The sequence below is a fragment of the Gallinula chloropus genome (assembly GCF_964237585.1).
Source record: "Gallinula chloropus genome assembly, chromosome: 15".
NCBI lineage: Eukaryota > Metazoa > Chordata > Aves > Gruiformes > Rallidae > Gallinula > Gallinula chloropus.
In genome coordinates this window covers 4,050,477-4,120,644 of record NC_140100.1, presented here as the reverse complement: position 1 = coordinate 4,120,644, position 70,168 = coordinate 4,050,477, and the positions used below count along the sequence as shown (strand labels likewise).

The following is a 70,168-nucleotide window of genomic DNA, read 5'->3' as shown; positions in this document are numbered from 1 at the left end:
GCAAGGCATCTGTAGCACTTTGCTGACCTTTCTTGAAAGCCAACAAACCACAACAGGTAACATGAGCCAAAACCTAAACAAGGCTTTAAGCACTCCTGTGCATACTAGCAAACCCAGAGGGAAGGTGAGTGACACAGTCTCATTCTCCTGTGCTGCAGGTTCTGCATGTGATTCAGGACATGAAACAAGTCTGGACTGGCTGGAAAGGAACTTGGGGGCATTTGCAGCCAACGCTCGTTATGAAGATTTCACCAGATTAATGGCAGATTTCAGTGGGGTTAGTTTGCTTTCTGACTCAGACCTGAGAGCTTTGCTTTCCCTCAGTCACAGCATCCTGCTGTGCTACAGCTCCTTGCATGCACAAAGCTGAGCACTCCCAGATGACCTGATTCAGTAAACAGACGTTGCTCCAGACATAGCAGAGCTCTTCTTCCCAACATGGGGAATCCAGGCAACTATGGCTTAGGTCCCCACCTGTTAGCAATATGTGTAGATCCAGGCCTGAGGTTGGTGTCTCTGCCTGTGGCAGGGGGGTTGGAGCTCTATGATCCTTGGAGTCCCTTCCAACCCATGCCATTCTATGATTCCATGATTTTACCTCTCTCTGATGACAGTCCATCCATGACTTTTACAGTTCAATGTAAGGGACAATCTCACTGCCACCCAGCTTGCCCATGTGTTTTTTGACCCTGGAGTCCTGGATGATACCAGCATGGTTGAAACCCTCCTTGTCTCCCTGGAGAAGAGGCCAGCGCTGGACATCTCTGCCTTTGTTACCGAGTTTGTGGCCACTGCTGCTCAGGTGAGATACCAGCCCTTGTTCTGGAATTGCAAGGAAACACAACCTGGTCATGGGGGTATCATTTTAGTACACAGTGAGAGCAGCAGCTGCAGAAACTCCTGGGCTTCAGCTCACAGGGAACTAGAGAATATCTTACCAGAGCTGGTTCCCTTGTCAAACACTATTACATCCAGACACACACACTTGCTACAGTGAGAGCTGGGAAGCAGTTTCTGCTCATACCTGACTTGTGTTCTTTCTTGCTTTGTTTTACAGCAAGGCTTACCCTCTCTGACAAACCTGCGAGTCCGGGATGCCATGTTCAGTGCAATCTTTGGCAAGCTGCAAGGCCAGCTCACCACTTTTAATGTCTCCCAGTATAAGGACTGGTTCCAGAACAAGCTCAGCTTGTGGCTGGGCAGCATAAATGCCTCTGCCCTTGCAGCTATCCCAAGGAATATACCTTGTAGAATATACCAAGTTATGTGAGTACCCCACTGCCTGCATTCACTCCAACTCCCATCACCAAAAGCAAGGCTTCACTGCTGTCCTGAACCCCCTGCTTTCCCTTCTCTCACAGAATGAGTGGCTTAGAAGGCAGCTTTCAACAGATGTCCCCTGCTAGCCACCAGGACGTTTACAGCTTTGCAAGGAGCTACCTGTCTGCTAAGGCTGCTCAAGGAGGTATGCTGAAGGTGTACCACACTCTCTCCTTCCTGTCATTTCCCTGCATCCCTGTCAGAAGCAATATGGTACAAAATTACAGGATGCTGGCCATATTATACCTGTGAAAATCACCTTGAATTGGGAAGATTTCAACTGCTTTTTGCCCTATAGCTTATCACAGGGAACAAAAGTGTCTGCAGAAGCAGCTGTGATCCTCCTTAAGGTCAGGACAAGCGCTAGTGTTAACCACTGTCCCTCACTGCAGTAGCAGCTCACAAGCTGAGAGCTGGACCACCACTGGCATTTCTCTGGCTGCTGTTACTATAATATCTGAGAATCTCCCAAATCTAGCATTCCCATCCATATGCCATTGCCATAAGGCATGGGAATGCTATTTCCTTACCTTTAGACCTGTTGGTACATACACACTGGGCATTAGTCACTTCAATACTGACAAAATCACTGAGAGATTTCTGCACCTAGACATTCTGGACAACTCCTGTATCCCACAGGAGAACCAGTGGACTAACCCACAGGTTCTATCACCCTTGAATTATGCTTTGTTTAAAAGGTGGCCCGTGCACTGAAAACACCCGGGGAAGCTTGGGATGGCTACAAACCAACCTGGGCTCCTTCAGCTCCTTGGCTACATACAGGGACCTGACTGACATGAATGGAGATTTCAGTGCAGTAAGTAACTCTACAAGACAGCACCCAGTGCAAGCCCCAAATCCTGCCAGCCTCACACAGCTCGTGAATACTTGTTGCCTTAAGGCAAGACCAGTAGTTCTACCATTTGATTTCACAGGTTGACGCTGTGGCAGGACTCAGCCCAGAGCAACTAGCAGCTTACACACTGGCTAGTGATGTCCTGCGTGACATGGACAAAGCAGGCAAGGTCTTCAGCTCCCTGAACTCTCACAGCATTGGGAATTTCATGGATGCATTCAATGCAGCTGCACAGCAGGTAGCAACTCCATTTCCTGTTCAAGAGGGTGGAATAAAACAGTTTACACATGAAGCATGTACTGATGTGGGAGCTGAGGTTCTAGGTGTAGGAAAAGGCCACAACTTAGCCTGGCCCTGTAAAGGGTTACAGATTCCTGCAACATCATCACTCTCTAACCCCACTTGAACTTCAGTGCTGTCACAAAGGCTACTTTTCTCTGGAAAAGAATAGAGGAGTCATTATGCAGTCATCATATCACAGTCTCTTTGATCAAATGATAAGAGCCCTGTATCCTTCACTGCCTATAGTGATGAGCATCCTCAGAGGATCCCCAGGAGCCTGTACCTATAGGCTACCAAGGCAGTTTGTGCACATACACCTGTAACTGCCCAGGAAAAGACGAGCCCTGGGCACACACTCACTGCAGCCACACATTCAAGCGAGCAAACTGCCAACACCATACACAGAGCAGCAATCTTCACATTTGCAAATTGAACTAATTAAGCCATCTTAAAGGCTGAGCGAGCTGGGACTGTTCAGCCTAGAGAAAAGAAGACTAAGGGAGGACCTTATTAAAGTTTATAAATATCTTAAATATGGGATGCAGGGGGAAATGGGCAGTCCCTTTTCAGTGTCTGTGGGGACAAGAAAAGGGGCAATGGCTGCAAGTTGGAGCACAGGAAGTTCCACACAAACATGGGGAAGAACTTTTACACAGTGAGGGTGACAGAGTCCTGGGATAGGCTGCCCAGGAAGGTGGTGAAGTCTCCTTCTCTGGAGATATTCAAGACCCGGCTGGACACTGACCTGTGCAATATGAGCTGGGGAGCTGCTTTGACAGGGGGGATCTTTCGAGGTTCCTTCCAACCCCTATGATTCTATGATCTTGAGTCTCCACTAGGGAATCCCCATAACTGCTATGTACTTCTTGGCTCTCAGCTTGACCCCTTTCCCCCAGTCCCACCTGCATCCTTTAACATCAGCTCCCATGTACACTTTTAATGATTTTTTTTCCCCTTTTGGTTGAAGCACAACCTCTCTCAGCTTCCTCATGGTGATGTGAGACGATTCATCCTAGGACAGATCTTTTGTCACTTAAGCACAGTATTTGAGCTCTTTTCTACTGAGGACTACATTGCCTGGTTTCAAGGAAGGCTTGGTCTCTTCCTGAGCAGCCTCAACACGCAGAACCTCGGCTTCTTACCCAGTGACATGACGTGCGACTCTCTTGCAGCCATGTAGGTATCAAGTCCATGATCCTTCCAGTGAAGCTCTTCTTGCTTCTCTCTGCCTGTAAATATGGGAGCCCAAGCATGGGGTGGGGAGAGCAGCTTCCACAATCACAAACACCCAGTGCCAAACACAAAATTCATGTTTGGTGAACACAGTCTTACTTGATCACTGCTGCAGCGTCACATCTCAGGCCACAAACAGAAGGCCCTAAGCAGAGACTCTGCTTCACTTCCATACATCTGAACACCCACATAAAACCAACCCAAGAGACTAGTGCCCAAGCAGGTCACACTCTAATTGAAGTGTGTGTTCCCTGGCATCAAGGGAGTAGAAACATTCCCTGAATGCATCCCTAACACCTCTCCACTCTGTGGGAGCACCCTGTGAGTTCCATCCCAGTGGCTGTGGATTACATGGTTGAGGCTGGTTCACCCTGACTATTCATATCCTGCAGAGTGAAGATCCTGAATGAACACAGAGCCCAGGGACCCTATGAGAATCCAGAGCACATCTACTCCTTCATAAAGAGAGTTCTTCACTTCCAACTGCAGAACTCAGGTAACAAGTACCCAGGCCTGCTTGTCTCCAGGTACAGAGGAACACAGGTGGAAAGATTCAGCCACCCCCTAAGAGAAAAGAGTTGATTTCTGTGACAAGCAGACCCATTCCGTCATGTTAGCAATCTGACAGTTAAAGGTCTAACCCATGTGAAGCCTTTAGGGTCCCCTAAAGTCAGCAGAAAGAAGCATCTCTACCTTTAGATAAACTGCTTCCTGTAGGATTAAATGTGCTGAATCTCCTGCTAGTTCCTAACGGAGTCCTCCCTCATTCCTTAGCTGCTGCTTGGCCCTTCAGCTCCCACTGGTCAGAGAAAGGGTGTTAACCCTCCTCTCCTGAGGCCTGAAACCTCTCAAACAGCACAGAGAGAGAAAAAAGCAAAAGCTGTATGAAGACTGAAACTAGAACATGCTGACACTGCATCAATCTGGCAACCCCAGTATGCTCAAAGGCTAAATGACCCCCCCACCCCCTGTCTGCTAGGCTCTGGATCCCACAGGGAGCTTGCAACATGAACTATGATATATATTTCACTGTGAATGGGAGCTCACAGTATTCCACACCTCAGCAATCCAGTGATGGAAGTGATGCATCTTCTGATCTTTGCTTTTCCTTTTGCAGGCTCTGCCTGCACACAGGGCACTGCAGCAGACAGAGAATGGCTGACACAGTATTTTGGTTTATTCACTGCTTTTGGATCATACTCAGATTTTGCAACACTGAAGGGCAATTTCCATGGGGTAAGGGCTAGATACAAAAATCTGGCATTTTATTCTCAGCCATGAAACAAGCTGACAGAAACAGAGTTCAAGTGTTCATTATTTGCTCATTTTCTCCTACATGGTTCCATTTTTTCCTCATTAAGTTTCTTCTTGTTAAGTTTTAATGCTGAAATAGTGTCAAAAGCACTGCCTCTAGGAGGTAACTGTCTTATCAGGAGATTATAAATTCTGTAGGAAAACAAGGTTTTCAATGACAAGCTCCAAACAGCAGTGGCTGATAAGATGCAGAAAGAGCAGATATTAAGTTACAGTCTGCAGAGAACATTCTCACAAATCACCTGTCTAGCAGCAGAGAACAGCTATAATTAAATTTAACCCCAGTAAACACTGTACACCACTTGTGGTCTGAAACCCTGTCCAGAGAGACATTAATGTTCCTTATATATGAAAGCTCAGGTCGGCTGAGAAAGATGAGCAGAGGGAGAATGCTGTGCCTTGGTCTCCAGGCCTCACTTTGTGTTCTGTCTTCTTCAGGTTGACTCCCTAGACCTTTTCTCAGCTGAGGCACTGGCCCAGCTGACTGTTCAGACCAAGGTCATCTACAGTCCCTCAGCCATCCAGTCGGTCCTGGAAGTAATTGGGAACAAGGAGGAGCCTCTGCAGTCCCTCAGTGCCTTCCTGGAAGCCTTCAACACTTTTGTCCTGAAGGTAAGTAATCTAAGTGCCTGTGGTAAGAAAGACCTGGGGAGGAAAACAGAACACAGGTGAGCTTTCAGACTTCCAACTTTGGGACTCTTGTAGCTAAATACAAAGTAAATCTGGAAGATGAGCCAGAAAGGCGTTCCTCCTGCTCCAGTATGATATTTATCTCAGTCAGCTCCTCACTCTGGCTTAACCTCTGTGCCTAGACCAGTGTAAAAAATTCCTCTTCCAGGAAGTTTGGGAAACACATCTACCATTCCAACATAAAGCCTGGATGTAAACAGCAAGGGTTTCTTTACCACTGACCTGTGGTAGCCTAATGACTTATGGAAGATTCTGGACCAGGCCCCTAAAATTATTACACATTAAAACATTTGTGTATGAGTGAACAAGAGAGACTCTGCTGCCTGCCCTGGCCCTGCAGGGCTGAGGCTGTTTGTACAAGTTAACAATAAGCCAAGCTGAGAAGCCAGAGTATGCCCCAGCCTCACTTTATACACAGTGGGACCACTCCCCTCACTGCCATAACAAAGCAGTGGCTGTGGGAGTGTAAGGGAGAGGAAATTCAAGCACCTGGCTTGCTCTGCTGTCCAACTCTGCTGACAAAAGAAAACCTGAATTGCCAAGGTCAACTCTCCAACAAGGACACAGTCAGGTCATATTTCCAACTTTTATTGTTAAACAGCAGAGGAAGGAAGGGGAGGAGGGCTGTAAAGAGGAGAAATTGTGGTTATTTTTGCAATTTTTCCTTCACCACTTCTGCTGAGCTTCAATATTCAAGGCTAACACCTCTACTCACCACCTGCTTTGATTTCCTCCTCCTTCCTCAGAGCTCTGACTTCCTAGGAAGCACTAAGGTTCGAGAAACGATGCTGATGATGTCAGCTGAGATCCTCTTCCCACAAATTACCGACATGTCCCTGGAAGACACATCCATGTGGCTGCACAGACTGCACATTCTGCTCCCCCACGTGAACGCGACAGTGCTGGAGCTGCTGCCCCTCAGCATGCCATGCCCCTACTACCAAGCTCTGTAAGTGCCTGCAGGGCTGCAGCTGCTTTAGCTTTGTGCTGCTACAAGGGCAGTCACTCCTACATCACTAGCTACTGATCAGGCAGGAGCTGCTTTTTACCTTTATGTTTATCATTGGGTATAACCAACTCAGCCAATGACTCTGCTCTAAAGGGGGGGGTCGTTTTCGTGTAGACAGATACCAAATATTCATCCCTATTTTCAAGGACACCATAAACTATATGGCCCAGAAGAAAATGAAACTCATTACCTACTGCTGTAGGCCAACTACTAGGACCTGCTACCTCCAGTTTGTCAGCATTAAGATCTCCTTACCCCACTATGCTCACCTCTGCTGCTTTACCCAGGTGGAATCACCTGATAACATGCTTTGTTCCCCAGCATTGCAGCAATTGATGGAGTCTACCCAGCACTGTCAGCAAGGAAGAAACACGATGTGTATGAGTTTCAGAAGGCTTACTTGACAGCCCAGTTCACAGACTCAGGTAAGATGCCTACACAAGTTCCCAGTAAAGCACTAGTATTTGTATGGAGCATCTTTTATATTCTGACTTACCATACATCTTCCCAATGCTGAGATTCAGTCACTTCTGTTGTTCATTACAACCCTGGGAAGCTCACAACCACCTGGTGAAAGAGGAAGGGACATCAGTTCTTTTGAAGCAACAGGAACACTGCTGTAAGAAGGCATGATACAGAATAGAATGAATAGGGTATAAGTGGGATTTCCATTTGGCATAACCATTTCCCCAGTCTGGAAGTGAATGAGAGTGCAGAAGATCAGACCCTGCACTTGCAATGGGAAGTTCAGCCATTCTTCTGTTAAGAGACATTTAATCATTCACTTGAAGGATGCCTGGATGCCTCCTTCAGTATATGCTGTGGCTTTGATTCTTTGGATCTGTTTTGGTTACAGGATCAGCATGCCAGGATGGAACAACTGGGACCAAAGACTGGCTGCAAAAGAATCTGGGAGAGATCTGTTCAGTAGCTAAACTAAGTGAACTTCAAACATTTTACCCAGACATTGCTGGAGTAAGTTTTACTAGTGTATGCACTGAACAGTAAAATTAGCACCAGCTTGCAAGCACAAAAGAGAGCCTCCTGGGCTTTGCATTTAGCCTCCTGGGCTTTGCACTTATGATAATCAGTGAGGGCACGATACAGGCAATGCCTCACACAGTGGCACATCTCTTAAAGCAGGGATCAGCTTGGGTTTCCATGGGAGAGATTACTAGAGATAACACATGTACAGCATCAGGGGTTGAATTACACATTCCAGCTGCTTGTCTTGCTCTTCACAGCCTCTCCCTGGTGAAAGATATTAATTCTTATTGCTGGTTATCAGAACCAATGCTAAGGGCCTGGGATATGTCTGAAATACAGCAGAATATGCTTCTGAGAGTGGTGAGGGGAGACTTCTTTTAAATCATCTTTAAAATCAAATTGCCTTTCCTAATTCCTCCAGACAATGACTCTCCAAATTCCACTTTGCCTTCAAAAATACCACACACATCCTAGTGTTTCTGTGTTTAGTCTAATCAGTAGCAATGGGTTGCACACCCTGTGGATAGGGGGAATTAAAGTTTCAAGCTGCCTGCATTATATTACCCAAGCTGTAACTTCAACAATGTAAATGATGCACTAAGAAAACAGCAACAGTAAGATCAACAGGAATTGAGTCTTACTAGGTTAATATTTGATTGGGATGTATGTATCCAAACGTTGTAATATTGGTTTCACAGCAAAGACAGGCATTGCATTAACAAAATCATTCAAGTACAACTTGAAAATCCAGTAATTCTGCTTTGATGTCAAAACCCAAAGATTTTTCTCTTCATTTGATGTTCTAAAAAAAACCAACCCTGCACAGCTGTAAAACATGCCTTAGACAATGTTTTAGCTTCATAAACTCTGTAAGCCAGTGTGAGTATTTATTAAAATGCTGATCTTGTTTGAAGAATGTGTGACACTACCTATCCAATCATTAATAAAAGTAACATTGAACAACCCACTTGGTATGTTTCATACTACTTGTGGCAATCTTACTGAGGGTACTTAACTAAACTGACAGAGTGGGCAGTGGCACAAACACACCAGCTGCTACTGGTTGAACTAAACTAAAAATGCCAAGACATGAACTGGTTTGCTAACTCCTTACCAAGCTATTGAAAGCACAGCCCATGACTAGATACACCAGACAGGCACACAGAGCTTTGGTAAGGGAGTTACACTGATGAGGAAAACTTCCCATTCTAACACTTAGATTAAATCTTAAGTGCCAACATCATCAAAATTCACAATTTACCTAAAGTCAAGTCAAAAGATAAACAGTGTTCTACACCAAATATCTTACCCTACCACATCCACAGCATCTGAACAACTTCCAGCAGAATCCTGAACAATGCAACTTGTCTGTTAACATTCTCCATATGCACCACAGCAGCTCAATCCAATGTCCCCATTCACTCTGCAGCTGAAGCTGTGGAAGGAGAAACACTGATGTCTTGCAAACACTCGCTCTGCTTAGCAAGTCCCATGCCCAATGCTGCCACACTAAAAATCCTTCATTTTCACCACAGAAATTGACCTCTCTCCTGTTTCTAAACATACACTCCATCAAACAAGAAACTTCTTTCAAAGCCACAGTGAGAGACTTCTGCTTTTGCAAGCCAGAGACTCTGCCACTGCTTTGATATCATTTCCTATTCTTCTAGGATCAACCTCATTCTGTTATAAATGATGCTGTCTCAGAACACCTGATGTGAAACCCATCAGGATCTGGGAAAAGTCTTGATTCATCTAACCTCTTTGGCTCTATAACTTTTCAGCAATGGCTGTTTTGCTTTCAAATGCAGTGCTGAAAGTCTTCAGGTGTGACTTTTACAGAGCAGCCAGACAAAAGCACACAAACAGCTTCATATGAGAAAGAAAACACAGCAGTGTCACTTCAATACCACTTTTACTGAACCATGCTTCAGAACAAGTCTGCCTTTTAACTCAGTAGACAGCCACACACACACATTCAGTCTGGTACTGTTCCACATCTTTACTTTGCTACAGAAGATCCTGCATTTACAGCAGCATTACACAGCTCAGTTTCCCTTTGCTTTTTAAGTCTCCAGAGAGCAGACAGTATTGTCTGGGCTAATCCAATGGGTCAGAATCCCTGGAACAAAAACCTACCCCCTAGTATGGCAGGTAAAAAGGGATATAGACTCAGCATATATTAGATTTTACAAACAATTGAGCTAAGCACTAGTTACAAATCAGCCTTACCTAGAGCCCTTTAACCTGGTAATCATTATTTGTCAGTTTTAGTCAGTCTTAAAGACTGGAGCACTCAATGTCCTATGAACAATCTCAGGCAAATCATACCTGCCAAAGAGATTAGTGTGGAAAAGGAAGTCAGTCAGAAAGTGGTCAAGGCAGAGCAGGGGAAGGTGGAAGGGGAGAGAAAATGTAAGTGATGAGGTGGACAAGAAAGGGCTATTGCAGATGGAAGCTGCACACAGCTATTGCAGGGGAAGCTGAAGATTCAAGAAAATATTTCTTGGCAGATCAAATCAACAAGTGTTAATCAGCTACAGGTTTTCAGGCAGCTTTATCAGATTCTTCATAAAGCTTAAAAGATACAGATTATACCTTAATTAACTAACTAAACACCTCACAGGCAATGAATGCCTGCTGATAGGTAACAGCCCATTTCCAGAGGTATACCTAATGTTCTCCCCTGCAAGACTCTGGACACAAAGCTGAAGGGTTTTTCACCCTCATCCTCCTAAGAGATGTGGTACCAGACTATTCCCACCTCACTGATCCACATGGAAATACAGATCTGCCCTGGCCTACTTTTTATCTTTTTCTCAAAGAGAACTGCCCAGAAGCATCCACTGTACCCCAAAAACATTCTTTCTCCCTGACTATCTGGTGGGCTTCACTTTAGAGCCACTTGCTAGTCACAGCCTTAACACAGCAGCAAACATGGCACTCTGACAACTCTTTTATGTGTTTTTCCTTCTTAGTTTAAAGTTCCTGACCTTGATACCCCAGAAGAGATGGCACAGTTGACTGTTAACTCAACACTGACCAGCCTGGAAGATACACTCTCAATCCTGGCAATACTTGAGTGTGGATCCTATAACACAGTGGAGAGATACATGAGCCAGTTTAACACGTGCGCTCGCCAGGTCAGTCCTAACAGACCCCAGGTATCCTCCAACTCCCACATGGCCGTGCTGGGGGAAGGCCTATGCCACAACTAAGTGCCCTTGCTGTACAGCTCTACATCTGATAGAGCTGAAAGGCAGAGAGAAGCTCTGGTAAATATTAGAGAGCTTTATAAGGAGAGACCTCAGCAAGCGGCAAGCAAATGGTCAAGAAAATAAGACTAAAACCCTGGATAGGGACAGGCAAGTAAGAATATTTGATTTTGTTAGGATAATGCTGCAGACGTTCCCCTAACAGCCGCTTCTGATTGAAATGTTTATCCAGAACCCCAAGCCCTGTTGATGGTTTCACTCCTCTTTACACTGCAGGTAAATCTGACCTCACTGCCCAACACGCTGGTTAGAGATGCGATACTGCAGACAGTACTGCTAAAGCTGAGACCTCGACTCCAAAACTTCTCCAGGGAAATGTGGGCAACCTGGTTCCAGCAGCAGCTGCCCCTATTGCTGCCTGGTATGAACAAAACCTATCTGGGATGGCTGGGGACCAACATCTCCTGTGAATCCTATCAGGCAATGTGAGTTCACCATGACTCTTAACAGAATCACTAGACAGGAATTGCACTAAGATCTTCCAGATCACTTACTTTGCTTGTCACTGCTGGAAAGCTGCAAGGAAGTCCCATGTATCCTAATTCCTTTCTGAAAGTGTCCTCTTTCATTTCCTAGAGTCAAAGGATTTAACAACATTTACGAGTCTCTTTCACCTTCCAACAAAATGGACATATATCACAGCTACATTAAAACCTACCTGAGCCAACAACCACATTCAACAGGTAACAGCAGCAAAATAGAAAAGTTCTAAAGCCCAAAGAGTAGGAGTGGTCATAAGGGTTTGTTTCCAGGCTACAAAATACCAGTCACCTTCCTTCCTACCTTCACCCAGTGCCTACCTTCACTCAGCTGTCCACGTGGCTGGAGCCAGCATCACTGAGCAGAAATAGAGCAGGTCCAGACCCAATTTAAGTCTCCCTGGAGCTGGTCCTGTTTGTGGGTCCTATTTGTACTGCACAGAGATACTGCCCAGAGCTAAAATCTGCTTCAATAGTGTCTCTGATTTCAACAAATAATCTAAAGCAGTTGACAGAGACATAAATGGTGTCCTATTTCTGTGCCTGTCTGTGGCATCACCACTGTAAGTACATAGGATGCCTTAGTGTGTAGCTCTGCCTTGTACTGTACGTTTTTCCCCTCTTTCCAGGGATTGCCTGTGATACCCAGGGAGGAATGAGAAACTGGATTGACACAAATCTTGGGAAATTCATACAGCAATCCTCCAGGAAAGACCTTGTTTGCTTCAATGCCAAATTTAAGGTACAGGGCTGGAAGTCTGCACAGAGTGCTCAGCAATGCCATAGATCATTCTTGGTAACAGCCTGTTGCACCAAGCTTCAGAGGAATTAAAGTTTCCTACACAAAGACCAAATAACAGCCAAAGATGTCATCAGATTTGCCTCCAACTACCCCATCACAGTCACAATACTCTCACAGGCCTTAATCCCAAAGAAATGAACATACCACATAATAAAATGGAGCCCTGCTTGCTCTGCCTTGTAGGCATCACCATCACTGTATGGAGCAGGACCAGGCTCTCACACAACCCCACCTGTGCTTTGCCTGGGACCAGCAAACACAATCCAAACACTGTAGGACTTAAAATCTATTATAAAACTACTGAATGAGCAGCTCCACATACTATTGTATGAATGTACCCAATTCTTGTACTATTATTTTTCCTGTGTAGGATCTAAGTGCTCAGAGCCTGGAAGATTTGCTGGGATCTAATTCTGGGTCTCACCTTGAAGCAGGATTTTCAACACAGCCATCAGCAGGTGAGTGAATGAGAATTTGGGAGTTGGGAACAAATTCCAAAAGGCTTATACCTACACAGGAACAGTACACAAAAAGGTTATTCCTTGTCTGCCTGACAGCAGATTCTGTCTGTTGTATATAGCAGCTTATTTGATGAAAGGATGTACCCCAGCTTGCAGTGGGATCTCTGGATGTATGCTCTGCTGTAAGTCCAGCATCACTGCACAGAATACCACATGTAGGGTCAACAGGAAAGGCACACTGGGTCACACTGAGTTTGCAGTGAAGGAGCAGCAGGACTGTTGCACACATGTTCCTCAGTGCTCCGCAAAACCTAGTTCTAAGCGACTTTGCAGATGACTTTCACTCCTTCCCTTGGGAGCCCACTCCACTAGTAAAACATTTCCAAACACGCTCGTGGGAAAACTATCAGGAGGCAGAATGCTCAATCCAGACCCTCGAACAGATCATTATCTCTGTGGACAATCCCTGTGGATTCAGAACTGATGAGGTGCCTTAATATTTATTTCAGCACCTCCTGTGACTGGAAGAGCAACAACATATAGGAAAACCCACACGCTTCAGATTTTCTACTGTATTCTCTCCCTCTGGCTACTAAACGCCGTTTAGTACAATCATATCCTACCTCTAACCAACCAGCTATTCCAGCACAGAGAAAGCTACAACTCCTCAATCCAGGCCATTCACTTCCTCCAGAGCTCATCGCATTGAAACAAGAGTCTAAACATGCAATTGCAGGGCATTAAAGTCATAGAAAACCCTGCAGTGTGGTGCATTTGTTGGTAAATTACATAGTCCACAGCTTTTGAAGGTGCAAGGTCAAAACACAACAGTGCTTTCAGGGTCAGGCCCTGTGTTTTTTCCCTTGCATCCTGCCTACAGCTACAGCTGGAAGTTACACGCAGCTCTGCTTATTAACAGCCCACCACACGCAGCGCCTTCCAGCCTGGTACCTCGAGGTACTTCTATAAGCAGTGCAAAAAGTGGTTTTTCCTTGATTAAACCTCCCACTAACATGTACCAGGCCACGTTCTGCAGGACCCCATTCCACAGGGCCTTCCCCAGAACGCCCCTGACACAGGGAAGCCTCCGAGCGGGGCCTGCGAACAAGGCGCCGACTTCACAGCCAGGCAGCGCTCCTGCCGGCACAGCGGCCCTGGCGAACCTCGGCACCGCTTCCTTCCCGGGACTAACCGCCTCTCACGCCGAGCTTCCAGCCCCTACCGCACGGGCCATGTCGCTCTCGCATGAGCGCGACCAGCTGCCCGGGGAGGACGCGCAGCTTCAGGCGCCGGCGACTCACGGGCCGCGGCCACCCCGCGGGAGAGCGGCCCCGAGAAGGGGGCAGCCCCACAAACTAGCCCCGCAAACTCAGGGCAGTCCCCGCGCTGCTTTTTAAGACCCATGGCCACGCTACTCCGCTCCCCGCAGCGGCTACACCCTCTCCCAGCCTCACACACATCCCGCCACGGCCCATAAAGCAGCGAACGCCCAGAGGGACAGCGGAACTCGCCACCCGCCATGACACCCCGCACCCCGCCTTGCGCATGCGCCTTTACCTCCTCCCAGGGAGCGACCGCAGCATGTCTCCGCCCCGCCTTCCTTTCCGGCAGTGTGGCGAGTCCCCGCCCCCCGGGGCCGCGCTCGGGGCCGGCGCGGCCGGGATGGCGTCTCCCTTCAGCGGGGTGCTGCAGCTCACCGACCTGGATGATTACATCGGGCCCTCACAGGTGGGTGCGGGCGGCGGCCGGGGTGGAGGCCGCGGCCCTATGGCGGGGCGGCCCGGCCCTGCCCCCGCCCCGGGAGCCGCCTGGGGAGGGTGAGAGGGCGGCGCTGAGGGGAAGGGGCGGCAGGGCCCTCGGCCTGGCAGCGGGCGGGACCGGCACGGAGCGGGCACAGAGGTCGAGGCCGGCCCGTGCAGGCGACCTTCGGGAGCCCTTGTGTAAGGCGGTAAAAGGAAAAACCACAGAGATCGCTCGGTGTCTGCCTCAGACACAGCGAGGGGAGCAGAGGGCGGCAGCGCGGGTCCGTGCGAGCGGCTGAGGAGAACGGCCGTGACCCAGCAGCCGGCTCATTGTGTCCCCCGACCGGGAAACCGCCCTACTCCATGTTTATCTACACACACCACCCAAAAAAACACCCCCCCATAAGCCCCAGATAGTTTCCCTGCACTGTGCTCATCCACACACTTGTTTGTGCCCGTGTGTAGGAGCAGGCGACAGGTGGGAATGAGCAGCAAGGACAGGACAAGACCGTTACTTTTGGAGCCTTCCAGCACTAACAAGGGTGTGAAATAGTAATCCTGACAAAGACAGCAGGAAATCTATCCTGAAATGAGATCGGTGAACAGGGCATAGGAAACCCTGTTACCTCTCCTTGCTGTACCTGGGCTTCCTAGTGAAGTCTTTCACATAAATCATGCAGCCTACTGGTCTGTTCCATGATCCTTGTTTGTTTTATTCAGTGAGTGTAACCAAAGAATCATCATGACTTGTTCCTGCTAGTCTCTGAACCTTGCAAAATGTAGCAAAGCTGGATTAATTCAGGCGATGGGGTGGTGGGGGGGGAACCTGCAGATGTTGGCAGAGCGACGATGGTAAAAGGCACAGAGAATCCTAGCTGGAGAAATAGGACAAGGGGTCATGAGATGCCTAAACAATAAAAAAAAATGGCACAAAATGCAAAAAACACCCTTGAGACTTCATCACAGAACAATACAGAGAACTGGAAACAGTCCATCTGAGGTCGTCAGAGTCCTTTCGCCATTAAATGAAACTTCACTGGCACCGGCCACATGTTGGCTGTGGTGACCACGCCTCCGTCCGCTGAAATTTGCCATGAAGAATGCAGGATCCTCTTGAGAGATTCTGGAGAGGAGGACTGTGCAGGCAACTTGCTGTTCCTTTCAAGGCTCCCTAAAACACAGCTGTGTCCTTCAGAAAGAACAGCAAAATTCTCCTCTGGTTTTGGTATGATGCTGGAAAAGTGTTCCTTCTGTAAAAAGGGGGTAAGCAGCTTTGGCTTTCACGTTTTCCCTCCGTGGTTGTAGACACTGTAAGTAAATCAGCATGGCTTAAGGGAGAGAGCAGCATTCACTCTAGAACTAGTGTTTGGGTTTGATCTTTCTACTCCCTGTTAAATCTACCTCTTCCACACTTCATTGCTCATTCCCTCGCTTTTGGGCTGTATTTCTCTTTCAGGAATGTATCAAACCTGTAAAAGTGGAGAAAAAGCCTGGGAAAGCAGCAGCTAAGATCAGGATTGAAGCAGATGGAAGCTATTTTCAGATCGATCAGGTATGTGTATTTTTTCCTCACTATTGTGTAAATGAACCAGAAAATGTGAGTGTATTGTTAAGTATTTGAATAGTCTACTGCTATTTAATGCCTCAGAGAGGACAAAGATGTTAGGAAAGTGCTGCTGTTGCTGTCAGCTCTCTCACATCTTTTTTTTTCTAAAGTCAAATTTTTTAATTACCTGGTTTTATAAGCAGTAATCCTGATTTTGTGTCAGTCCTTTATGCTTTGAAACACTGACGTTAGAAAGTGATGATTTTCAGTGTAAGAGCAGACAAGCCAAGTATTAGCAATCCCTGGATTCTTTGCTTTTATGTCTTTTATTGCTTCATGTCATATAGCAGAGCGCTCACAAAGAGATTCAATTAGAGCCTCTTAAATTTTGCTCTGATTTTTAAATAATATGTCAAATTATTTGAAATTTAATTATTTAAGTAGCCTGAAGGGTTCATAAGTCTCCTGCTTCCAAAATTAATGCTGAGTTTTCCAGAATGATTTTCCTATTTACCCAGAAAACGTTAGCATTTCTTACTTAACCAGGCTGGGAATTGATCTAGAAATGGTAGCTTTAGGCAGATGATGACCCTTTGACGTAAAAAGAGGGATATGGCACTTCCAAAGGAGTCTGGTTTCTTATTTTAAAATTTTAATTTAGCAGTACCTCATTTCATGGTCTGTTTCTGACTTTGTTGAGAGGTGACGTTTAAGCAGGGAGTCTCATGGGAAAAACTGACTTATTCAGGTCAAATATTATGAAAAATCGTTTCCTTCCAGTGGCAAGCCACACACTGCCTTTGATTTGCTGCCTTACAGCTTTCCCATGAGTGTCCATGGAAGTTCTGCACATGGAAAGGTTGCAGAACACTCAGTGTTGATTTAAAATGTTAGTGAGCTTGTAGTCTGGTTACACAATCTGTTTAGACGGAGTGAAATTCAGTTCCTGTGAAGAAACAGCTCCAGTACTACTCAGTAACATGAGCAGCAACTGACAGAGGTGGCAGAGCTGGCGTGGTTTCTCTGGGATAATTCTCAACATGCACAGGAGATCCGTGCTTAAAGGCTCAGAGTCTCTGTGCCCTATGGTTTTGTGGTGAGAAGAGCAGCTGCAATCTGTAGCACGTTACCCTACAAACCCAGTCTTCAGCCACCCACAAGCTGAAAAATCGAGCAAGATAGAGCCTGTTTGCTTCTGGGGTAGTGTAATTTCAGTGTTTCAGAGCAACGTTAGCCCACCCAATAGCACAAATAATTGTGGCCTAAGCAACTCTTCTGTATTTGATGCAAGTTATGTTCTTGATCTAGCTAAAATCTTCCTGAAGTTCCTTGGCATATTTGCACATGTGCCAAATAATCCCATCAAAGGCAGCAAACTTCAAAGATACTTGTCTTCCTCCTCACCTTACCAAAAGAAAAAGGAGAAAAAAAAAAAAAGATACTTTTTAATGCTAAACCAAAAGCATAAAAAGGGTGACAGGTTTGTTTCTCAGTATACTAAAGGTGTGAAAACAGCTCCCCAGTTCTTCACTGTGATTGGAACTGAGTCTAATCTTTTTCTTTATAGGATGGAGGAGCACAAAAACTGGAAAAGGCTAAAATTACTCTGAACGACTGTTTAGCTTGCAGTGGCTGCATTACATCAGCAGAGAGTGTTTTAATCACTCAACAGAGCCATGAAGAGCTCTGCAAAACGCTAACTTTGAACAAGGTAGGTGCCAGGTCAGGGCTGGGTGGGCTGCAGAGTGTCAAAGTCATAATAGATCGGTATGAGGCATCTGCAGAAGCATCCATGGGAACAGTGCACACTAAAACTATTTTCAAAGTTCTGAAGGAGGTGGGGACATTCTCTGACCACTGCTGTGTTCTCTCCCATTTTAAAAAGTAATCATGTACTTGGAAAGGACCTTGAGTAAGTTGCTGACTTCAGAGTTAAGCTGGGAGATGCTTTCTGATCTTGAAGTGCCCTGGAAGTTCTGCATGTGCCGTACTAATATTGTCTGAACAATGTTGCTTGGTTTGTTTTCTCAAAGGCTGCTGCTCCCAACGAACAGAAATTGGTGGTGGTTTCCATTTCACCCCAGTCCAGAGCTTCACTAGCTGCCAGATGTAAAATGAGTGTTCTGGAAACAGCAAAGAAGTTGACCGCGTTCTTAAAGAGCCTAGGCAAGTGTGATACTGTGTTCTGCTCATCAAGGGGGGACCAAGGGGGTGTGTGTTAAGCACAACTGTTAGGAGCACACAAGGTTGATGTGATTTAACCACCCCAGGGACTCCTAATGTTTCATAACTGGCATTAGCCAAAATGCAAACTGCCTACAACCCGAGTCACTTAATAAACTTGCAGTGATGGAAGGAAGGAGCTTTGCATTTTAAATTTGCCATCTTCCTGTCACTTTGCTCATCTTCCTGTGCTGATGTGCTAGGGAAAAAGGTTCCCTCCCAAGCACAGAGACTGATACCTGTAAATACAGTGTAAACACATTTGAACCCAGTTCAACTGGAGCTTTTTGCTGTAGCTTGCTGTGTCTTTCTTGTGGATTTTAACACAGATGCTGTACTGCCTAGGTGTGCACTATGTTTTTGATACAACTTTCTCAAGAAACTTCAGCCTCTTGGAGAGCCAACGAGAGTTTGTGAAGCGCTTTCGGAAGCAGTCTGAAGACAAAAAGGCTTTGCCAATGCTAGCTTCTGCCTGCCCAGGTGTAGTATTAAATCAGCTGTAGAAATAATAAAGCAGCACACTAATAGCTCACTGGATGAAAAATTCAGAAAGCTAGTCAGGAAAGTTTCTGTGGATACATTTACTTAGAGGATTTCTCTCTTCACAATAGGAGTTCTTAGTGTTGATAGCAGTAATGATCTGTACAGTGACCTAATGAGCTCTTTAAACTGTATCTTACCTTACATGGCTTTTTCTGCTGAATAACTGAAAATGGTTACTAAAGGGTGCTAAATCTGGGGTTAGGAGGAGGGTGAGCAGAATGCAAGGGGTGCTTGTTATTTTTTAATCTCAGTTGCTAATTCCATTCTTCTCAGGTTGGATCTGCTATGCAGAGAAAACCCATGGCAGTTTCATCATCCCTTACATCAGTACCAGCAAGTCTCCACAGCAGGTCATGGGCTCCCTGATCAAGGGCTACTTTGCAGAACAGCAGGTGAGGCTCTGAACTGTACCGTGCTTAATGGCAAACTCTTAAAATTCAACACCTTAAGCTATTTTTTTTTATTTTGCTATGTTATACATTAGAGTTTAAGGGTTGAAATTATCTCACAAAAGCCTGAAAAGGCAGCATCTTCCTCATTGGCACTTATCTAATGAGAAGTTAGCAACTGGGGCAGTAACGCTAAGGGCACGCTGCATGGACTGTCCAAAACCTCTATGTGTTATTTAGGAAGGCTTATTTTTCAGTCTCCTTTTGCTCCCATCTTGTCTCTGTGTGGTATTTTCATCTTGTTTAAAGATGGTGAATAACTTAAAACAAGCTACCCTAAGACAAAACTTCAGTCAGTGCATACGTGCAGATCATGTCTTGTCTAAAAGCTGCTTGTTCCCAACTTCATGTTCTGTTTCAGTTTGACTTAGTCCTGTTCTCAGTCTTTAACCTTTGGAATCTTTCCAAATGTGAATTTGATACTTAAAGACTAGAATTATACTAATAGCCTAGACTAGTCCAGTAAGAAACTTAAGCACTACTTCTGATCGTATGATTTATTGTCTGCTAATGAGCAGTGGTTTAACACTTGCATTAAGTAAATACTGACATCTGCATGCCTGTGACAGAAATTGGCAGCTACTGAGAATATTTGGCATGAGGTACTGAAACAATGGCCTTGAGTCAATGACTTGCTTCCTCTGCCTGTGCTTAGTTCTTGGATGATCATGAGGTTTTTGTCTGACTCCAGACCATTCCTTAGCTGCTGTTGCAGGGGCTGGGGTTTAGTAGCATGGAGGATGCATGTTCTCTGACTGCATAAGTAGGAATTCACTTCACTGACTGACTGACTTTGGATCATCTGCACTAGCAAAAGGAGGTGGGGCGAAAGCTGTAAAAAACTACACCACTGACACTTGCTACAAGCTATGAGAGAAATAATCTAATGCAAGTGTGTGTATATATATATTTTTAAATGTTCCCTAATACAGGAGATTTTTTTCCAGAAGCATGGTGGCATTTGCTTCACCACTCTCATTTGGACCTGGAAAACATCTCCCTCAAGATAGTTTGGTAGCAGGCAGTCCAGCTGCATAACTTTGTCTTTCTTCCAGCACTTAACACCCAACCAGATATACCACGTAACAGTGATGCCCTGTTATGACAAGAAGCTAGAGGCTTCAAGGCCAGACTTTTTCAACCAGGAGTACCAAACTCGTGATGTGGACTGTGTAATCACCACAGGTAAGTAGAGCCAGAAGTAGTTCAGCTAATTCCTGGAAGCCTCAGAGGAAGGTGTTTGTGGGTTTTAATAACCCTTTGTCTCTGATAGAGGATGTAGCCTATGGGTATTATTGTATAATTACACTTCAATAATGCAAATCACATCATGGTAAAAATTGTAGATGCAATCTTATGAGTTGATCTGTGGGTTTTGTTTTCCTTTATTCCAAAATAAGAACTTCTTATGTCTGTGGTTCTGTTTTAGGAGAAGTGCTCAAGCTGTTGGAACAAGAAGGAGTATCTCTATCAGATGTAGAGCCTGCTCCCTTGGATACCCTGTAAGAACAAAATCTCATTTGCATCCTCAGTCATGTTCTTTCTCATCTGGTATTTATAGAGCTCTGCTGCAGAATTTGCCTTTCCACTGTTGTTCCACACAAGGCCACATGTGTTTGCATTTGTTTCCTCGTGTCATTTGAATCAATACAATTGTGCACTAAAATACTTCATCTGCAGAATATGATGAATTTCTGCTTTTGGAGAGTCTGTAACTATTTGTCCTAGATTTTAGTAGTCCAGGATTAGCAGCTTTTGCTGTAAATCAGCAGGGTTGCCAGGATTAGCTCAGTAAGGATAATAATAATTGTGCAGAGAAACTACCTGCAGACTTTGAAAAGTGAAAGAGTCTAGACCTGTGATAAGAGTTTGCTGACACAAAGCCTGTTACTGTATTCAGTTTGTTTGACTCTCTTCCTAGTTATCACAGCTATTGAGAGGATTCCAGAATTAAAGCGTAATGAAGAAATATTTAGGTCACTCAGCTAATCTGTAGGAGCCTTTATTTGTTAAAAAAAAAAAGAGATCTGAACCATGTGCAAACCAGATGACATTTAAGTTCCTTCAAGTGAAGAGTAACATCTGGTCAAGTGACAACTGCGCAGAGATCTGAGTGACTATGGAAACATTAAAATCACATTTTGCAGTGGTGGTTCTGCACTGGAAGCCAAACCAAAGCCTCCTCTTCTCCAGTTGAAGAGAAAGGCCTGTGTAGCCCTTTGCACACTGATGAACAGAAAGGCTACATGTGCAGCAACCTTTAAAAAGTATAAGAGATGAGTAAGTACATGGTTCAAAAATTTACTGCTCAGGCTCCTTAAGTTTCGTGTTGTGAAGGAGAGATTTTGATGCCCCAAACATGCAGCATCCAGCAGAGGATTAGAACGTGACACTAGCCTATTTTCAGCCGTGCCCCTTGCAGATGTGACACTCTTGTTTTGAAATTTGGTTTGTTTCTAAATAGGCATCAAGTCTTTCTAGTACAACCAAATGCTGTTGGCAGCCTTTGCTCAAGAGCTGGCTGATCAACACATGGATGTTGGCAGAGCTGTGCAGGGAAGTGTTTTCACATGAGGCCCAGTTCCTAGATTAGTTTTAGCTGTAAGTATTGGTCACTCCTGTGCTTCTGAGAAGGAGAATGTGAGATGGAGATGGTCTGTTGCCATCCTATCCCCTTCATGTATGGAATACTTAATTTAAAAACAATGTGCATGCCCAGAGCTTTGGTTTTCTTCCACTACCGTTCAGTGCATTGGCAAACAGAGATTTCACATAGCACATTTGCTAGCACAGATGTGTTTATGCACGCCTTTCCCAGGATTGGTGTCTTTTTCTGACATAGCATATGCACAGATTGCTTTCACATCAAACTAGAGAAGCATCCTCAGCTACAATACTTGTCTACACAGTTGAGTCCCAAAAGTGCACCTTCAGAAGCTGCCCACGTGAACGGGTACTTCTGTGTCACACCACCAACAGAAAAGTGAGGAGGAAGAAAAGATTCTGAAGAGTTTGGGCTCCCTTAGGAAATGAGATTATGGAAGCATCAGTTATAACATAGAACTGAATGTCTCATTACTTGATAAAAATCTTTGGCCAGCTTCTTAGGAGCACATTGGGAGCTCTGGGCCTCATGCTCGGGGTGATAAAGCGCCTCTATAACCTTCTGCGGGCTCTAACGTACTCGGTAAATTGACTGATTCCAAACAGCACGTATTCCTCAGAGCTTGGAGCGTTCACAGAAGCGCTCCGATGGCTGTTGTTCTGCTTCATCCTCCTGCACGTGGAAAAGCCCATTAAGAGGTTATTACATTTGGCAGCAAGAAGGAGATAAAGTGCCAGAAATCCCAGGACTTTTGCTGGTGTAACCGCTTGCTCCGGGCCAGCGCTGAAGCTTTACTGGCAGCTTCGGTTAAAGAGAGTAGCAGTACGTGAGGCCAGACACACTGAAACATTTTGTTAATGAAGCTCAGTTCCTGTAAACAAGATCAAATTAAAAATAGTTTCTGAGGGTGATCGCAGGCTGAAGTGTTGCCTTCTGCAGTTCTTCCAAAGCTCAGATTTTATCTGCAAGAGGCAACGTCTTCGGTTTGACTTGAAACCGTTTGGCCTGAATTCAAGTGTTTTCCCTTCTGCAGCTGTTGGTAAGAGAATGCAAGTGTCACTGCCTGATGAGTGCTTGTGAGCAGATCCCTCATCTTGTTATTCTCTCCTAACAAAAGCTATTGTTGTGGCTTCCATCTGGTGAGCTGTTCTCGAGAAACATTATCTTGACCTCTGATAGTTGGTTGTGTTTTGGCATGTCAGCGAGATGGAATTACTTGTGTGGAACTAGAATTCCAGAACTTACATTAACATACTTGTTAACACCAAAAACGTGGTGAACTGCGACCAGGGCCCCACTGAGGACAGCTGTGTACAGGGCAAATGCCCTGGCCTCCTTTGGTTTGTTCACCTTCATTACATGACTTTAAGCTTATGAAACTGTTCAGTTTTGGGCCCCTCACTACAAGAAAGGCATTGAGGCCCTGGAACATGCCCAGAGAGGGGCAGCAAAGCTGCTGAAGGGTCTGGAACACAAGTCTTACGAGGAACAGCTGAGAGAACTGGGACTGTTTAGTCTGGAGAAGAGGATGCTCTGGGGAGACCTTATTGCTCTGCTTATTTGCTACCTGAAAGAAGGCTGTGGTGAGCTGGGGGTCAGCTTCTTCTCACAGATAAGTAGTGATAGGAGGTACTTAGGGACATGGTTTAGTGAGTAATATAGGTCATAGGGGGACAGTTGGACTTGAGGGTCTTTTCCAGCCTTAATGATTTGTAGACCACAGCTACATGGAATTCATCTCTCTCTGCTTGTGATCAGAGCACTGATACCCTCCAGAAGTGTTCTCTCAGGTCCCAGCAACCACATCTGCAGTAGCTGCTTTCAAAAAATGCATTGTAACACTGAACTAGGGCTTGCAACGATGAACTCTGCCGTGGTTGATGTTGCAGAAAGGCTTCTGCACAGATGAGACCTCTTGCCTAAGACAGGACCTCTGCTAGGCTGTGCTCTCCAAGAGAAGCACAGGTTGCACAGCCCCATGCCATCACAGCTTCATTATTTCCCACCTCCCGTTTCCAAGTGCAGCCCAGGATGTTTGTAGAGTTGTTAAACAGGAAGACGACATGATACATGTGTCAGGTAAGTGCCCCTGTAACTCAGACATTCCCAAACCTGGTGTTGGTAGCTGAGGTTGCCTGTGCATGGGTCAGGCCTCGTGGCTGCGACAGTGTTTCCACTGAGGTTTGCCCTAGGGATGCCAGGCAGCACAGGGTTACATCCGCCCGGCTCTGGAGTTATAAATAGTTGGTTCCCAGGAGAGAGAGAAGAGCTAGGGGCTCAAAGGGAGCCATTCTGTGGTTTATTCTGTTGCTTGTGAGTCCTGGAGCTTTGCACTTGTGCTGGCAGTCCTGTTTCAGAGATCCCCCTAAAACTGCTCCTCTCTCCCCCAGGTTTAGCAGCGCTGCAGATGAGGAGCTCACTAGCCACTCTGGAGGTGGCTCTGGGGGCTATTTGGAGCACATCTACAAGTACGCAGCCAAGGAACTCTTTGGAATTGAAGTGGATACAATTCAGTACAAGCCTTTAAAGTAAGAACCTCAAAGTCCTGCAGCAAGCACTTTCTGTTCACGTTCTCTCTGTGCTGTTGTTACATTTCTGATGGGCTGAAACTTTCTTTGCAATGTCAAGCATTTCTCCTGGAGGCATGGGAATTGGCGCCTGGCTCCCACAGTTGCTGAGCAATAAATCACCCAGCACTCCTCACAGCCTTTCCCTGGGAGACTTCTAGCCCCTCCACCGCCCACACGCTTTATTTTGGCCTGGTGGATTTTCCCAGTATCAAGTTGCAGACCATTTTTAGAGTCATTTAATGAGAGCAGAGCTCAGGAGAATCTGGGCTTCCTCACCTATGATCAGATCTCAGATCGATCAGTCGCTGTGTTACAGATCTAGCTCTTGTAGAACAGAGTATGGTGTGTCGGGGCTTTAACTATGCTGTGGTAAGGCAGAAAACAAGTCACTGCAGTTTGGGTGTGGAGGCTCCTGCAGCTGAGATTCCTGCTGGCTTCCCAGCTATAATGTTAATGTACCATTTGAAATGAATTGTATCCCTGGTTAGCAGTGTTTATGCTTAGGATTCTCTGGTCTAGGAAGCAGAAGGAATACTCCCCCAGAGTCTCAACATAAAATCACAGTCACAGAATCATAGGGGTTGGAAGGGACCTCTAGAGATCATCAGGTCCAACCCCCCTGCCAAAGCAGGTTCCCTAGAGTGGGTCACACAGGTCAGTGTCCAAATGGGTCTTGAGTATCTCTAGAGGAGACAACTCCACAACCCCCTGGGCAGCCTGTCCCAGTGCTCTATCACCTTTACTGTGAATACTTGATAAAAATCAAATTACTTACTATTTTTATCATGAACAGGTATTTCCACTAACCTTCAAAGTCTGGAAGCCTTCAGTAACGGTTCAATCCTGGTTTTATGACCCACTACAACTTAAAAGTTTCCTCGGTGGCCTCCCTAATGTGCAAGTTGGCTGAAGCCAGCTCAGAAGGCCTGTTGCTGGGAAACTTCTGTCTAGGCTGCTTTTACTTTCTAAATCCTATTAAGGATTTACTCAGCACAGGTGTTGTTCAGCAAACTCTGTTCAGGCAGCAGGTCATCAAATCAGACTGGAGGAGGAGCTGTAAGCTAGTTCTTCATCTGTTTTGTTTGGATGGCAAAGAACTGGGACATCTTTCCTGACTAAGATTGCACAGAGAGCTTTGTTTTAGCACAGGGCTCTTTGAAGTTTAAAATAGAAGTTCATTTGGATGAGACATTTTCTTTGCTCTTGTCCCTCAGAAACAAGGACTTCCAGGAGGTGACACTGGAGAAGGATGGAGCAGTCCTGCTCCAGTTTGCTTTGGCGTACGGGTTTCGAAACATACAGAACTTGGTGCAAAAGCTGAAACGAGGGAAGTCGCCCTATCACTACGTTGAAGTCATGGCCTGCCCATCAGGTGAGACTGCTCAGGGCTTTCACCCATGGCTCCATCACTGTGAGGAGCTGTCTGAAACTGCAGCTGTGGCATAAGAACAGCAGGTCCTTGTTCCCATTCTGAGTATTTTGTTAAAGCCTCCAAACACTCGAGATTCATTAGTCACAGCACTGGAATTTCAGAGCTGTTTGTGTGTTTTCTTACCTACAAGCTAGTAACTCAGGTTTTAAGTAAGTAAATTTAAATTCCATTGCTCAAAATTTGCATAATTAGTGCTTTAAAGGAGGTCCTGGTTTTCTGAGCTGTTTGGTACATGAGGAGATTCTTCCTCTAGAATTGCAGAAAGTTGATGTCATGCTCTTAGAGAAGACTGGCCATGGCTCTGCCTACCTACTGAATTCCCTCCTCCACTTTGTGCAAGCTCTCCTTTTCCTCCCTCCTTGTTCTCTTTGCCAGCAGACAGCTTGAACCTAGCCTGGAGTGATGCTGAGCTGCCACTCTTGGTACTCTGAGCAACTGCTTTCTCCCCAAGGGCCCATGCAACTCCCAGCCCAGAAGGCTGCTCAGCATGAAGATGCAGCTTTGGGCAACCACATGCTGCACAGCTTGACTCTCATCACACCTCCACTCCAGCAGCAAGCCCAGAACATGCCCCAGGAACATGCACCTTACCTTCAGTTGAGACTCCAAAGCTGTTCTCACCTGGACCACGTTCTGGCCCTTTGCTGGAGGCAGAAGAGAGTCAGAGCTCCCTGCTGCTTCTTATCTCTGTCTCCTGGCCCATCCCAGCTGCAGGGCAGCCCTCCCCCAGGTGCCTGTGGGCTGTTAGTGCCTGGCAGAGCAGGCCAATGAGCTCCCTCCAGGAAGCTGACACTCTGCTATCTGCCACTGCTGGTGGTACAGATAACTGGGGAGTGGCCCTCAGTCATGATGTTCTGGTTTCCCTGAGTGCTTGCAGGTGCTGTTTGGGTTTTCTTTTTCTGATGAAGCTGAAGTGACAGCCTCTCCCTTTGTTCCACTCAGGCTGTTTAAACGGAGGTGGTCAGATCAAACCAGATGGCGAATCCAGCAAGGACCAGCTTCAGCAAGTGGAGAGGTTGTACGAGGCTCTTAAGACTGAAATTCCAGAGAAGAACCAGCTTGTGAGGGAGCTGTACGAGCAGTGGCTGGGTGGGGTGGGCTCGGAAAAGGCTGCGAGAGCTTTGCACACGCAGTACCACGCGGTGGAGAAAACCAGTGCTGGGTTTAACATCAAATGGTGAAGCCTCCACAGAGATCCACTCGGTGCCTTCTTAACTCAGTGGTGGTTCAGCTTCTCAGCCGACAGCTGAAGCTCCGTGGGGTCACTGGGAGGCTGCAGTTTCTGACTCGTTAGGGAGGAGAAGGTAGTGTGCAGATGATCACTTAAGCTACATCACTGAATCATTGAGAGGCAGGCAATAATTAATTCCTACAGCTTTATCATTACTGAAGTGATGTAAATAAAACCCAAAAGCTGACTTAGAACACATGTCAAAAGAAGCCGCAGCGCACCCTGTGCTCCGTGCAGCCTTGAGGGACTAAACCTGCCCTCCCTTTGCAGCCCTGTACCTACCAGAACCCATGAACTAGAGTGCTGAGGGCTGTGGCTGTGACTCACCCAGACGAGCTTTATGCTGCAGGATGCAATTCCTCACCCAGGCCTGGCTGTATTTTCACAGCACTGAGTTTATGGCTGTCCCTGTTGTGACATCCTCGTTTACTTATAAATGGCCTGATCAGGCATTGGGTTCTGTTTCCCATTTCCCTGCCCTCGAGGTCAAGCTGCAGCATCTCTGCCCTGTCAGAGGGGGGGTGGGTGCTGCTCCAGGGCTGGGAGGCATCAGCGCTGGGGCTGCTCTGGTGCCTGCTGAAACAGGGGCACAGTGGATGTTTAAGAAGAAAAAGCTACAGTAATATATTTTCTTCTCTTTAATGACAACAATTGTCAGTAACTGGACAGTGACACCTCTAAATACATAGTAAAGAAACTCCTCAAATTGTCACGTCTACCCCCTCCACACCAGCCTGTTACTGTCATGTCCTGAAATTCAAAGAAAGGAATTTTTTTACAGTATTTCAAGTAAGAATTTGCTACCAGCTTGATTTCCAACCAAGGACAAAGTCTCTGGTGTTGCTGAAAGGTGTTACTTTACAGAGGTTAATAGGAGAAGGCTGTGAAATGTAATCATTACAACAAGTAGTTTACTGGAGCAATCCAAGAGGTGAGTAAAAGCACATCTGCTGTAGGGCAGCTTGTTACCATGACAGGAGCTGGATGGATGTGAAACAGATTTGGTCTCTTGTTACTGGAGAGGACGTGTGTCTTGCTGTCTGTATCTTTACATACGGGTGCTGTCAGAGCTATTTACAGGAAAACAAGTGAATTAGTAGCTCTGGTTTGGTCTTTTTAATCTGAATATTGTTTTTTCTGGAGTTAGGATGTACATGGGGAGAGGAAGGCAGCAGTGGGAGGATGTGCTGCTGTCCCTGAGCTCACAGGGACAGGATGAGGCAGATGTAGAACCTCTCCTTGCGGCTGCTGTCGCTGGGAGCGATGACCTGAAGAGTTGCTTTACAGAGTCCCTTCAGCATTCCTCCCTTGGCAGTTCCTGCTGTGTGAGGAAGAGGAACTGTGCAGAAAGTAGTTAAATGGGTGAAAACCGAAAACAAAGCTGAGGGTCGCTTTGTTCCTTCAGAGTAAACACAACCAGATGGAGCTGGTTCCTGCCTCCAGCCCAGGCTGAAACCTTGCCCAGACCCCCCTCCGAGATAACCCTCACCCGCTCCGCGCCGACCTTGAGCTCAGGGCTGCTGAGAGCAGAGCTGTCCGACCTTCTAACGGCTTCTCCTCCCCAAAGCCTCCTCCAGGTTTTAGTAAAAGCAAGCCAACAGTGTAAAAGACATCTTTTAATGTTTTTTAATTAAAAGCTTTACATTTTCCAGGCGCTGCTGATCTGTCAGTGAATTCACAGTGTTCACAAGGCAGAATCTCCCCACCCCATTCACTTTACGTGCAGGCTGGCGGTTCCAGCATGTACCCCATCCCAGGCACAGGTTTGTTACACACAGTGTTGTGCTACACCACAAAACGTGAACCTACAGCAAGCGACAGTGCTGCTGTTGCAGCATCAGTCCAGTGTGCCAAAGAGCCCAGACCACAACCTCCACACACCAGTGCAAAAGAAGCACAGTCTGGTTCTGTTAAGAACATGCAATGCACATCGGGCTAGAAGTGCACAAATAAATAAAGTTAATTAGCTGTAGTTAAACAATTAGGAGGGGGGATGCCAACATTTTGTCTCCAGTTACCAACAGGCACATTGCTACAGCCAAAGGACTCTCCCCTCGCAACACACCGAGACCTCCGCTCCTATGGATGCTCCTGCATGGCACTGACAACAGCTGGAATTTCAGTGCTGCTGCTGACACGAGCAGGCTCGGTGCTAGTTCAGGAACCCTCCCCAAATGCGTGGGTGTATCTGCTCCTGCTATGAACAACTTCAGAGGAGCACCCGGGTGATGGACTGTACTGGTGCATTTTCAGACAAGTGAGGTGATGGTACCGCAGCAGCTTGTGCAGCAGGACTGATTCTTCCCCTCCTGGGGCGGGGGGGGAGTAAATTCTAACACTCACTTGAAAAAAAGGAAAAATAAATCCTTGTTCTGGTCTCTAGCGAGGGAAGAGACACCACAACCCAGGGCCTGTTCAGCAGGAGCAGGAACACACGCAGCTCAGCCACACCTACAGGAACCTGAAGTCAAAATACAGTACTGACTGAGCACAAGATGAAGAGGCTTAAGACACCCAGCTGCTCCCCAGCTCTGGAGCTAGAGACAAGGCAACGTAAATGTTGGTTTCAGCCAAGTGTTTTCCAGTGTTTTTGTCTTGGAGGGGGAAAAGAGCAATGGATGCAGAGCAGCACAGGATCGTTCGCTGCCTGAAAAGTACCACACCTTGAAAAGTATTTCACAAAGCCAGTGGGTTAGAGCATGCCTTCCTCCAGGCCTGAACGTGATCTGCTTGGCTGGAGGGGTTGGGAGGGCACCTGTAAGTCAGCGCCTGTGTCCCCAATCCCTACGCAGAGTTTCTATGTTTACCTGCTATAAAAACGGGAAAAAATAGCCAAACCCCACTGCAGTGAGAGCTTAGGTGTGGAGTCTGGTGGGTACTGCTGAGTGCCAGTCCCTTCCCGGCTTCCTCTTGCACATCCATGTCTGTGCTGCAGAGCCAGGCAGCTCCCTGCCTGCCCTTGGCCTGGGAAGGGCACAGGGACAGCCAGAGCGGGGCAGGCAGGGCCAGGAGGGGCTTCCCTGGCACAGCCCAGCCATGCAGGAGGTTGGTGGCTTCAGAGCCCGACTGCTGTAGGGCTCAGCTCCAGCTCAGCCCTGGGGGAGTGCGATGCAGCACCCAGGTCTGGCAGGAACCTTCCTTACAGCCCCAACAGGTGCCAGCTGGTCTGTGGGGTACAGCACTGTGGTCCCCCTGGGCATCCTCACCTTTTCCATACTCTCCCCTGTGTCCCGCAGGACAGGGGGCAGCTCCCACACCTGCCAACCCAAACACGGCGAGCACAGGCATCCTCACCCCCAAAACACCTCCCAGCCAGCAGCAGCCTGGGGGGGTAACTGCTGCCTGAGCTCACCAAAGGCACCCACAGGCTCCCTTCCCCCAGGGAAAGGGTGCTTGGCAAAGCTCCCACGGGCCAGGGGAGCCAAGCACAGGCACTGGAGGGAGTGAAGCAGAGCAGCCTCAAAACAAGCAGGTTAAAGACACAAACCACTTCCCAACTTCTGAGTCCTACGGGAACAAGTCAGAGCTGGCTGGATGCAGCCCAGAAGGAAGCCCCCACCGCAACAGGGACGCTGTGTTTTGGGAGCCACCACCATGGCTGCTCACTTCTTCTGGAGGAATGGGCTGAAAAGCCCCCAGTCAAACGCGAGCATGGCCTGGGGATGGGGCCGCTCCTTGGGCTTCTTGAAGTTATCCTTCTCGGTGCGGAGGGTCCTTAGCACCTCCACCGGGTCTGTCTTCCCCGTGAATTTCTGCAAGGCCTCCTCCCTGCAAGCAGACCGGCTCTGCTGTGATGGGGAAGGATGGGATGGGGACCCCCCCTCCCTGCTGGGACCCCAATGCACTCCGGGACAGACAATGGGAGAGTGACATCCTGCTGGGGGCACATGGAGCTTGTCTGTGGGTACCCTGTGCTGGGCAGGGCAACACCCCACATCCAGGTGCTGCCCTCCCTCAGGGATGGGATTTCCCACTGGTTAGCAAAGCCAGGGAAGCTGGGTTTGGGGATGGGACTGATCAGCTGGGGCCCACCCCACCCACCCCAACTCGGTTCAGGATTGACCCACAGTGGGGCCCTTTGCACCCCCAAGGTACCAGTGCTGCTTACGTGACCCGCAGGAAGGGGTTGTAGAGGAACTCCTCCTGCAGCGTGGAGGGCACCGTGGGCAAGTCCTCATCATCCCGCTGCTGCCGAGGAACCAGAGATGTCCAAAAACCTGCTGACACCCAACGCCCACCCCCATCCCCACCCCAGCAGGGCACAGCCACTTACTTTGGCCCACACAAGTTTCTTCTTCACTACTTCGTTCTCCGGTTCCACTTTCAGGGCAAACTTGAGGTTTCGGACAGTGCACTCATGGCCACAGAACACCTTCTGCAACACCAGTGGGAAGCATCCAGTGTCACACACACTCCCAGTGCTGGGTCCGACCCATCCTGGTCCCGCTGCAGCCCCAGGGATGGGCACTGCCAGTCACAAGCCCCCTCCTGGTTTGGGGGTCTCTCCCCAGGCTGGGGCTGAGATGCAGCGCACTCACCGTCTCCTTTGGCAAAGTCCCCAGGATTTGGGTGAGGTTGGTGTACATCTGCTCTGCTGTGCCCTCGAAGAACTTCCCACAGCCTCCCACGAACAGGGTGTCACCTGTGGGGAAAGGGGTCTCGGCACAAAGGGGACCCTGGCCCCACTCCCAGGGACAGGGTGCTGGGTGGGAGCCCACATGCACCAGATTCCCCTCACAAGCACCAAGCAGGGGGGGGACAGGCAGGGAGGATACCTGAGAAGAGAGCTGGTGCGTCCGGGGAGCCGTCCTCCCACATGAAGTAGCACATGTGGCCCGAGGTGTGGCAGGGGGTGAAGAGGCACCTCACCCGGATGGCCCCGAACTGTGGGGACAGAGTGGTCAGGACCCTGCTGAGGTCACCCTGATCCTGAGGGGCAGCCAGACACCCCCAGACCTCCGAAGCCCCACAGCATCGCCTGCCCGGGGCTTGGTGGGTCACAGACATGCCAAGGGATGGTGGTTTGGGTAAGTCCCAGGTTGCCCGTGTCTGGTCCGATGGTGTTTAACAGCAGGACCCTCAAAAGAGGGTTGGGTCTCCCAGTGCATTCCAACAGGGTGAGAACGGAACTGGACTCCCCTCCAGTCCAGCGCTCCATCCCAGCCCCAAACCCACGTTTCCACACCTGCAGCTGCCCCAGGGCATCTGTAGCCCGAGCACAACCCCAGGTAGGTGCCAGCCCAGCTCCTGGCACAGTGCCGCATAGCTGGGGACCGCACCATCGCCCAGCTCCACTGCCCACCAGCCCAGCTCCCCACCAGCCACAGCCACCCCACGGGCAGGATCTACACCCAGGGGCTGAGCCCCAGAGCAGCCCCATGATCCTACAGCCACTCACAGTCAGCTCCTGGTCGTGGGTCACCTTGTGCGTCAGGGCCCCGATCCGCTCATCAGCGCCGTACACCCGCAGGCCGGGGCAGAGCCTGGCCAGCTCCTCGTTGCCCCTCGCATGGTCCCTGCACCAGCAGAGGAGGGAATGGGCACAGGAGGGAATGGGCACCAGTCCTGCACGGGGTACAGCCACCCCTGGCCTCCCCTTGCACCAGCGGCGCTTACCAGTGGTGGTGGGTGGTGAGCACCGCTCTGAGCACCACCTCCTCCTTCCTGACGATTTCCAGCAACTGAAACAGGCCCAGAGCAGAGGGAAGTGAGCACACAGGGCAGGGGGGGGGGATGTGACACACGTGCCACTGGTGCTACAGCTGCACAGTGCAGCCACAAACAGCCAGCACCAGCGGTGCCCCCCGGAACCAAGGCAGGATCTGTCCCGTTCGGCACCGCTCCGTGGAACAAACAGTCAAAAACAACCACTGAGGAGGGTGGGGAGGACACTCGGGTCCCCACGCCTCACCCTGCCCTGCAGAGGGGATCAGGCAGACCCGGAGACGCCGCTCCCATGGGGATGGCAGCGTTTCATGGCCGGTGCTTTCCCAGCGCGGCCACGCGTGGGGTCACCGCCGCGGCAGGGACACAGGCGCCGTGTAACCTGTCCCAGCTTCTCCGCTGCAGCAAGGGCCACGTCCAGCGCTGCCAGCGCCGCGGCTCAGCTGCCAGGAGACTTGTAATGCCAACTCCCAACTTCCACCCCTCGCCTCTAACAAGCCTGCTGGCTGCTCCTGATTACGTTCCTCGAAGAGGAAGGAAACGTCCGAGTCACAACAAACGCTTAAAACCCGCGACAGTTTGCAGCAGCTGGAGGTGGCACAAGGGGGCACTGGGCGAGGGGACCGCGGCGGTGAGGGGAGACCCCGGCACTGCCTTCCCTGCACCCCCAGCAGCGCGGCCACAGGCTGGCTCCTGGAAAACGGGACTTCACGCAGGAGACACGGCTTCCAAAGCCAAACTCCAGGTTGTTCGTGCTTGCTTCCAGCCGGGGCACTGGGATGGGCAGAGTTAAGGCCACATGGAACACACACACACAGACACACACACACCCCTCAGCCCAGGGCGGGTGGGAGAGTGATCTAGAACACGCACACGCACTCCGTGGGGCTGAACAGGGGCCAGCCCCGCCGGTGGGATGCTCCTTGCACACACGGATGCAGCCTGATGTGCACAAAGACCCCACACACCAACCCCGCGTGGGGTCACCACCGCGGCGCGGCCCCGAGTGGGACCCCCCCGGGATGTGGTGGGGCTGTGGGAGGAGGGGGCGGGGGGGGGGGGGTGCGAAGTGCCTCTCACCCTTTTGGGGACGGCAGCGTCCACCGCAACGGCGTCCCGGGTGTTCTCCTCGATGACCAGGTACATGTAGTTGTCCTCCAGGACAGAAATCACCTTCACCTTCATGGTCCCGCACCGGCCGCGGGACACAGCGGGGGCCGGCCCCACGCAACAAAACAGGGAGGCGGCGCCAGCCCTACACAGCCGACCGGGGGGTGGGGGGGGGTGGCGGGGTGGCCCCGACTTCTGGCAGCCGCGGGGCGAGGACACGCGGGACTGTGCGGGTTCCCCCTCCCCTCCTCGGGGCCCGCGCGTGACGCTGCCGCTACCTGCGGGCGGCACCGCCCGGAGCCCCGGCGCGGCCCCTCCCCGCAGCGGGCGGGCGCGTCCCGCCCCCGCCGGTGCAGTGCGGGGCGGATCTCGCTGCGTGGGGCGGAGTGACATCCCGCACGGCCGCCAGTGCGGGGCGCGGGGGCTTCCCTCCTTCCCTCCCCCTCCCGCGGCGCAATGCGGCCCCGCAGCTGCCGGACACACACACACACACACACACACACACACACACACACAGACACCCGGGATGAAACACGAAACACGCCGCGTTACTTCACACGGGGCCCCCACACCCCCCCACTTGCGGGCACCAGGACTCGGCCGGGCACCCGGCAGGCCCCGGGGCTGGCGAGGCTGAGGGCGCAGGGGAGCCTGGCCAGGAGGAAGGCTGGGGTACGCGCTGTGCCCCCCGGGAGCCCGAAACTGGAGCCCGGCCTCTCACTGCAAGTGCTGCTTGCTGAAGTAGTCCGGCCTGCAAAGCCCCCCCTCTTCTCACCCCACCCCCCTGGCTAAACTGAGGGGCAAAGGCTCTCACAGCCCAGGGGAAGGGAGGGCGGGGAGGGGGCTCCAGGTCTCCCCAGGCGCTGGGAACATCGGTGACTGGAGCTGGCCCAGCCGAGCCCAGGCACACGGAGGAGGTCCTGCAGGACCCAGCCCTGGCTCCAGGGACAGCCTCTGCACCCCTCAGGCCCAAAAAGCACCCAAGGCGTGGGGCAGGCGGGTGCAGCGCCGTGCCCTGGCTCCTTTCCTGGCCAGGCACAAGGCCCGGTGCAGGGCTGAGCCTGGTCCCCGAATGCCACTTGTGAAGGAGGGAGCTGTGCTCACGACAGTAAACAGGCTCCATTCTTTCAAAAAGAAAATAAAGCCCCAGAGGGTCCCAAAACACCCCCCGCCCCCCCACCAGGACTAGAAGGAAAGGGGCTTCCGGCTGGTTGACTTCAACTGCTAGCACGAAATAAACAAACAAATAAAATTGTGAGATAAAGAAATCCCCTTCTTCCAGACTGCCCCAGCACTGCTCCATTTACAGCTGTTATTTATTTGCTCATTGTCAAACAGCCATCAGTACAGTCACGCTCCCTGTAGCAGCACAGCATTCAGGTTAAGGAGGCAGTAAGGTTCAGGTACCACTTTTCTTTCTGAACAACATAAAATTTACCTCTTTTTTTTTTTTTTTAAAGCAAACAAAGAACTGGCTCTACACCAAACCCCACTCACACACTGCCCCTCAGCACGCCTGGTAGAACAGCAGACCAAGGTTACAGCAGAGACAGCCGGGTGGTTGTGGGCTCCATCGTGGCATTGGCTCAGCAAAGTGTGCTGGGCAGAGGGGGAGAAACTGGAACCAAAATAATTCGAATCTTTTGTTAATTTCAGCTGCCAAAAATCTGTCTGAAAATCTCCTGTCCTTGAGCAGATCTGCAGTATGCAGCTGAAACTGAGAAACACGGAAGAAAATATAAAGAAAGTGCATTAAAGATGCAGTTGCCAAGCCCACAAGGTTGGGTCCTACCACGCTTCACTCACCTCTCTCGTTTAAAGACACTGAGCTGGAGGGTCAGAAGAGCAAGAGGGGGGTGGCCCACTCACTGAACATCTGGATTTACTGTTCCCCAAAGTTTAGCCTATTCATCCACTTCAACACACTATTCCATGTCAGATAAAACAGCCTGGGGGGAAGCTCCCTCCCTGCAGTTTTCAAGCTGACTGCAGACTGGGGTCACACAATCCAAGAACAGAGATGGCTTGTAAGCCCCATGGACCAACCAAGAAAAAGCAGCATGCCACACTAACGTGGTTTCTCTGGGGGTCTCAGACCTGAGCCCTGTTTAATCTTGGAATATGTGGACACCTCACCATTTGTAATGTCACCTGGTTGTAACACAGAGGCTGGACAGGCAGAGGCTGCAGGGCAGGCAATCGATCCCAGCAGCACACAGCGTCTACTGGAGGAATCTCATCATGGCTCCACTGTCAGACATGCAGTGAGTCACTAGGTAAGCTCTTCTCAGGACTTTGAGCCAGCAAATCCTTCTTGGTGTGTGTGGTACTAACACAGGTAGCATACAGATCACACTTCAGAGCAGTAAGCAGGTTCATGCAAACGGGCTGAAGTTAAGAACAAAGCGCATAAGCAACAGTGCAATGTCCAAGCCAGCATGCTGCCTGGAGAAGTTACTGCAAGTCCAGGAGAGGGAATGTCAGGGGGAAGAGAGACACTGGATGTTCCTCCCATGTGCCTTTCCCAGAGCCAGACCACCCTGTGCATTTCACAAACCCAGCCCTGAATTGGTGGCAGAGCAGCTCTGTCACCCAGAACTCGCTGCAGTGGAGGAAGAAGCAACTAACTCAGCAGTTCATTTAAGTAGCATCATGGAAGAAAGTTCCTGGCCACATCGTTACTGCATTTTGTCTCTGCTTTAGATTAAGACATCCCCACCTGCAGCAGGCTCCTACAAAAATAACAGGAGCTTTTCCCTAGACCTCAAGGTTTGGCCCTTCCACATCCCAAGACCCAGCCACGTACCAACACCGTAAATGATCTGCAGGTGATGTGGCAGCTTGAGAGCCAGCAACAGAAGGATAAATATTCTTCATCATAATATAAATATGCTGTAGAACATCTCAGTAAGGGCAAAGTGCATTTTTTAACCTTAGTTAAAACAAAATAAAAACCTAAATACGACTGTCTTAACCACAACAGAAGGGTCAACTCCTAGAACATCTGAATAGTCTAAATTACACTTAAACTGACATAAAGTGATCCAGGCAGAGTGCTCAGTCCTTCGGGACTCGGAAGTTATCCTTCTCTTTTCTGATGGCCCCCATTGTTCGGATGGGGTCAGTCTCCCCAGCGTGCTGCTGAACCGTCTTCTCCCTGCCAGCAGGGAACACAGGGGACAGCAAATCAAAGACTGCAAGATACGAATCTCACACATGAAGTCAGTACTATCATGTTTCGTCTGCATCAAGGAGAAACGTTGCACTTAAAAGATCAAAGACTCGGGGCTTTGGCTCAGGCTTATCAGCTCCCTTGGTCTGCAGGGCCATCGGCAAGAGGAAATTGCAAACACTCTTGGGCCTTGCACAGCATCTTTTGCTGCACCCATGTGCCAAACTCTGCTTGACAAAGGAATGTGATTACACGGTGCAGCTCGTTCTGTCTTCTGAGCCAGGGACTTCACCCTTCACATTTCACTGCAGCAAGCTTCTGCTGGGATAGCGAGTACAGGAGGGTCTTAAGGGCATCAGAACAGGAGTATTAGAGGCAGGAGAGCAATTCCCACTTAACAGCTCTGTCTTTGGAGACCCCCTTCTCCCCACATCCCCCCTCCAAACACAAGGACCATTCCCACACACACATCTCCTTCATACCTCACTCGCATGAAGGGGTTGTATGTAAACTCTTCTGCAATGGTGGAGGGTATGGTTGGCTCACCACTGTCATACTTGGCCTGCAACAAGAGAGAGATTTCTGCTTAATGAAGAATGTTGTGGTGAACAAGAAAAGTCTTGTATATTAACCACACAGGGCTGGTGCTGCACCTAAGTGCCTGTGCTGCTTCTCAGGCCAGGCCCTTCCCAGGACCATGCACACAGCCAGCCAGACAAGCACCGAGGTACACAGAGCCAACCCTCTCAGACAGACAGGGACATCAGCCTGGGATTATCACATTATGTTAGGGGTTGGGAGGGGCCTTGAAAGAAGTTTCATGGGAGGGTCACATCTCCACCAGACAGCAACATGTCTTCTCTGGGCTGCACACAAGCCCTGCTCCCCAACCATCACTCCCCTGTACACACAACACACTGCAGTTCCTGGATCTTAACTCCCTTCTCTCGGATGCTCTTTCTCCCCAACACTGTCTCCCCCACCTCCTCAGAGAGGCTCTGCCTTCATGAAAACACCAAGCCTAGGGAAAGGAAAAGAACCAACTTACCTTGGCCCAAGCAAGCTTTTCCTGGATAGTGACATTATTGGGTTCAACATGACGAGCAAACTTGAGATTGTTGATGGTGTATTCGTGACCACAGTAAACTCTCTAGGGAGAGGAAGGAAGAGTGACACCAGGTAACCAAAGTGGAGTGCCAGGTACCATCATCAATGTTATGGTACAGCAGGAACAAGAGTGTCAACCCCCCAGGACACATGACACTGTCCACTGGAGACATGCAGAGGAGAAGTGCCAGGAGTTATCAGCCAGTGCTACCTGCAGATTTAATGGCAAGCCTGATGAAAGAGCCTGCACATCAACCTCACTGCCCTTTAACGAGCAGCCTCTATTCCTTCCCCACTAAGCACAAACATATTTGGGGTAGGGTTATTTCCTTCCCAGAGGACTCCAGCTATTCAGTGCCAAAGACAATTCCTGATGTAAGCACTTATTCCTTCCACACATGAGAAATTCTCTGTGGAAAACAGTATTATTAGGAAGCCAGTTTCTCTGATGTCTGCGATAGTTTCTGGACAGTTAACTTACTACACACACAAGGAAAGGTTCCTACCGTTCTGGGGTCCAAGCTGCCCAAAATCTCAATCAGCGCTCTGTACATTTCCTCTGGGGTTCCCTCAAAGAATTTCCCACAGCCAGCCACAAACAGCGTGTCACCTGCAAGGGAGGCAGGACATGGCATCAGGATCAGACAAGGCTCTTCACATGGTCCCCAAAGGGCTCAGTCTTGCCATTGCTGTCCTCGCTCCGGTGCAGCAGAAAGCATGGGGAGAGCCAGGCTACATAAATCCAAGCAGCAAAGAGCTCCTATAGCAGGAAACCCCACAGCGTTGCCAGCCAAACCCTGCCAGCACTTCCTGACCTGTGGGCAGCCTGCTGTCCCCTCTCATCCTTTCTAGAGCAGACAAGAAACACTTTGCTAGGAAGTTGGACAGAGAGGAGTCACCTCCACATTTTCTCCTCGGTGCTCCCTAAAATCTTGCTTAAGCCATTACTTCTTCCATGCAGCAGCTGGTGCAGGGTCTGGAGAACACCCGTCAGGAGAGAGGGATGACATGTCAGTCTGGGGAGACTGGGCACAGTCTCAGGAAAGGGGGAATGCTACTACTCTCCAAAACAGGATCCAGAACCTGGTTACCAGAGATGGAGCACCGGCCCTCTCTTACTCCCCTACTTTGTCTTCTCTGTTTTGTTACAGCCATGAGTACACGTATTATGGAAGAGCAACAGCTTTTAGAACCAAGCTGCTGTTTGGCTTGAGACAGTAAAATAACAGCTCTTGTTTCAAGGAAGAAAATGCTAGATGTAGGACTCATCCAGGGGTCGCTCTTGATGTTGCTTGCAGGGTGTCCAGCAATGGTTTACAAACCCAGAGGGGTTTCACCAGCTTTGTGTACAATTACTACTGGGTAGCTCTTGGTAGGGGAGGGGCAAGATGCAGAAGCTAATGAGCTGTGCTGGCAGTAAGGGATGAAGGCACATCCAGAGTCAGGAGCACACAGGCAGAGGGGTAGCTCACTTCTTTGCAACACAGACTGCCGGCAATGTAACCTCCCAACTCCTCACCTGTAAAAACAGCAGGTGGCTCGGAGCTATTTGGCTTAGTCACATAATAACAGATGTGTCCAGAAGTGTGACACGGCGTACAGAGGCATTTCACATTAAGAGATCCCACCTGAGAAGAAGGCAGAAGACTAGAGCTTAAGCTACCGTTTGCTAGCATTGGTATGGTTAGCAAAGAATTGCAACTGTTACAACAGTCTAGTGGTCCTACAGGGAAATTCTCACATAGCTGGCCAGTAAACATCAGCTCTGCTCCTGGGAGAGTCCAGCAAGAGAGTTTTATGGCAGGGACTTGGAAGGGAGCTGTTTCCTCCTAGCAGGTGTTGTGACAAAAGAGAGCTGCCAGATTCTTTCATTTACATGCAGAGTGACTCAGTGCCTGGTTGGCAGCAAGAGCAGACAGATCCAGAGCAACGCAAAATCCTAAACAAAGTTAATCAAGTGTAAAAAGCTCCAAACAAAAATGAAGCCGAAGGGAAGAAGTGGATGACACTCATAAAAAGGGAGGGATTAAACACATTCACGAAGCCAAGGGGATGTCCCCCCCCACAGCCCTAATTTGCACACCTTCCCATGTATTTCTCTGCTCCCTTTTTGGCTGCTGCTGCACTCCCCCAAAGGTGCACTGCAAGACTAGCAGTAAGGCTCATGCCAGCCTGCACGTTTCACAGCAGTCTGTGTCATCTGCCAGCTCATCTGTAAACAAACAGCTAGCTTCCAACAAGGTCTGCTGCTTTAGCTCTGGAAAAGCAATGCTGGCAGCTAGCACTGCTGGCCCACTTTCTCTTCACCCTGTATTCCAGCCTTTGCTCAGAGAGGACCACTTGCATTTGTTCGGTGCTAACTAGGCTCTAAGCAGAGCACAACCCCTGTCCTTTCACACTTGGGCTCTACCCACCCCAGTTAAGGTAGCTGTCAAGGAGCACATGGACACCCAGCATGTCCCAGGCACTGCAGGTGTCTGAGCCATGCCAACATTCTCACCAATGAACTATCATCAGCCAAAACAAGACAGAGGGGTTATGGTTGGCAGGGCTAAAAAAGGACAAACGCTGCACTTAAACCATCAACTACAGCCACAAGATGTGCAAAGGTAAAAGAGCTGTGACCACAATAGTAACTCAAGTTGGACCACCCCAGTCCAGCTCTAAAGCTGTGCCACACACAGGAGATGACCCCAACTGCCTCCTGCAGCTCACTCCTTTACCTTGAGCGACGTAAGGTGAGACACTTTCTGTGTCAGTGCCCCGACTCTGCTGTCTCCCCCATACACTCGCAACCCCGTCTCCATTTTCACAAGCTTCTCATTTCCTCCAGCATGGTCCCTGGAAAGTCAGAAAAACAGATTTGGGCAGGGATGAAGACAAATCTATCATAACATACCACAATGGTAGCCTCCACATGACCATTTCTGATCAAGTATCTCCCAGTATCTAACACTGTCCTCATGTTGAAGGATATGCCACATCAACATGAGTGGAGGTAATTTCTCTAGTACCTAGGGCAGTGAGAGGGGGAACAATCCTCAGCAAGTTCATATCTAGTTGGGAAACACCATCCCTAGGGGCTCACAGTCAACCTCCAGTAACTAAGGACAGGAAGAGACAGGGATAACTGGGATACGTGTAAGTCAGTGTCCCACAAGACACCCTGGACCAGGCACAGACAAGTCCAAACAGCTCAGCATTCATTTTCAGGGCTGGTCTAGGGCTGGCTCACCAGCCATAGAGGTGGCTCCACTATGACTGTCCCAGTTTCAGCTAGTATAGGGTTAATTTTCTTCCCAGTAGCTGCTGCAGTGCCTGTGTTTGGGAGTTAGGATGAGAACAATGTCTGATGTTTTCAGCTGCTGCCAAGCAGTGAAGGACATTTCAACTTCTCATCCTGCCCTGCCAATAAGAAGGTGGGAGGCACCCAGGAAGCTGGGAGAGGACACAGCCAGGACAGGTGACCCAAACTAACCAAAGGGGATATTCCAAACCATGATGTCATGCTCAGCATAAAGAGGGCTAGTGGGGGAGTGGCACGTGGCTCCAGGATGCACAGCTTGGGGAGTGTCTAGCTTTGGGGCAGCTCTGAGCTGTATGGCCCGAGCTGTGTGGTTCAGTGAGAAACTGCATTGTGCATCACTAGTTTTGTATATTCTGTTATAAACCCTTTGCTGCCCCAGTAAACTATCCTTATCCCACTCCACAAGGTCTGCCTTTGTCTTCCCATTCTTTCTTCCACCCCCTCCCCTGCCCTGGTGTGGGGAAGAAGCAAGTGAGTGGCCACATGGTGCTCAACTGCCAGCTATGGCTAGACCACAACCATCCTTTCTGGCACACAACATGGGACAGGAAGGGTTGGAATACAGAAAGATTATCTGCTTAGAGAAGACCAACTTCACCCAGAAGAGCAGTGATTCTTGACTGCTCGTGTTTATGCAGAGGGGTCCTACTACAGCAGAGAGTTACCAGTGATGATGTGTGGTCAGGACAGTGGTCAGCTTCACACCGTGTTTTTTGACTGCATCCAATACCTGCAGGCACAGGGCACAGCAAGAGCATTAAACTCATGAAATGACCAAAGAGCACACCTGGTACCTGGCATCACCTGGGCCTAACTGCTCCAAGGTTTAAGACTGCCACACCAGCAACTCTGCAGACAGCTCATCCCACTCCCAGCTGCGGGTACAGAGCAGGACACAAGGTCTCTGATCCAGCTATCCCCAACTAAGTCCTCAGTCCCATTTCCTCTTTTTCACACTACATCAAACTAAGGAAGAAAACTAAAATCAGGTCAATAACCTTTGAAGTCAGGACAAGCTGCCTGAGCCCAGACACAGACTGCCTGTGAAGCCCTGTCTGTACCTGTGCACAGCCAGTATTTCCTGCCTTTCCCCCACGCCTGAGTCAGCATGTCACCAATTCTCCTGTGGATGTGGCAACCTGGAAGGATCTCCCTGGCCCTGCTCCCTGCTCACAAGGACAGCACAGACAGCTTTACCTTCTGGGGCTGCACAGGATCCACTATCGCAGCCTCCTTCGTTTCCTCATCAATGAGGAGGTACATGTAGTTGTCTGTGAGGGCTGGGAGTAATTCCACCTTCATGTCGGCTTGTGTGACTGTCTTTGACTCCCTCTGCTCGTGTTCTGTGTGCAGAAAGACTGTTCGTAGCTGTGCTGGACCTGGGGACCCCAAAACAATCAAACATCAGGTTAGTCTAGGGAGGGGAACGAGTGGGACAGAGCACAGCAGGTCACCCCAGCCCACATCCACGGAGAAGGAAGGGTACAGACAGCACAACCTGCCTCCTTCAGAGGAAGGGGAGAGAGGCCACCATGGGATGAAGCCTTAGTGCCTGGCTGTGTGACCTTCCACAGTGTGAAAGGCTCTTGGTGCCCTACAGCTGCACTGCAGAGGGAAGGGACACCTTGATCCCAGAGATGTGCTCATGCAGGGAAAGCACAGTACCTCAACTGGAGAGAAGAGTTCAAGGGGCAGGAAAGCAGAACAGAGGGAACAGCTGGGCAAAGGTCACTCTGGGACAGTGACTTTGCAAAAAAGCCCAAAAAGCCATGTGACAGCCAAAAGACAAAAAAAAAGGAGAAAAAAAGTTTTAAAAGGAGAAATACCAAAACACACACACACACTGCTGCAACAGAAACATCTGGTTTGTTACTCAGGGAAATCACATCCTGCACAGTGCATGGAGAGAAGACAGGCTCTCTGCATGGAAGGAAGGCTCCCCACCTGGCCAGGTACCAAGCACACACTGCAGGCAGGATTCTTGCTCATGAGCTACCTTGGTGCAACAGCAGTGCTTCCCTGTTTGCTTTTGGTTAAATGTTTAATCCGATCCAAGAAGCAAAAATCTCATTCCAGATGCAAACAACATCGGGTCCATTGTTCAACTCACAGTTCTTAAAGAAACAACCAAGCCCTAAGAGGCTCTGCCATTCAAAAAAGGGAAGGGGAAACAAAGAGGATAAGGTCTTCCATTGCTGGGGCCCTCTCATTCAGGCCTGAGATCGTATATATGCAGGGAAAGAGACATCAGTCTCTGCAAGTCAGAAATCAGTTGTCTTAACTCTCAAGGCCCTCACACACCACCCAAGGTGACTACATGGGTCTAAGCTGTGTTGGCTCAGCTGCTGTTTCATTTTGCACCGCTGACTCCAGCCCTAAGGCTCCTGATGCTCCATGCTTAGTCACCTCCACCAGTGCCAAAGGGAGGGGTCACCATGCTCTTAATCAATCTGCCCCACTCTCCCAAAACAAGTCAGTCCTGCTTACTCCTGATAAGAGCCAGCTTTGGAGGGAAGAGGCCCCACAGACTGGCTGCAGCCAACACAGACTCCTGGAACTCCACAGACCAACGGGATCAACAAGGCCAATGTCCAAGTTCTGACTGGGACACACAGCTACTGCTGCAAACGCAGACCCAGGGGCAGCAGGAGCTGTGAGGCCCTTTTGGCACAACTCTCTGGGCCAGATTTTTTTCCCCTTCTACCTCTACCATCTCACTTGTAAGGGAAGGAGGGGAAGTGGTAATAAAATTAAACACAGTGCTGCAAAGAAGTCCCCAAGGCACAACAGGGTAGGCATGCACTGGGTATTTGAGAGCAAACACAGGCAGTATTAAGAAAAGCATCCATACCTGCTGAGGGTTCCTCTGGAAGAGTTCTTTCAACAACAACAAAAAAACCCAACCCAAAACAAAACACAGAAACTCCACAAACACACACACAAACACACACATAAACCCTGTTACTATTGAAAGAAAACAGAGGGGGGAAGAAAAACCAACAATTGCTCTTCTACTGCTCCCTAACATGAAACAGACTTTTTCTGGATGCTGTTGGTACACTGCATGTATGTTTGCATGCTAGACACTAACTGGGGGAAAACAACCCAAAACAACAAGACCAAAAGAAAACACAACCTTAACTTCAAGTCAAAGGAATTACTCACATGCTTTCTTCCTATGAACCATTTCTAACCTTGGCCATGATCCCCAAGTCTCTTTGCATGTTGAATTGACAATTCTCACAAAACAAACAAACAAGCTACACCACACAAGGAAGCGTTTTCTGAAATGTAATTTAAACAAAGGAAGGAGAAGGCATCCACACAGCATGAAACTCACTCTGAATTCCCATCTGCTGCTAAGTTGCACCCTTCCAGCCTGCCCGCTGGGTGAGCAGCCCAGAAGTACTCTCACGCACGCCCAGCGCTGCTCCTACAAGGAGGGGCATCTCAGACCCCCTTCTGCTCTAGGAAGCTCCCTAAGTGATGTGCAACCCCTGGCCTGGCCCAGCACTAACACAACACCTTCCAGGATAGCTGTAACGCAGGCAGGTCTGCTCCAAAATGAATGCCCAATGACTTCAATCTGCACCCAGTTCTGTAACATGCCCCTCCTTACTCCGTGCGTGGGGAGAGGAGATCAGCAGCAGGCTTGGAATCACACACTTCAGCTTCCTGGAACGGTTTGTTAGTGCTGCTTGGGCAGACAAGAGTTTGCAGATGAGTATTAACGTTATTACATAAGGCATACGTGCTGGAGACTGAAAAGCAAGCAGGCAGCAGCACAGCTGAACAGTGGGTTTCCTTCAGAAAAAAGGGTGCTTTATACAGTTTCTCCACGGCATTTTATTACAGAAAAGAGGGGGAAATTCCTATTTCAAGCGTAGCTGCCACTCAAAAGGGACTGCATGCACATACCCAGGTGAACACCCTTGCGCTGCCTCACAAGAAGAAACACTGCATTCACTTTTTACACACTGTGAATGCAGGTATTTTTGGATACCCAGCCAGTTTGTGGCTCCACATGACACCACCAAGGAAGGTGGGAACAGTTGATTTGCCCACCCAGCACACGCTGCCAATGTTACAGCCGGGTCCTGTCGGCACAGACAAGAGACACACACACACCCACTGGTGTAGCAAGGCCTGTGCCAAAGGTGCAGCACCCACCCTACATCCTGGGGAACTCAGGAGCTGATACTTGTTTTGACACACTTGTTCCCAAGATAGCATCAGTGTTTCCAAGCCTGACAGTTAACTCAAATGGTCTTAAAACTGGACTGATGCAAAAGGCCTCTGGCAAGACTTGCCAGCAACGCTGCGAGGCTGAAGCCCAAGCTCTAGTTCAAGAAGGTGTTTTCAGAGTTTAGGCCATTTAAATTTAAACACAGAGCTTACACAGTTTTGGTTTTTGCTTACATTGCCAATGCAATCTGCCACCCATCACGTTCAGTTTAAGCGCCAGCCCTCGTTCCCCAAGCCCTGAGTAATAACCAGTGCTTTGGCAGCCCAGAAACTCCACAGGAGCCTCCCAGATGGGTTATCGAAATGAAAAACCACCGAGAGAGAGAGACAGGCTCCAGCTGAGCAGATACTGACCTACTTGGGGCTGTGAGTCAGCTTAAAAACCTCGGCGTACCCCTGAGCCGGGAAACGAGAAGAGAAAAACCACCGTCAGACTTCCGAGCTTGCCGGGGGACCCGCTGCCAGTCGGGCTGAGCCCCACCGCCAGCCCTGGCGCCCGCGGCCGGCTGGGTGGGTGCCTGCAGCCGCCAGCTCCCTGCAGGTCCCGGCCGTACAGGAGGGGCACGGCACGCTATCCCCCCCCCACACACACACACACCCCATGTGCAGTCCCAGCTGCAAGGAGGGTATCGCACGCCCCTTCCGCCCCGGTACCGGCTGCAAGGAGGTCACTGCACGGATCCCAGCCTAGCTGCAAAGGGCGATTCCCCCGCCCCCCGGCCCCGCTGCTCAGGAACGCGGCCTGTCCCCCGCACCCCGGCCCGGCCGCAGAGGCGGCGCTGCCCGGCCCCGCGGATCCTACCCGGGTGTATCCCCGGCACCGGGCGAGCCGCGCCTCCTGCCCCACGTACCGGCTCGGAACAGAGCCCCAGCTCCCAGTGCCGCCAGGGCGGTGCCGAGGCCCCGCCAGCCCCCGCCGAGCATGGTGCAACGCGCCCCGCCCGATGCCCAGGCCCGACCCGGTTACCTTTGCTCCCCGCCCTGCGGCCGGCCCCGGGGAGGCGCGCAGCAGCGGCCGGCAGGGCCAGGCCCCGGCCCGGCGTGCGGCGGGGGCGGCGCTGCGCCCGCCCGGTCTCCTCCTTTCCTTCCCGCTGCTCTCGGCACGCCCGGCCCGGGCGATTTGCTAACCCGGGTAAGGAGGCGGGGGGGCAGCCGGCTGCCCTGGGCAATCCGCGGCGGGCAAGGAGCAGACGGGCGGGCAGGAAGGAGAGCGGGGCGGAGGAGAGGCGGCGGTGGCGGCGGCGGCAGCGCGTCTTCGGGCCCGGCAAGGACGGCCCAAGGGCGCCCGCGGTCTCCGGTAAAGGAAAGCCACGGCGGCCATGGCCTCCTCCAAGCCCCTGTCCCGCTTTTGGGAATGGGGCCGGAACATCGTCTGTGTGGGGCGCAACTATGCCGAGCACGCCAAGGAGATGGGGAGCGCACTGCCCCAGGAGCCCCTCTTCTTCCTCAAGCCTTCTTCGGCCTACTTGCGTGAAGGCTCACCCATCCTCCGGCCCTACTACTGCAACAACCTGCACCACGAAGTGGAGCTGGGGGTGGTGATCGGGAAGAGAGCCCAGGCTGTGTCCCAGGAGGCCGCCATGGAGCACGTGGGAGGCTACGTCCTCTGCTTGGACATGACTGCGAGGGACACACAGGAGGAGTGCAAAAAGAAGGGTCTGCCCTGGACCTTGGCCAAGGGCTTCGGGTCCTCATGCCCAGTCAGTGAGTTTGTGCCCAAGGAGAAGATCCCAGACCCTCACAAGCTGAAGATCTGGCTCAAGGTGAACGGAAAGCTGAGGCAGGAGGGGGAGACCTCCTCAATGATCTTCTCCATCCCTTACCTGATCAGCTACATCAGTGAAATATTCACCTTGGAAGAAGGGGACTTGCTTCTGACCGGGTCTCCCAAAGGAGTTGGGTCTGTGCAGGCCAATGATGAGATTGAGGCCGGCATAAGCGACATCCTCTCCATGCGGTTTAAGGTGGCACAGCAAACACGTGGATCCTAACCAGGAGCTGGGCTGGGACCTCGTCTGCGTTGAAAGAGAATTTTTTTGGAACATCTGGTGAACAAAGAGGCACACAAGCTGTCCCGCATGTTAAACACTTCCATGGCTCAAGCATCTGATGGACTGTCACATATCAAAGACACGTTAAATCATGAGCTCGAAAGCTATCTGACTAGAACAGCACTGTTTCCATGGAGGCTTCAGCCTCCTCTAAGGCTGTGAACTGGGAGTCCAGCCCAGTTTGGGCAGACAGGTAACAACACCTAAACCATACCTCGGAACTGTCGATGGAGAAAGGCAGCGTGCTGGACAGCTGGGATGGCTGTCACTATGGGTGCTCTTTTGTTCTACTGATGCTTTGAGCTTTGCCAAAGTATTGCCTTAAAATAAAAAAATATATAAATCAGACCATTAAAATAGTGATGCAGGAGCTAATGCTCACCCATGCTATGTAAAATTAAAGATGTATGTGTAACAGTAAGTTAAGAATTACAGCTTCAAGAAAGCATTTCGCTCCATGGGGTATTCTACAATAAAAAGATGTTTGCTTTTTAGATTAGTTTCATGATTCCTCCGTGCATTTTTCAAAAGGTACAAATTAAATGAGGACTGCTTTCCCCCTGCTCCAAGCAGGAAGTGTGCCAGATGCTTGGCAGATTCCTTTTTTTTTCCCCTAAACCCAGTTTTAATTATGCTTCTAAATGTAAAACAATACAAAAGATCAAGAATGAAGCAGCTCATTGGTAAAGCTCACCAGTAAACTGTCTTTACTTTTACTGATTTAAATATATTTTTAAAGAAAAAAATAATACCTAACTACAGCAATTACCATTTCCTACACAGCACAGTGCAAAGTTGGGTATTTAAATATTCCCAGCTGTAAAAAGCCATGCTGTGTAGCTTTTCCCATTTCGAAACTCACACTGATCTAACACTTTCTACCAGTTTGCGTGAGAGCGAGTTCTCTTTCAATTCAAGAGCGTGGCAAGGTTGTAAAATATAACTAAAACAACCCCACCACCCCCCCCAAACATGAAGCTTGCTATTTTCCAAGGTTCTGCAGAACAGCTTAATTTCTAACAAAAGCTGAAGGATGATTTTTTACATACACACAAAGTACCGAAGTTGAAATGCTTCAATTTATTTGAGCCAGATCTTAAATGACCACTTGGCTTTTCAAGTGCATTTGAAGAGTCTTGCAGGGAAGATGACTGGAGCCCAGAGCCAAGCACCCCTCCCCGTGAAAGAGCAGCGCCACCTGGGACCCTGTAAATCATGGGACAAAAAGCAGAACACGTTGCAGCAGGAGAACAAGGTGCTTTCCTGTCAACTTGCTTCTCCAGCTGCACACACCTGTGGCACACACTGCGTACCCATGCGCCACCTGCACCAGGTACTGACCTTGCAAACGTGCCCACGTTCCACTCCCATCAGCTCCAGCTTTTAAGTCAGAGGCTTGGAGCACATGTAGAATTTCTTTGTACGATGCAGTGGCCATAGGTCAAATTTCATCCGAAGGAAGCCTAAGGAACCCAGGCCAACTGAAACAAACCTTCAATCATCACATCTGACCAGAACCAGCCCCTGGCTCACAGAAGTCAATGCTCCCTGATTTAAGCCTGCCTCTGTCAGCAGGGAAGCAGTGCTCTGAGTTTGTTGCAACTCCACGAGCTTGGCCAAGCAGAGAAGTCAGGCCAACAGAGCTGGGCTGAGCAGGGAAGTTAGGGTGAATAATTCTCAAAGAGGAAGGATTAAATTCGCTTGCTGTACTGTTACCATCTCTTCACGCTCAAACATTGTCATCTATACCAACAATGCATCATGTAGCTTGGTCTTAAATTCTGTGAGATTAAAATTAACAAAAGCATTCTGCCTGTGGCAGGGGGGTTGGAACTCTATGATCCTTGGGGTCCCTTCCAACCCAGAACATTCTATGATTCACTTCAACACTTTCCAGCCAAAACAACTAATACTCTAAAGTTGTTTATTGCTGCAACAGGAACGATGCAGTGACCCAGCACTGGAAACGTTGGGGTTTTTTTGGTGCATTCAGCCCCTTGTTCCCACTCATGTGAGTAGGGGGGTGCAATCTTGGACTATTGTTTGTCAAAATTCACTGTTTCTGTAGTTTTTTTTCTCTCTGCCACTTTCCTTTAGCAGGTAGGCAGTGAACCAGGGGCGAGGAGTTCCTCAAGGCATTCCAGCCTAACAAATACTTTTCAAGAGAAGGGCCACAATACCTTCCCATCGTTTGAAACAGGCCAACTCCTGCTATGTTCAGAAGGGAAGGTCTGGTGAATGTAGCAAATACACTGACTGCAGGGGAAGCTAAGGACAGAAAGAAGTTAAAAACACAAAAAAAATCCACAGATAAGGGCAACACACATATACCAGGGTTATTTATGTTCAGCTAACAAGTATCTTGGGGAAGAAGAATAGTTAGCTTGTTCGTTTGTCAGAGGTCCCTGCTAATTGATTACTCTGTTCTAGTAAGACTCAGTCTGCCCTAAAGAAAAGCAGCCTTGCAAACATCATGGCTCTTTCTAAGCCTCTGCAGTTACCAGAAGTTCCATATTTGGACTCACCAATGTACCATCACAAACACAGGCAGTATTTAAAGCGGGTCTTTATTTTCTGAACAAACACAGAAGTAGCAGGTAAGTAGCGCAGCAGTTAAAAACACAGAAGCTCAACAGATCTGTCTTGTAGTATTTATTATTTCTCATTTTCAAAAATAAGTTCTAAACTGAGTGAAGAAAGCTTCCATCCTCCTTGAAGGGGGGAGGGGGTAGAACTAACTTTTGTTAACCTGAGGTCCTAGTATAAGGTATAGTCACCTGAGAAAAGATCAACACAGAAACCCACTTACAGGGAGCAGTAATGCCTATTCCTGATGCATACCATCAGAGCATACTTAGCAAAATATGACAACAGCATTCTACCTCTAATAACACAGTGAAGAAATAGCTTTTATCTTAGCTGTTATCAAGCTATATAGTGTAATCTCTTATTTCCAGACTTTTCCCAACAAGCTCTGACTGGCCTCTACAGGGTCTGCCAGTTTGCATGAGAGAACATTCACTTTCAGTCCCGTTCTCCAGCTGGGTGACAAAGTAACCTGTAAAAATAATCAAAATCTTGTTTTTATTGACATATAGCACTTCAGAATACCTTATTTTCAGGTATCACATAGCATGTTTAATTGACAGATTTGGCTATAGGTATTTTACATTATTTTATCCATGAGTACATAAATCTTACACTATATCCCTTTCACTACTGAAGTAAAACACCTTTTATCTTGGAAATAGAACCAAAGGGAGATGGGAGAGTAAGAACAGCTTTGCTAGGCAGGGCAAGTTTAAGAATGGGATTCAGTTTAGATTTGTCCTCCAGGCACATGAATCTAGTGTTGTTGTTTTAAGGAGAATTGCAGATTTTAGACATACCTAACCCATTATTTCCAAAAATACAGGTTACTGAGAAATGTAGCTAGGTAACCCCATATACCATATGATCTAGTACAAATAGTGACTGGGCCTTACTCATGCAGATATTGTTAACTTTATTCATTGTAAACCCACAGCCATAGAATCTGTGACAGTAAATCAGAGCCACATGTTTCTGAAATATCAGCTCCTTAATCAGTATTAGCTAAGAGCAGTTTGTGTCTTTTATAGTTTGCCTCATGGTGAAATTATGACAAAGACTATTTACTTGGAATATTCAGAATATGTACAAAAAAATAATCCTTATTTTAGAAAATTCAGTAGAACTGACATGGAATTTTTTGGTAATAAATATACTAACAAATGGGAAACAGCTACTCTTTTAAATTAACATGAAATACTAACTTTAAAATAAATCTTGCTTCGTTCCAGAAGAAGTTGCCATTTCAATGCAGTCTTCTTGTCTTCTGTTAGAGTGAGGAACTCACAGACCTGTTAGAACAACAGGGCATCACAAAACATCTCCACAACAAAATGATGATGAAAAGAGCAGTTTACACATTTTTACACATTTCTAAGCTGTATTTTTATCTTTTAACGTGGTGTTTGGTGCAATATACATACCAAGACAGCCAAATTAATCACAATAAATTGCAGAGCATTTGAAAAATCAAAATCGGAGAATTCCAACCATGTTGGGATTAAAAAAGTGTAAGTGAAGGCAGTATTCTGAATAGGGTATTCACTCTTATTTGACATGTTTCTTCTTATCAGCAGCTACTGACTTCTAACTTTTGAGTTGTCAAGAATCCAAGTGTGTGTACATCCACACACACACACAAAGAACACTTACGTGTATTTGTAACTTTCATCAGGTTTCACAGCTCAGATCAAATAAGAACAACCTAATTAATTTCTACTTACTGTGCAGCCTAATGTTTCCTCAGCTACAGTGTCAGACAGGTAGCAAGAATAAAGAGTGCCAGTGTGATCTGTCAGATCAATGAGTATGTCAAAGCTGGCAAAAGTTGACTTTGAATCTGAAGAGATGTCCCTGCAGAAAGTGCACGTGTTTGATGTTTCATTCACCAGAAAACGGCAGATTGAACTGAAACATAAGAAGATAATTAAAGCATATATGCAATTCCTCATTATGTGAAACTGTTTTCTAGACAGACTTCCCAAGAGACTTTTCCTCTTTAAAAAAACACCCAAAACACCCAACCAAAACACTTCCATCATCTAAAATCTTAAGTCTCTCTGAGACAAAGCGTCCTCTTTCTGTGCTCCTCTAAGACCAGGGAAAGCAAGCCCTTCATACAGCCAACTCCTCTTCATTGCTACTTCTGGAAGTCTACACACCAGATGTTCACATGGCATCCTCCAGAGGAGTTTTATTTCTTGTCTGGAACTGGACTAAAATGTTTTTCTGTCTAATTTGGGTCAAGGGAAGAAGGAGAAGGACTTTTTAATACAAATTTAAAACAGGCAGTTGCTTACCATCTGTTGCGAATAACTTTAGATGCATTATCATCAATGTCCAGTGTAGAAATGTAGCCATAAATAATGCCATAGATTGGTTCAAGTTTCCCATCACTCTGTAAAGCTTTTTCTTTCAGCTGTTCCACAGTATAAACATCAACTATAGACTCCACTGAAAGTATAAGAGACATGTTAAGTGTGTCTGAGAAAGAAACATCACAGAAGAGCAACAACAAAAAAGGATCTTGAGGTAATAAAAAGGAGAGGATCTAAAGCACCACAAAAGCTCCACATAGTTTCCTTTTGAAGCAGGGCTGTAATCTGGGGACAAAAACTAAAACAAAAGGGGAGTCAAATTAGGAAAATATTTAATATTTAATCTTTGTATCCCTCAAAATGAGTTTCTGACAAAAACTTTCCTCTCCGTTTTTCATACTTATTCAAGACAGAAAGAACAAACCAGAGAGGCTGCAAGTTGGTATAATCACCAACCCTGAAAACATGTAACTCATATTATAAGGGATAGCCCCAGTAGCAACACCCCAAACTTTAAGTGTTCAGCCAAGGTATATCTTAGTTTTGTTTCTATAAACACACAGAGCAAGAACTTGATATTTCAACTGCACTATGAAACTACACCACCCAATTAAATAAAATCAAAGGGTCTGGATCCATGCTTACAGCTAACGGCTTCTTTTGACTGCTCCTCCATTTTATCATGCCAAGCTCCTGATTGGGCACTCTCTTTTATGAAGCTGAAGAGAAAATTTGCTTCTGCTGTTTCTTGAAAACATATTTTAAAGTGTTATTAATATACATAGCATATACAAATAACAGCATAATTAAATTTTACAACTTTCTATTCTGGTAGCAACAACAAATTGGCTCTTGGAATTATCCAGAAGATGTTTTTCTCATTTTTGCTGTGACTGGTAGCCCTACGTGGAATAGATAAAGTCTGCTTAGGTAAATTAAAAACAACAACAACAACCAAACCAAACCAAAAAGGTGGCAGCCAAAAGCATTGGTCACTACACAACAGACAGAAGCAGGAAGCTTTGAGGCAAGCAGGCAGAAGTCATGTATTCTTTTATATAATGCTTACTAATGCCAGAGCAATACATCTACAGCTCTTACCTGGATTAGTTGTAATGATGGTTTTTGAGATCACGGTTGCAGTCATACAGTTCCTAAACTTGTCAAAATTTATTCTCACATCTGATGCAAATATTACTGTGGGGGAAAAAAATAGAACCCAACCCAGTTATTGTAGAATAAGTATCACAACAAGATACTTTAGTAAAAATGTAAAAACTGTACTATTATACCTGTTTCTCGTGGGATCCAACTCTGTGCAAGCTGGATAGATTCATTATCCCAACTAAACAGAAAAAGTTAAGGTGTCAAAACATTTTTCAAACAGCACTCAAATTGATTAGTAATCAAATATTAAATAATGTAGCTATAAATAAATTGGTCAAAGGGAACACAACTCCTTTAATATATGCAAATGAAATGCTATTAATTTTCAGCCATCCATGGATTCTTTATGTGGAGTCTAATACTGTCCCTACTTTATTCCACACCAAACAGGATAAAATAAGCAGCTGATAGATTGTTCAGACTGATTAAATGCAGAATATACCTGGAAAAATACTGTATGTATTTCAGAACTTTGTCGAAAGTAATTTCTAACTAAAGCAAAGCCCAGTTAAAATAATCGCTTATCAGCTGATCATCTTCTGTGGGAACAAGCTGATGGCTCACATGGCTAGGCCAGATGTTCAGCTGGCTTTACAACACTGAGAGCCTTTTAACAGTGAGATGAGACTAGTGTGAGGTCAGTGTATCCCTCAAAAATGGTAACTTGATGTTCAGGTCCCTTGATAAAATCTCATTAGTTCCTCCTAAGTTTGGATGGCAAGAATCCTGCCAAAGCACGGTCTTGTTCTGGTGGCTTGGGGTTTTTTTTCTTAATCCTTGGAAAAAGATTTAAGATACTTACTTTTCATCTAGCATTGCTCAGGCAACTCTCCACTGATGACCCCTGAAATACCCTCCCTACGATGCTGTTGCTCAAGGATTTCCTGAATCTGCCTCTACATACAGCACCATGACAGTGTAAAAGGGACTGCTTCAGGTAACCACAGTAACACCACCTCACCCCTGCTTCTGAGGCGTTCAGGCATCCAGCTCTGTATGACTACATGCTGAAACAATACTATCAGAGGTGCTGCTACAAATTCCCATTGGTGGCAGATCAAGGCCTAGAAAACTTCACACCATGGATGCTTGTTATTGTTCCTGTGTCTCCATTAACTGTGTTAAACATTACACTGAAAAATAACATGGTTTTGAACTCAGGCACAGAGTGCAACTTCTATCTAGGGAACAAAGGTCAACAAACCCCGTGCAAACTCATATCCACATACCCTTGCGAGGAGGTAAGTTTATTGAGCAAACTCTGGGCAAAATACAATTGTTCCTGTGTAAACAATTCACTATTTACCTGCATAAATAGTAAAGACACAGTTGTGCTTGTAAACAGGATACTGTTTGAAAATATGGCCAAAGTAGTGCCAAAATGTTTCTGTGCCATCTTAAACATTTTAAAATGATTTTAACCTATTTCCATTCCACTTGTTCATTCTGTTCAGCTGTAAAAAAAAAAATCAAGCATGCTCCTCTTTTTTCCCCTCTACTAGTTTGTGGAACAAATGTGCTGCCTTTGCAGCTGTTTTTAAAATGCCATTTCCTGAATTACTTCAAATTTCCACATAAAACAATGTAAGTCTTTGGAATTAAGCTTCATTTTGCCATTCATGAGCTAGCAGTCTCTGTCAGCAAGTCATAAAATGAGACAATATATATAAGGTCACTATAATGAATCTCTTCTTTAACCCTCTCTGTTCTGGGTACATTGCTGCCTCATCACAGTTGCCACCTAAATAACATTACATTGAAATTAAATTACAGTGTTATTACAGCATGTATTATAATTAATTTCTTCAACTACTCATGCATTGACTTATGTACTTTAGTGAATTAAAAATATTTTACCATACTATTGGAAAAGACATCTCTGTTTCATCATACAGCTTTACTTCACACCTCTGACCTTTTCTTTTGTCTGAAGTCGTAAAATACTTTGGCTCCCCAACCTTTAAGAAGAAAGAGCAGCAGTCACTTTTCACTACTAAGTGTTTAGGAAAATAAACATGATAATCTAGAAAACAGAAGAGCTAAAAAAAAGGAAGGGAAAACCTGCAGACCACTAAGAAAAAAAAACCTCATGCACACCACTCAAACTTTAACAACAATTTTAGTTCAGGATAAAGGGACATGGTTTATTTTATAAAAATCTGAGGTTTCAAAATTTCAAGTTATCTACAGCTCACACATGTATAATGTCAAAAAGGCGACTGATGTAAGACATTTCCATCACTTCAACTTCCCCCCTCATGTTGTTGATGAAACTCTCAAGGAGCTTGTACTGTTACTGGTACTCAGCTGAAGTGACTGCCAACCTAAACAAAACCAGTCATTCCTGCCCACTGTGTGTCCCAAAATCCAGTCATGCTTCATTCAATTAAAGTACCTGTAATACTATGAACACCCCCCACCCTCCCCTGCCCCAGTACTCCATTGTGGCTCCTTAACTTACTGACATCACAGCTGCAAGGACATTAAGGATTCTTCCATCGAGGCTTTTTCCATTTGCAATGATATCACCCAGTGAATAATAATCCTGAGGGTCCTTGACAGGCAGGTGCAACAGAGAAAGTAGTTTGGTGTCCATTTCATAACGTGAAGAGGTTTTGACCACAGAATGGTTTTCACTGAGCAATAATTTGTAGCAACTAGAAAGTATGAACGAAACAAGTAACATCATTCAACACATCACTCAACCAATAAATTAACATTGTAAAATGTTAATTCAGTTCACAGGAGAAAATAATTCTGTTTTTCCCTAAAGATATGGAAAAGTTTAAATAAATTTGTTCTAAAATTATTTTAAAAATTATATTCTTTACTCTTATACAATACTTACTGCTGTATACTTTATACCTATTTAGAATTGAAATGCTAGCAATGTACAATACGTATTTGTAAGTCTTTCAGCCCTTATCAATCGCTAAAAGTAAATTCTGAAATGTCTGTGATCCAGGTCATTGAGAGGTCTTGGCATTGTGACATAATAAATCATGTGTGACATAATCCAGTCAGATTGGATTTGGTAAGGTGCTTTCAAAAGCACCTTAATAACATTTATAATATTACTATATAATATTAGTAATATTTATAATATTATTGACCTCAGTAATACTTATAATGCACTGTTAGCAGGGGGAAATACAAAGTATTGAATACAGACTCCATAAATATATTTTACAAATACTTATAAAATCTATAGATTTAGAGATGAGCTCCCTTCCTTGGTGAAGTTCCTACCTGACCCTTCTACTACTTTCCATTTGGCCAGAAAGTAAATAGCGAGTATAAGTACTACAGCTATACATTTGCTATAATGCTTAGAATTGATCAGCAAGCAAGAGCATAAAACTTCAAGTTGCCAATTTAGTGTGCATATATTCAATATTCTTAGACCACCATCAAAAATATTAGAATATGACCAATTAGGAAAGAAACCCCAATAAAGGAACAAGTGTATGGGATATCTAAGATGTAGGTGTTAGACTAAGATAAGTTTTAATTTATCTAAATTATGACTTGCAATGCTGGTTTCAGGTACCAGCTCAAATAGTTTGCATTTTGGAGAGCATATTGAAAGACAACATATGTACATTGCATGCTACAAAAGGAATGACAACAGCTTCCCAAGTAAGTAACAAATAGCATTACCATGTGTCAAAATATCTTCTAGATAAACATGACCTGAATGGATTTTGGTAAGGGTAAACTGACTATAAACAGTTACCTCTGATTAAACACTTTGACAAAATCAATTCCATATCAAATAATTTCAGTAGACTTTACTCAAAGAATGAAATTTACTCTGTTTAGTCAAGAAGAGCATTACTTTATGACAAAATTCCAAAGACCATATGCTGAGAAATATATTCTCCTTTGGAATTATTTGACCATACACGGTTGAACACAGGGAGCAAGGTACAGCTACACAAGAAGATTAACTGCAAATACTTCTACCAATTGCATGCTTCTGCACTTGGCTGGCAAATAAAGCAAGTATTAACTTTGATCTTTCTGGAAAGAACTTCCACTCTATGCTTTAAATTTACCTAGGAGTTACAGGGTTGAATTTTTCTTCCTTTTCTCCTTCCTTTGACTGAACTAAAGGATTTTCAATTGTAACTAAAATAAAGCATTGATCAATAATGTTAGAAAACTGAACACAGATATTTATAAAGAGAGATGGCATTTAAAAAATATTGTTTTCAGAGTTGATATGGAAAAGTTACATTTAGTAACTACTGCTAAATGTTTTCATACTGAAAATCCTATCTGTCCAGACTTTATAGCCAAGGTCCCACAGGAGTGCTCAAGACATTTAATGGAAACAAATGATTTCTTCTACTCTTCATAGTCACAAATTCTATCCAAACACTCTGATCTAGCAACCATGGGCAACAAAGCCTTTCTGTTAACTGAGCAAGATAAAAGCACATACTATAAATAAATACACAATTTTTGTTGTGGGTTTATGAAAAGCCATAGTCAGATCTGTAATTAAATTAAGACAAAGAAAAACACCAAACTACTTCAGAGTTTGGTTTTTTTTTAATTTATCAGAACTGAATATCATGTAAGAATTTAGCTCGATTAACTGTAGGTAAGTTCTGGGTGGCTGCACTCAGTGGGTTTGTATCGGGTCGTTTTGTTGACATATTTACTGGTTTTGAATTTAAATCCTTGAACTCATTCCATTCCTCTTTATACTTAACATAACTGAACAATTTGTTTCCAATTAGAGTGTTTTCTGAGTCCTCAGAGAAAAATATAGTAAAACCACAAATACATAACACTGATTTACTGGAAAGAAACACATTCAAAAGGAACCATGTTAAGAATAAACTCCAGCTTACCACAGTCACCAACTCTAAAGCTTTCTGAAAGTGACCTAATGTATTCTTCTCTGCCCCACGAATTTACATTGATAAAGTAAGTTGGTGAATCACGAATAGTAAAACTGAAGGTGTATCTTTCGGACCCAATGTCTGCAAAAATAAACAGCGCTATTACAGTTCACACCACAGACTGATTTCCATGTAGAATATAGGTATAAAAAAACATTATTTTAATGTTTTCCTAGCTTTTTGTCATAAATTTACCCCCGGTAATCTGGTGGGTACCACTAGAGGTCAGCAGACTGTTCAGTAAACGCACTGGTGTTCATGAATGGGGATGGCTACAACACACGCCGCAGCCGTACCTGTACCACCCCACCCGCCTTCACACACCGCGTAGCTTTAGGCAGCACCATATAAACCTACAGATCTAACGCGTGAAGCAATCCTATGAACAAGAATACACCCTAGCCCAAATTCTGTAGCAGGCAGGCTGTCTTTAGATGGCTGTGCCCATGGAAGAGAGCACTGCGATGAGGTGTAAGGCACTATGACTGTTCAGAGAGTACCAAGGGCTTTAACTGCATCAAGGAAAGTGTTTCCAGCTCTACAGGAAGCTTGCGGTCAAGAGGGTATCAGTGTTGGAAACACTGCTCTCCCTTCCCTTACAGCTAATTAACAAAGCTTTCCATAGATTGCACAGCTTTATGCAAGATGTTATTTTGAAATTCTCAATGCAAACTGTATAGTGATCTGATAGAGCAAGCAGAATCTGGCTGTGGTACTATGGGGACATAAATAGGAACACCCCGTTTCTAGACTAAGAATTGTTTCTGGTGATGGTGACTGCCTTCTAAAAATTCACAGCAACACCAACAGAATAGCAGAGCACCTCACACACAGCTGGAATGGCTCTGGGATGGGAGATGCTTCCTAACAGCATCCCTATCAACCTTAAGCTGTAGATACATTATTTCAATTTCCAACTAATGCTGTATTACCAATAGATTATCCCCATTTTTTCTCTAGGAATATACAATAAGGTGAAGCTGGAGCTACTCACGCCAGAAATTAGCTGTTTCACTTCTCAAAACTCCTCTTTAACATTGGTTTAGGAGTGAGTTATTAGGAAGGGACCAAAATCAACTCCAGCAGTATTTATATAATAGTAGGTTCATATTGGTACCATCTTCATACCCTGAAACACTTCCATAATGGAGTTTTTCCAAACAAATTGTAATTGATAATATTTAGCCAAACTAATGCTGCTCTTTCATCTCAACTCTCAAATACACCCAATTACTTTTTTCACATTTTTATTCTATATATATATTACACTAAGTCTGCTTATAATTTAAATACTGATTTCAGTTATATATGCCAAATTATATTGTATAAGAAAATGAAGTAAGAACAGTTAAAAGGGACTGTACTTTTTCTGTCTGGAAAGCCTCTGACATCTGTTTTCCCAATAACCACACCGATTACATTCTAAAAAATAAAAAGATTATAGAATACAAGTATTAAACACAGATGTATATGATGAATTTGATTTCATGGACTTGTACTCTACTGATGATAATAAACATATTTCTGACTTGTAATCATTTTAATCTATTTATTCCACAGTACCATATGAAGGAAAGACTAAAACATAAACATACACTTTTACTTTAAGAAAAAGAGTGACTAACAAATATTTTTTTTTAAAAAAACACATCTGTTTCTGTTTGTAAAGACAATGGGAAGACAGAAGTTCACCCAAAGCATTCACAATTTTGGCTATTCTACAGCAATCTCTCCTCAGGTAGGCAGCAATATTGTTGTGTCATGCTCTCTTCACAGCTCTCAGATCTCCTTAAATGCACCATGAAAAGTCTGGACAGGATTTATTTTACAGTTAAGCATCCAAGGTTTCCCCTGCTGTCAGCACCAAGATACGCACACGTATGTACATCCATCCCCAGGGAAAGCCATTTATCCTATCCTCATCTAAGCAACATAAATTTCTACAGGTGTCTCTTTCTTGCTGGCCTCCTCTCAACTGACTACAAAAGGAGCTCAGGCAATTAACTTGTTTCATTATTCAAAACAACATTAATCTTATTTTGCTTTTCTAAACCTTTATTTACTGTGCAAAAGCACCCCAATCTAAACTGCCAAACAGAACAACTAGGAAGATATAGATAGACATATATAAAAAAATCATATAAAGTTGGGGGGGGTGAGAGAGTGTTGGGGGGGTTGTTGTGGGGTTTTGTTTGTTTGTTGTTTTTAAAAGGTCCTTCTCAGTGTGAAGGGAAAATATTGCAGTGGTAATCAGGGAACTTAAGAGGTAAGCAATCAAAGTTGGTGTGGTAACAGGGACAGGGAGGGGAGACTGACATTGCAATCCTGCAAGGGTTCTTCCAGAGCACACCCCTTCTCTTCCACTTCACACGTGCACTTACTTCCCTGCAGTATCGCCTTTCTCCTTCAGGCAGGGGAACTACAGCAGTCAGCTCTCAAGGAGCAACATAACAATTTAGGAATCACATGGGCTGAATTTTGCGCCTATTCCCAACGCAATGCAACCTGACTGCACTGTAACGACACTGATGTGCTCAAAAACCAGATCTCATGTTCCCAGTTTATTCTGAATCACTAGATGGAGCAAGGTAACTGTCTTATCCTACACTGATGGGCATGAACTCATTAAGAGGACGTTATGTGTATAGCAGTGTGATATCCTAGTTCTCCCAGTCTTTCTAATAGAGTATTTTCTATCTGTCCACAACATGTAGTGATTTAGATTGGGATTTTATTTTTTTACCTTAAAAAACACATTTTAATTAAATCAGAGTACAACATACTCTGGATCTCGCCATCCATCAAAAGAACTGCGATTTGGGATGGCTCTTCACACGATTTAAGCTGACACAAATCTGCTGTTTCCAAAAGAGATCTCCCCCTGCCCCTGCTGCGAATATATTCACCTCAGCACTAAGCCTGCAGAGCAAGCTGACAGAAGGAAGTGATCTGCCTGGAAACAATGCAGAGGAGGCATGGGGGAAACAAGGGTAGAAAAACTTCCAGAGATCATTTCCTTGATCAGCTTATTGAGCAACTACAGAGGCACTAGTTTCACCAAAAGAGGAGGAGCGGAACTGCCTGCAATGAGGAAGCGGCTGTACTGCCTTTTCTGGCAGAGCCATTGCTTGTGGCTGCTCAACCAAATCACAGGACTCCAGCATTAAGGCATTTTAAGTCTCTTAGGCTTTAGTCTACTTTGCTTTTAGAAAACTGAATTGCAAAGTAAAAAACAAGGACATTTTGGTAGGTTGAATGATGTGTGCTCAGCTGTTTTAACCTCCCAAGCTTTTACCAAGCATTCTATCATGAGATATTAGTGAAATACCTTTATATAACAATATTTCTTTACTATGGGTTACTATACCTTCTTAATTGCAATACTCAAGATGAGTTTAATTTGCAAAACAAAAGCTTTTAACTTAGTGGATCAATGTATTTGGGAGTAACCCCGAATGACAGATTAAGTTAGTTTGGATGGAGACTCAAAGTTTATAAAAAGAATATACAACACCACTGTGAGGGCATATAAAACTCTCTCTCCTAGTTCATGCCTTTTCTGTGATTTCTCTTTGATTGGTTTAAAATAAATTAGAAAAGAAAAAAAAAAAGGGCTTGTGTCTCTCCCAAATAAAAAGATGCCAGAAGAAGAAAACTTGTTTCCACTCTCAAGGCTTGAGGACTCCATGGGACACAGAGCTCTGCAGGCAGTGCATCTGCATGAAGCTGGGGGGAGATGGGGCTGTAACACCCACCACAGCTCCCAGTGCAGCCACATGGAAACGCTGCCTCTGTTTTGTTCTCTAGGCTCTGACTCCCAGCAGCACTGAACATGCAGGAGACACGTTACCACTCATGGGCTACACATTTAAGGGTGGCCGATACTGCAACAGAGACAATATCATAGCCTTCTCCCTCTCATATCAAAGCATAGTCTTGGAGAGCAAAGAATGAAAAACTGTGCCTTCCCCCCCCAAAAAAAAAATCCTATTTTTTTAAACCATCTAAAAACAGAAACAGAAAAACACTGAGTTTTACAGTGCACTCCTCCGATCAGCTCTTACTCCAGTGATGGTAGTCCTCAATCATGCCAGGACAACAAAAGTCTTCATACTCAAACATCTGTATGAATCTACCAAGGACAAAGCTTTGCTGTTTGTTAAGCCTGCTTTTTGCTTCATCCTACTCCCCTGCACTCCCGCAAGCAAAATTCTTAGCTCCTCATAAACTGACAACCACAAAACCTGCTTTTTGTTCTAAAAAATACAGAAACAATCCTATCTGACATATAATTGTGAGGGTTTTATCCAGTTAAGGCCCCATACTGTTCAAAAAGAGCTTTGTTTGAATAATTCAAGACTAAGTTATTTAGCTCAGAGGGATTGAGCACACAAGTGAAGACTGCAGGATTGGGCCTCACGTTCATAGTTTGAAGTGAAAGACTATTGTAGATTACAGATGTATTGTGACCACATAATGCTGACTCTGTACATCTCTTTACTAATTCAGCATCCATTTAAAACATTACAAAGAAGCCTCTGATACTTTCAGACATTGAATTGTCCAGTCAATATCTACAGTTGTGGTATCCACATACGATGGACAACAGCAGCATCAATTTTCATTTTGCTGGTTTATACACAAAGAAGGTAAGGTACTTTATATCTAACAATTACACTAATTCTATCAGTATCTAAATACATGTCAATTACATAATTTTGCAGTAATATAATACAGTCATATACTATTTCATTTGAGAACAAAAGTACTATGTCTATGAGACTTACAGGACGAGCAAGATTTGGATGCAGATCTGAAAGTGCAACAAAGTCCTGTGTTGAACTAGAATAAGCCATTCTTTATCTGAAACTTGAGAAAAATAATTTAGATATAAAAATCTAAACAAATTGCTTAAAACTATTCATAGTGAGAATAACAAGTTATTTTTTAACACAAATGTTTTGACCTAAATAGCATCTGTTTTCAATAAGCAGCATTTCAAGCCATCTGAAGTAGACAATTCCTTGTTGTTTCTATTTGGCAATGTAAGTTATGAATTTTACTATAACTACCCTACCTGTGCTTCTCAAATAAAGGTCTGTTATTGTTATTTATTTATCTGATATGAAATTACTCCATTAGCACCAGCCTCTGAAAAACATTTACCCTCCTGCTGTCTGGGAAGTCCAACTGAATTTAATGAGGCAGTTCATATATAAAAGGCCATTTACATGAGAGGAGAGGAGAGTGTTGGGTTCCAAGCAACCTTCATCAAGGTTTTGGACTTAATATTAAACTACTTTAAAATGCAGGTTCATGACTTTCTTGAAGTAGAAACGCTTTGAATTTATTAATTTTTAATTTTTTTAATCAGTTGTTCTCAGACTGCCAACATAGCATTACTGCTCATCTGTGTGAGCTACTGCACACTCAGGTCCTCTCTGTTGATGCCAATCGGGCCATGGACGCTTTGTTAGCCCATCTGAATGCCTCTTATTATTTCATGGTTACCCTCAGAAACATTATTGATATTTAGCAAATATATGTCAGATTCCAGGGTTGGGGGTTTTTTGGAAAATAAACCATCAAGTTGTCCAAATCCTAATCACCTTTAATGTGACAGAAGTGCTGACATTTTTCAGAGGACTCCTGTTCAAACTTTTGTTATAAAGTCCTGAATAGCTTTTAGGTCTTTATACCTGGCACCTTCTGTGAGAATTGTTAACCATTTCATTGTATAATGATCTGTTGAACACACTAGAAGAGAGATAGACATAGACAGTCTACACTTAAAAAAAAAAAACCCAGCCTGATATCTGCCAACAAAGTGATTTTTCTAAGAGAATTTCAAACTAAATTCTCACAGAAAGATCTCAAATTTACCTTACAAAAACTACTGAACAGAGGGGCCCTCAAACCTATTCCCATCACATTATATGGAAGAATTCACATTAACTTATGTAGGAGAGTCACCTCAGCTGTCCACCCAAAGCATGCGAATATTCGTGCCTCAAAATAAGTTAAATATTGTTAAATGACATACCTCACACCACAGCCAAAACGGGTTAACAAAAACAGCATAGGAGCAGATGCATGAGAGAAGAATTAGAGAGGCAATTTAGGATTTAAAATGCTGACAGGAGAAGCTGCTGTTGCCCCCCTCTCACACACACCCTCAGATGCAGGGGCTGAGCCCTGCGGACAGCTGAGGGAACCTTCTCTTGCCACCACCAAAGATCAGATTTTCTGAGAGAAAGAGCAAGGTGGAAATGACAATAAATTGCAATATGAAGCCTTTGGCACTGCCACCCTATCCCAAACTGGCGTTTGGCACCAGACGGACTTACACCCCTCAAAGTCCAGTCAGGCTCTACATTGCAAAGAGATTTTTCTTGCATGAGCCCGTCACTGTCCTCATTGCCTGAGCACACAGGGCAACCATCCCACACAGGCAGGCAGGAGCTCTTACCACAGATCCAGCTATGACCAAGGGGTCTCAAGATCAGATCAGCCAGAATGAGAAGGGAGCACCCTGAAAGGAAGGTGTGAGGTGCTCAGGACGGGGAGACAAAATGGCGGCAAGCGCCGTGGGCGGGAAAAGGACTCCACACCCTCTCGCTGTGTGTGACCTTCCTTCAAGGGCAGAGGAGTGGGCATGAGGGGGAGGAGGGTGAGGGTAGCCTTGGCTCCACACAGCGGGCATCAGCCATGGCCTTGGGGGTTGGAGAACGGGTGCCACAAACCAAAACAAACCAGGCAGAAATTCAGAGTCCTGGGGCTTTCGCAGACATGCGGAAGGGCACTCAGAGCACGGCACTGCCAGCTTCAGGGTCAGTCAACTCCCTATCAGGTCCAGAGCTCAGGCTTCAGAGCTCGGGTTTCACTTTTTGCAGGTCGGTGGGGCTTTACCGGAGTCTCTCACCCTGTCACTCCCTCTGGGGCAGAAGCTTCACCCCGACATACACCAGGTTTCCCAGGCAGGATGTTAATTTGATTGTGTCTTTTTCTCACTGTTCTAACAAAAATTTCTGTATTTCCTTGCAGTGCTATTCCATAGCAGGCCCTGGATGATTTTCAGTAACAAATAAACAACAAGATTGCAAGCAGGTCCCAAGTCCCTGGATTTAAAACCAACAAAGGACCAATCCAACAGGAGTCTAAAGTCAGGCTTATTCTGCTAAACTTACAAATGCACAACACACCAGCAAGATAAAGAAAATTTCAGATAGCTTTGGAGGAACTATTCCCTATGTTGCAAGTTTGGGTATTTTTTTTTCTGTGGTAGCTCTAAGGGGAAAAAAAATTGCAGCCTGTAGTTTATAAATGAATTAAAATTTATGGTTTAAGATACCATTTGTATTGATTTGCCCACAGAGCTCCTGGATTTTCAGGTCCTGCAGAAGACTGGTGCAAGGCATTTTGCCCATTTATATTGCATATAAAATTATTTTTTGTAAAAATCGATATTGTTCACTTCTGTATCATAAAATTTTTTACTCTTGATGAGTAATTTTATGACCTCAAGGTCATGGCTATTGAAGTTTTTAGTGTAGCCTGACAAATTCTCTGTGTTGACTCTGTATTACAGGATCTTTCATTTCTTCAATTAAACAGCTGAAAATGGATACCACCTGTGCTCTCATATTTATCGTGTCACTAAAGTCCATGATAATTACACCGTGCTGATGACAAACAGCATGCCAGAGAACTGACAGCCTGGCTAGGGTGGGCTTTTTTAGGTCACCTTTTATATATACAGTATGATCCATTGATGTAACTTTGTTCTGTAGGTGTGAAGTCTCCTGAAAATAGGCTGAGATAATCTTTTGTAAGTTCCATTGCTTGAGTTACCCCAAGGTAATGAACAAGCAGAAGATAACAAAAGTGGTGATTGAATCCTAACTGAATGGGAAGGAGAACTTGTACACTAGCTGGAAAGTGCTGGCAAAGGTACAGGTCTCATTCTTACCACCATGACTGCAAGGTAAACAAGGGAGGAAAAAACCCACAAACAAAAAAAACCCTGAAATGAGATCTGCAGGGTCTTCACCACTGCAGAGGGTGATAAAAGCAGGAGTGCAGACCTCGGGCTGGGAGGTATTGATCTTGTCTAATATCTAAGGAAGGTTTTGGTGGGACGTAAGCAGCTGGTGCCCAGAACAGTCACCACTTTCGTTAAGTTTCATCCAGGTTAAGCTGCTTTTTTCTCACAGGCACACAGGGCAGGTGAAACCCAACGCTACCGGTGTCCCCAGCCCAGAGCCGCAGGCTTTGTTTTGTTTCAAAGCCACCAGAACAAGGATGCTGTTGTGCTGCTCCTCCGCATCTCCACAGCCTCAGCAGGCGTCTAATGATCTGGTGGGTTTGCTTTGTGGTTTAGTTCCACTTCCATTTTCAATTCACCTACGTTTTGTAAAAAAGCTGCTCTTTACTTTCCCATGACAGCTCCTGCGAGGAAGATGTTATCAGGGCCATCATGAAGGGATGCACTGATCTGGCCACAGGCACAAAGGCAGCGGACGTGAGACCAGAGTTATTTCCCCAGAAGACATGATTAGACACTGAGAATCTAACTTGCAGCTACTGAGACGAGAATTCCTTTCTTTGACATACCTGTCTCACAGCGATGCTGTGGCCTCTGTCTTTTGTCCAGCACGTGACACAAGCCTGGACAGTCAGCGATTCAGACTCCTGTAGGTTACTGTAAACAAATGGCATCTTTATTAGTGCTTGTAATAAACAAATGTTTAACCTGAACATCTCCTGCTGATTTACAATGTCAGCTGATTCTCCAAGTTAAAAATTTGTAGTACAAATAATGAAGGGAACCTGAAAAAACAAGTTACTTCACTTGTACTGTGCTTTGCTGAAGTTTTCCTCCTCAACTGATGTCAATTTGGTCTCTAAAAGAAATCAGCATCACGATCTCCCTTTGACAACTAGATAAACAGGTGCAGGAGGAAGACCAGAAGCAGTTTCCTGAGGGTCACACACCACATGAGGATCTGCTTCAGTACAAGCACCAGCCCCTGCAAGAGTGCAGCAATATGAAATCAGTATTTTCCTGATTTAGTGCTCAATTCCTGAAAGGTCTGAGTGATTTTAACTCTCCAGCACTTCAGTGACACTCTGCCAGACTCAGTCTGTGATTAGCAAAGGCTTCCCATACATAGCTGCAAATTGCATGGTCCCTGCTAATTAGCCCTTCATGAATGGATTTATTTAAATTACACTCATTGGCATGGTCAAAGAGTGCAAATGCCATTTTGTAATTCACTTAGCAATTTGTTACATGAGGATCAGGACCGTCTGCATGCTGGGAAAGCTTAGTCCCCATCCAGCAATAGCAGGGACATTTCAGAAATCATCTTCAAAGCTAGAGCAATATAAAAATATTTGCTCTGTGAGTTTGAAGCTGCCCACAGCGTTTACCGAGTGGGCTCATTGAATATTTATACATTCTTAAGACCAAAAGAATCTGTAAAATGAAAAGGGCAGACCTGTAATTTTACGTAATTGGCCTGACTGAATGCGTTAAAAGCAGCAAATTATTAAAGGTATTCACTCTTCAGTGGCTTTGGCTGATACCTGAACTGGCTGAGAATCAGAAGTGCTGATGGAGTAATAATGGACACCCTTAGCTGAAGTAATGCAGGTGCTGATGCAGCCAACAGGTGCTCAGTGTGTTGAGGGATATTTAATCTGAATTTCTCCCCATTACTGCAGTGAGTCATTGTTCATCTCTTGCTTTGCTCCACATCTCCCCCATTCTGGTCCCCAGCACTGGAGTCATCCCAGTGCTATTTCAGTGGGATTTCCCAGTCTGTGCAGAACTGACCTCTCATAGCATGGGAAAAACACAGAAATCTGAAGTTTTATTTTAAAATTGAAGTTAACATGAACTGTGGCTAGTTCCCACCTAATCTGTCCTAATTCTGCCTTCTTTGGTCCAGGGAAGATACTGAGACCTGAGGCTGGTGCATCTGGCACGAGCACACAGCTCAGACACTGAACATGCGCATGAGCAAATGGAACCAGCCGTCAAGGGCTCAGGTGGGGGTGCCAACTTCTACACAAGGAAAGGCCTATTGCTGGCAAAGAAGAAAAGCCTTTCTTCAGGTGCAAAGCTATGTGGAGCATGGAAGTGCTGCTCTTCCCAGCTGTCCAGGAAGGACACTGTTTTGAAGCAACAGCTGCTCTCAAGACAACAAAGTCTCCCCGTTCCGACGAATTCACATGAAACCACATAAAAACTAGACCCAGACTTCCTCACAGGCAGGGAGCAAATGGCATCTGCAGGGTCCAACTGCAGCAAGCACGGCATTTCTGCAGCAGTCCCTGCTGAGGGAAAGCAGTGTCCTTGCTCTCCAAGGCAGGGCCTGGATGCCCGTTCATCAGCAAGCTCAATTTATAACTATTTCAACGCTAATTAATCCCTCCTGCAACGTTTGCGCAAGGGTGGAGCGGAAACATCACGCAACACAGGCAAGGGGGAAGCAAGCCGCCGGCGCCAGCCCGTCCCCTGAAAGGAGCTCACTTCAGGTGGCCATTGCAGAAGGCTAGTGAAAAATAAACACCACAGCTGAAATCCAAGACCTTCTGGATACTAAGTGGTTGGTATACTTTCAGCTGGTAGTTTGTAAATAAATATATCCCAGAATTAATCCTTCTGTGTCTTTTTTTTAATAGCAAAAAGGCAGAATAAGACGTCCCTGCAGGAATTCGCTGCCTGAAAACACTGACAAGTCTTTTTTCTTCAATTCTCCCTGTCCACGCAGTGATACTCTACCTTTCTTTTGTGAAGATCAGGCTTTGGTTACCCCAGACAGCCCTCAGCCTGTTTTTAGCTTGCCTGAAACCACAGAGGTGGAAAGAGCCTCTTTTTAGAGCCTCCAAATGCCATATGAGCATTTGGGCTGCAGAGAGAAACTTCTCCTGCACATTATTCCAAAATAATTTAAGTGATCTCAGAGAAATTGCTTGGATTTTCATCACTTTCCCCAAGACTAGAATTTCCTCCTCCCTCTCTGAGCAAACAAATGAAGAATATTTTCCAACAAAACATCATGAATTGAAAAATACAACAATTAAAAATAGTTTTAGTGACAGCTTCCTGACACTGGGGAAGAATGCTTTGGGGTGGGGGGGGAGGGGAAAGAAGATATTTAGCATTGGTTGGCAGCCATTCAAACACATTTTCAGCTATTCAAATCAACAAAACCAAAACCAGATAAATTATATCTGGATTTCAGTTTGAGACACGTGATACTGAACACCACCAATTCGGATGCTCAGGAGAAGCGTTCTTCCAGCGATAAAACTGGGGGAAACCCTTCCAACCTTCAGTTGCTCCAGTTTCCAGCCAAGCCTAAAACTCAATCCCTGCGTAAGAAGTTCATAAGGAGCAGAACTTGGGATGTAATTCTCAAAGACACACGGGGATGTCTGTAAAAGAAAACTGGGATCTTAGAGTAAA

The 70,168-nt window shown here is 46.5% G+C and overlaps 5 protein-coding genes across 12 annotated transcripts; 2 read left to right on the top strand and 3 right to left on the bottom strand.

The window, feature by feature from the left end:
* The first annotated feature begins 14,352 nt into the window (after window positions 1–14,352).
* On the top strand, window positions 14,353–28,698 carry CIAO3 (cytosolic iron-sulfur assembly component 3). The gene is made up of 11 exons (XM_084270842.1): window positions 14,353–14,436; window positions 15,907–16,002; window positions 17,564–17,707; window positions 18,030–18,162; window positions 18,565–18,699; window positions 19,036–19,154; window positions 20,267–20,396; window positions 20,641–20,713; window positions 24,207–24,344; window positions 25,601–25,758; window positions 26,761–28,698. Exons 1-11 carry the CDS (start codon window positions 14,371–14,373, stop codon window positions 26,997–26,999), a joined length of 1,431 nt encoding a protein of 476 aa, XP_084126968.1. The 5' UTR covers window positions 14,353–14,370; the 3' UTR covers window positions 27,000–28,698.
* Window positions 28,699–30,485: 1,787 nt separating this feature from the next.
* On the bottom strand, window positions 30,486–33,898 carry HAGHL (hydroxyacylglutathione hydrolase like; the record flags this gene model as incomplete). Its single annotated transcript, XM_084270827.1, has 8 exons — window positions 30,486–30,817; window positions 31,158–31,237; window positions 31,323–31,424; window positions 31,588–31,691; window positions 31,825–31,933; window positions 32,448–32,565; window positions 32,666–32,730; window positions 33,794–33,898. The coding sequence occupies 8 exons, from the start codon at window positions 33,896–33,898 to the stop codon at window positions 30,652–30,654; spliced, it is 849 nt and encodes a 282-aa protein (XP_084126953.1). The 3' UTR covers window positions 30,486–30,651.
* Window positions 33,899–35,121: 1,223 nt separating this feature from the next.
* Window positions 35,122–47,607, bottom strand: HAGH (hydroxyacylglutathione hydrolase). Of its 8 annotated transcripts, none has more exons than XM_084270799.1 (10): window positions 47,507–47,607; window positions 46,009–46,050; window positions 42,607–42,788; window positions 42,075–42,139; window positions 40,826–40,943; window positions 39,622–39,730; window positions 38,609–38,712; window positions 38,044–38,145; window positions 37,478–37,557; window positions 35,122–36,980 (listed from the first exon to the last, which is right to left on the bottom strand). In XM_084270799.1, the coding sequence occupies exons 3-10, from the start codon at window positions 42,709–42,711 to the stop codon at window positions 36,881–36,883; spliced, it is 783 nt and encodes a 260-aa protein (XP_084126925.1). In that variant the 5' UTR covers window positions 42,712–42,788; window positions 46,009–46,050; window positions 47,507–47,607; the 3' UTR covers window positions 35,122–36,880. The 8 variants fall into 8 exon arrangements, with proteins under 8 accessions (XP_084126925.1, XP_084126927.1, XP_084126928.1 ...); XM_084270801.1 differs by lacking the exon at window positions 47,507–47,607 and adding an exon at window positions 46,622–46,736; XM_084270802.1 differs by lacking the exon at window positions 47,507–47,607 and adding an exon at window positions 46,506–46,580.
* FAHD1 (fumarylacetoacetate hydrolase domain containing 1) lies at window positions 46,869–48,199 on the top strand. Its single transcript, XM_084270805.1, has one exon. The coding sequence runs from the start codon at window positions 46,974–46,976 to the stop codon at window positions 47,643–47,645; it is 672 nt and encodes a 223-aa protein (XP_084126931.1). The 5' UTR covers window positions 46,869–46,973; the 3' UTR covers window positions 47,646–48,199.
* A 2,453-nt stretch (window positions 48,200–50,652) lies between these two features.
* MEIOB (meiosis specific with OB-fold) lies at window positions 50,653–63,548 on the bottom strand (the record flags this gene model as incomplete). Its single annotated transcript, XM_084270927.1, has 13 exons — window positions 50,653–50,763; window positions 51,500–51,586; window positions 52,019–52,202; window positions 52,595–52,748; window positions 53,258–53,359; window positions 53,714–53,809; window positions 53,905–53,957; window positions 55,637–55,737; window positions 56,241–56,436; window positions 57,838–57,910; window positions 58,642–58,773; window positions 60,057–60,114; window positions 63,480–63,548. The coding sequence occupies 13 exons, from the start codon at window positions 63,546–63,548 to the stop codon at window positions 50,653–50,655; spliced, it is 1,416 nt and encodes a 471-aa protein (XP_084127053.1).
* Window positions 63,549–70,168: the final 6,620 nt, after the last annotated feature.

What these genes read in the sequence shown, in the direction of transcription:
- CIAO3 (XM_084270842.1), top strand. Translation starts at nt 14,371, where the DNA reads ATGGCGTCTCCCTTCAGCGGGGTGCTGCAGCTCACCGACCTGGATGAT. An exon ending in ATTACATCGGGCCCTCACAG is followed by an intron (nt 14,437 to 15,906) that starts GTGGGTGCGGGC and finishes TTTCTCTTTCAG; the next exon opens with GAATGTATCAAACCTGTAAA. An exon ending in GCTAGCTTCTGCCTGCCCAG is followed by an intron (nt 18,700 to 19,035) that starts GTGTAGTATTAA and finishes CATTCTTCTCAG; the next exon opens with GTTGGATCTGCTATGCAGAG.
- HAGH (XM_084270799.1), bottom strand. Translation starts at nt 42,711, where the DNA reads ATGAAGGTGGAATTACTCCCAGCCCTCACAGACAACTACATGTACCTC. An exon ending in CTGACCACACATCATCACTG is followed by an intron (nt 40,944 to 42,074) that starts GTAACTCTCTGC and finishes CTGACTTTCCAG; the next exon opens with GGACCATGCTGGAGGAAATG. An exon ending in GCAGCTTGGACCCCAGAACG is followed by an intron (nt 38,146 to 38,608) that starts GTAGGAACCTTT and finishes TCCTCTCCCTAG; the next exon opens with AGAGTTTACTGTGGTCACGA.
- FAHD1 (XM_084270805.1), top strand. Translation starts at nt 46,974, where the DNA reads ATGGCCTCCTCCAAGCCCCTGTCCCGCTTTTGGGAATGGGGCCGGAAC.